The following is a 72,089-nucleotide window of genomic DNA, read 5'->3' as shown; positions in this document are numbered from 1 at the left end:
CTGAATTAGACAGAATTTTGATTGACAAGGGAGTCAAGGGTTCTGGTGGGCAGGCAGGAAAGTGGAGTTAAGGGTGCAATCAGATCAGCCCCTACATTGGGGTCAAGAGGGTGTCCTGAACGCGCGCTGTATCTGGGTCAGTCATCTGGCAATGATTTTTCCTGAAGTGGCCAATTACTGGCCAGAGGGCACATTCACTGTCCAATTGAGGACAGCAGGTCAATGGGCAGCTCTCCAGCCTAGAATGAGCTGCAGCTTGCAGGTAAAGGAAAGGGAGAGGGTACATAATGAGAATTGAAAATTCTAATCAGGCTGACAATTGGCCTTAAATTCAACTTAATTAGCTACATGCCGTTTTCAAGTGGGTAGTCCTTCAACCTACCCGCCCTCAATGCCACTTCCAGGAAAAGGGCCAAGAGCCGAATGGTGCTGACAAACCTTCCAGCCAACAGTGCGAAATTACGCACCCAATTACACCTGTTCTTGCCCCCATGTTAGGGTGAAAATTCAGGCGTGTGTGTGTGCGTGCGTGAGAGAGAGTAATAGCGTGTGTGAGAAAGAGATTGTGTAAGCTAGATGAGAAAATGGGAGCATTAGACAATTGACATCGAGGCTGTATCAAAGAGACAGATTACAAGAGAATGCGTGATGGAAGAGAGAGAGAGAAAGACAGAGAGGGAGAAAGAGAGAGAGAAAGGAAGAGAGAAGAAAAAGAGAAAGAGAGGGAGAAAGAAAGAGAGAAAGAATGCAATTATATAGCATTTTTCATAACACACAGGCCATCTTATGCTGCTGTACAGCCAATGAAACACTTTTTGAAGTGTAATGTTGCAATGTAGGAAACACAGTAGCCAATACGAATACAGCAAACTCCCACAAACAGCAATGAGATCATGTGTTTTTTGGTTGAGGGATAAATATCAGCCAGGTATCAGCCAGGACCCTGGGGAGAACTCCCCTGCTCTTCTACAAAATAATGACACATGTGATCTTTTGCATCCATGTAAGAGAGCAGACAGGGCAATGTTTTAAACATTTCATCCAAAATGCACGCCTCCAACAGTATAACAGGAAGAGGGAAGGGTAAGAAATGTGGGAGAGAAACTGAAATGGGAAGGCTGACTGAAAAATGAGACGCGAGTGAAGAGGAATGAATATGGATAACGAGAGATTGCGGATTTGGAGAAACATAGAAATAGCTTTAATCAGAGACAAATGTCCTTTTCTACTTGACAGCTGGCTTTAATTCCGTTCTGCCCTTGCGCTTCACAGTTATCATTCCTCAGGGTGGACATTGACGGCCTGTGTGCTGCACTCACTGGTGCTTAATTGATAAGTACTTTGAAGTCCGAGCGATTCTGATACAACAAGAAACAATTTGCATTTGATCCCTGGGAAGTAGCTAACACATTATTGGTTGCCCACTCCCTGTTCCATTTCCATTTAAACCGGAAGTGTTTGTGGTCAGGATTCAGGCTTTTAAACTTATCAACCCAATACAAACCTGTCGAGTTTTGAAGGTTGAAACTTCCCCGGGCTCGTGATTCTCTGCAGAAATTACAAACAGTTTACAGTACAGCAACGGGCAACCCAACTAGCCTGTTCCAGTCTTTATGTCCCACGTGAGCCTGCTGCCATCTTACCTCATCTCACCCAATCAGCAACACCTTCAATCCCTTTCTCCCTCATGTGCTTTTCTAGCTTCCACTTCAATGCATCTATGCTATTCACTGCAACTCCGCCTTGTGGTACTGAGTTCCCCGTTCTCATCACGCTCTGGGTGAAGAAGAAACTCCAGGATTTATTAATTGGATTTATTAGTGACTACTTTGGGCTGCATTTTATGTGCCCCTGCCTCGTGTGTTTTCAGTGGTGGTGGGGGAGGTGAGGGCATGTAAAATAAGGCGGGTGCCCGCCCCACCACCTTCTCACCCACCCCCGAGCTCACCCCCTAACACAGCGGGGTGGCCGGGCGCCAAAATCAGCAGCCCACCCGCCATATTTAAATAGATAATCAAGGGTCAATTAGGCTTGTTATCAAGCAAATTGGCCCTATTAATACATTGCCAAAGCCATAAAAGGGTTGACATGGGCAGTCAGGCAGGATTGGGGAGCCCGTTTTTTAAAAAATTTTTCAAAGGGTTAAAAGGTTAGTTAAGGAAAAAGTGGGACCCATCAGAGATGAAGATGGAAACTTGTGTGTCGATGCAGAGGCTGTGGGAAGGGTTTTGAATGAACATTCTGTCTCCGTGTTTGCAAAGGAAAGGAAGGATGTAGATGTAGTAGTCCAGGAGGAACACTGTGAGATATTGGATGGGATAGTCATAAAGAGAGAGGAAATACTCGAAGGGTTTAAATCCTTGAAAGTTGATAAGTCACCAGGGCCAGATGGATTGTTTCCGAGGTTGCTGAAGGAAGTCAGGGAGGAGATAGCAGATGCTCTGAGGATGATTTTCCAATCTTCACGAGATACAGGGGAGGTACCGGAGGACTGGAGAAATGCAAACGTAGTTCCATTGTTTAAAAAAGGATCAAAGGAAATGCCAAACAGTTATAGGCCAGTTAGTCTTACATTGGTGAACAAATTAGTGGAATCAATCCTGAGAGAAAGGATTAACTGTCATGTGGAAAGGCATGGACTAGTCAGCGATGGTCAGCATGGATTTGTTAAAGGAAGGTCTTGCCTCACAAATTTGATTGAATTCTTTGAGGAAGTGACAAGAAGCGTTGATGAAGGTAGTGCAGTGGATGTTGTGTACATGGATTTTAGCAAGGCATTTGACAAGGTCCCACATGGCAGATTGGTCAGGAAAGTAAAAGCCCATGGGATTCAGGGTAATGTGGCAAACTGGATAAAAGGTTGGCTTTGTAACAGGAAACAAAGGGTAATGGTTGATGGATGCCCTTGTGAATGGAAAGTTGTCTCAAGTGGTGTTCCACAGGGCTCAGTGTTGGGACCCTTGCTGTTTGTGTTAAATATTAACGATTTGCACGTGAACGTGGGGGGCACAATTGGGAAATTTGCCGATGACACAAAGATTGGCCGAGTAGTGGATAGTGTAGAGGATAGCCATAATCTCCAAAACGATATAGATGGGTTGGTGGAGTGGGCGGTAAAGTGGCAGATGGATTTTAACAGAGAAGTGTGAGGTCATACATTTAGGGAGGTCAAGCAGTTACAGGGATTGCACACTAAATGGGTATATACCAAGAGAGGTAGATGAAGTGAGAGATCTTGGCGTACAAGTACACAGGTCCCTGAAGGCAGCAGTTCAAGTAGACAAGGTTGTGAAGAATGCATATGGAATGCTCTCCTTCATTGGCAGAGGTATAGAATATAAAAGTAAGGATATAATGCTGGAATTGTATAAAACACTGGTGAGGCCACAACTGGAGTATTGTGTGCATTTCTGGTCACCACATGTAATAGCTCTGGAGAGAGTGCAGAGGAGGTTTACAAGAATGTTGCCAGGGTTAGAAAAGTGTATCTACGAGGAGAGACTGGATAGGTTGGGGTTATTTTCCTTAGAACAAAAAAGGCTGAGAGGTGACTTGATTGAGGTGTACAAAATTATGAGGGGAATAGATAGAGTGGATAGGATAAAATTGTTTCCCTTGGTGGAGAATTCTAGAACCAGGGGACATAGATTCAAGATAAGTGGCAGAAGGTGTAGGGGGGGACATGAGGAAGAACTTTTTTATGCAGAGGGTAGCGGGTGTCTGGAATTCACTGCCCAAGCTGGTGGTAGAGGCAGAAACTCTAAACTCTTTTAAAAAGTACCTGGATCTGCACCTTAAGTGCTGTAAGGTGCAGGGCGATGGGTCGGGTGCAGGAAGGTGGGATTAGAAAGGGCGCCTGGGTGTCCTCGGGCTGGCATGGACAAGATGGGCCGAATGGCCTCCTTCTGTGCTGTAACTTTTCTATAGTTCTATGACACGGTACTGCACGTACAGTTTAACCAAGAAACTCTACAAGTTTAGCGTAACTTCTCTGCTTTTCAATTCTATTACTTCAGAGATGAACATGAATGCCTTGTATGTGATTCTTTTTCTGATTTTGTTAACCTGCACCGCTACTTTTACAGTGCCATGCAGCAGTTCGGCATGATTCCACAGTTTGGCATTCCCCATGGTCAATGGTGCTCATAGCTGAAGCACTTCACGAGCATTGCCCGTGATTTTCCTGGCATTGAAATTTAGGGAGCACTGGGGTTGCAAATTCAGCACAGAAGAGTGGTCTTCACAGAACAAATTCAAAAAGTGTTGATTTACTTAGAGAGAGTATTATCATCTCTTCACATGGTGAATTTTTTATATAATGGCAGAACATATTATTGCTTTTATCTTTCATCACATTGGGTCTATTTTAAATAGATTTCGGTTCATTTTGCAAAAGATTAATAACACATGAGTTATGCAATGCCAGGCCTTGGCACTATGAGAAGAAATAATTGCCTCCATATAACACCTTTCATGACGTCAAGTCATCCCAAAGCACTTCACAGCCCTTTAAATCCCTTCGAAGTGTAATCATTGTAGTAATGTAGGAAATGCAGCAACCAAGTTGTGCACAGCAAAGCTCATAAACAGCTGCGTTTACCTCTGTTAGGTAACTAATTAGTTGCTATTGAGGCTGTCGTCCCTTTATAGAGGGAGAGCCCTCCTCCAGGGCTGTGGGCCAATTGGAAGTCCGGCTGCTGAGCAGTCTTGGCAGTGCCACCGGGAGCAGTGGCCACTGCTGGGACTGCACCTGGAAGAAGAGTTCACCTTGGAAGCGGACCACCCTCCCAACAGGTATATGCGATCTGGGGGCACTGGGGCCAGTCAGGCAGGTAGTTTCTGGAAAGAAGGGGTGGTTGAAGATAAGTGGGTGCTGCCACAGGGAAAGTCATTGTCACTGAGGTGCCGCTCCAAGGGCCACAGAGTGCCCAAATAGGAGGGTCCCACCGCCTAGTCCAAAGGGAAGCTACCAGAGTACACCACGTGGTGATAGGGGGCCCACCTGCTGCTGGTAAAATGCCAGAGTTGGGGAAAATGGCTGATTACATGGCCCAATTGTCCTCAAGGTGGCAGAGCCATTTTCCAAATTCTTCACCACTGGTAAAATGGCATGGCAACGGCAAGACGATGGACATTCCACCCCTCTCGCCTTCCCTCATCATTTTATGCCAACACTAACATAAGTGACCCCTCCCCAGCCCCCCGATCGCCACACCACCAGCACGTCCCCAGAGGGCAGGTCTAGGCTCTCTGCTTTTTGTCTCATCCAAAAATTGCCTTGAGATTGAGGGCAGATAGTCTCACCTCTCCTTGGCACTTCAGTCTATATTAGAGTCCAGGCTCTGGTAATGTCTGGATCCAAGAAGTTCTGGAGTAAATTGAACTCGGCAGGTTACTGGTGAGTTGGTGTTGCTAGATGGCACGATTGATGATCTTTTCCATCACTTCACTGTCGACTGGGCTGGGTGATGGGAGGGAGCAAAGGGAGCAGGGAGGTAAATGGCCAGGAGGTTACTTTCCTTTCCTAGTTTCTGTGGACAGGGCAGCTTTGCACATTGCCAGGTAGGTGCTGGCATCATTGCTAGACTGGGAGTTGCTAGTTCTAGCGCATAAAAATAGAAACTGCTAGAAACAGCTCAGCAGGTCAGTCAACATCTTTGAAGATTAATGTTTCCGTGTAGAGCTACAATCAAACCTGGAATACAAACACAGGTGAATGATGCCTACAAAGGAAAGAAACAAAGACGAGGGGGAGGGGAGAAAGACACAGGCACATGAGTGATTCTGTGCTGAAAATTACTAGTTAGGTGAAATATAGATAATAGTTAGAATTCATATATAAATATGAAAAAACATATTTTTATATATATTATTCTTTCATGGGATGTGGGCATCACTGGTTAAGTCAACATTTATTGCCCATTCCTAATTGCCCTTGAGAAGATGGTGTTGAGCTGCCTTCTTGAACCGCTGCAGTCCATATGATGTAGGTAGACCCACAATGCTGTTAGGGAGGGAGTTCCAGGATTTTGACCCAGCGATAGTGAAGGAACAGCGATATATTTCCAAGTCAGGATGGTGTGTGGTTTTGAGAGGAACTTCCAGGTTGTGGTGTTCCCTTGTGTCTGCTGCCCTTGTCCTTCTTGGTGGTAGAGGTCACGTGTTTGGAAGGTGCTGTTGAAGGAGCCTTGGTGAGTTGCTGCAGTGCATCTTGTAAGCGTGTTGTGCGTTGGTAGTCGAGGCAGTGAATGTTGAAAGTGGTGGATGTGGTGTCAATCAAGCAGGCTGCTTTGTCCTGGATGGTGCCGAGCTTCTTGAGTGTTGTTGGAGCTGCACTCATCCAGGCAAGTGGAGAGTATTCCACCACACTCCTGGCTTGTGCCTTGGAAAGGCTTTAGGGGGTCAGGAGGTAAGTTACTCTCCTCAAAATTCCCAGCCTCTCACCTGCTCTTGTAGCCACAGTATTTATATTGCTGATCTAGTTCAGTTTCTTGTCAATGGTACCTCCCAGGATGTTGATAAAGGGGGATTCAGTGTTGGTAATGCCATTTAAGGTCAAGGGGAGATGGTGATTGCCTGGCACTTGTGTGGTGAACATACGAACACGGAGCAGAAGTAGGCCATTCAGTCCCTCGAGCCTGCTCCGCCATTTAAGAAGGTCATGACGGATCTGATAGTAATCTCAAATCTGCATCCTGCCTACCCCCGATAACCTATCACCCTCGTGCTTACCAAGAATCTATCCACCTCTGTCTTAAAAATATTCAAAGGCTCTGCTTCCACCACCTTTTTAGGATGAGAGTTCCAAAGACTCACCAGCCTCTGAGAATTAAAATTTTACCCTGTCTCTGTTTTAAATGGCAGCCCCTTATTTTTAAACAGTGACCCCCTAGTTCTAGATTCTCCCACAAGAGGAAACATCCTCTCCACATCCACCCTGTCAAGATCCCTCAGGAACTTATGTTTCAATCAAGTTGCCTCTTACCCTTCTAAACTCCAGTGGATACAAGCCTAACCTGTCCAGCCTTTCCTCATAAGACAACCCACCTATTCCAGGTATTAGTCTGGTAAACCTTCTCTGAACTGCTTCCAACACACTTACATCCTTCCTTAAACAAGGTGACCAATACTGCACACAGTACTCCAGTAACTGAAGCATATCCTCCCTACTTTTGTATTCAATTCCCCTCGCAAGAAATGATACCATTCTATTAGCTTTCCTAATGACTTGCTGTACCTGCATACTAGCTGTTTATGATTTCATGCACTGGGACACCCAGATCCCCCTGGATCTCAGAGCTCTGTAATCTCTCACCATTTAGATAATAAGCTTCTCTTTTATTCTTCTTGCCAAAATGGAAAATTTCACATTTTCCCACATCATACTCGACTTGGCATATTTCTGCCCACTCACTTAACCAATCTAGATCTTTTTGTAGCCTCCTTATGTCCTCTCCGCAAATTAATTTCCTACCTATCTTTGTGTTATCAGCAAATTTGGCAACCATCCCACCCATCCCTTCACCCAAGCCATTTATATAAATGGTGAACAGAGAGGGAAAGTTACCTGGGCACTTTATTCCAGGAGGCAATCGCACTCCTTAGGATAGGGTCTTCTGATTTGCCCAGTGGTCAGGGACAGGAGGGTGTGACTGCAATGAGACAAGTAAGGGGACCCAGAGGTCAGGAGTGCAGGAGCCACTGTCCTTGCAATTGTTCAACAGGTTTGAGGTTTTTTCAGCTTGTTTGGATGAGAGTGGGGGCTGCAGGGTGGATGAGCTAACTGGGCATGGCACTGTGGTACAGGAAGTTATTTAAGCGTTGGGGGAGTTACAAGGGATGTAGTGGTAGTAGGGGACAGTATGGTCAGAGGAATTGACACTGTTCTCTGTAGCAAAGAGCATGGGTCCAGACGGCTGTGTTGCTTGCCTGGTTCCAGGGTTCGGGACATCTGATTGGGGCTGGGGAAGAACTTGCATTTGGAGGGGGAGGACCCAGTCATCGTGTTCCATGTTGGTGCCAACAACGTAGACAGGACAAAGGATATAGTCAGTATGTGGAGCTTGGCACCAAATTAAGAAGCAGGACCTCAAAGGTCATAATCTCTGGATTATTACCTGAGCCACGTGCAAACTGGCATAGGACAAATCAGATTAGGGAGATGAATGCATGGCTCAAAGCCTGGTGTAGGAGAAGTGGGTTGTTAATGGGGAACTGGCACCAGTAATGCAAAAGTGGAATCTGCACCGTTGGGACAGTCTACACCTGAACCGTGCTGTCACCGGTGTTCTTGTGAACCGCATAACTAGGGAAGTAGAGAGGGCTTTAAACTAAGTAGTGAGGGCAAGGGAACAAATTTGGGAAGATGTGGTAAATTAAAGAGTAGAGACAAGGCGAGACACAAAGGTAATATTACGGGAAATGAAAAACAGACTGTGACAGGAAGGGATGCAGAGTGCAAATCTAACAGTAAATCAACAGATGAGACTACAGGTAATAAATAGAATAGAAGGATAAAATGAAAGGCTCTGTATCTGAACGCACGAAGCATTCAAAACAAAACAAATGAACTGAGCGAGTACATAGAAATAAATAAGTACAATTTGATAGTCATTACAGAGACATGGCTGCAGGAGGACATGGATTGGGACTTGAATATTAAAGGGTATAGGGCATTTCGGGAGGGCAGGAAGAAGTGAGGAAAAGGTGGAGGGGTGGCTTTGTTAGTTAATGATGATACAATAGAGAGGGATGACCTAAGTTCAGAAAACCAGGATGTGGAACCGGTTTGGGTAGAGATGAGAAATGGTAGAGGCAAAGAGTCACCTGTGAAAGTCGTGTACAGGCTCCTTAGTAGTAACCACATGGTAGGGTGGAGCATAAAAGAAGAAATAATGGGAGCTTGTCAGAAAGGCACAGCGATGATCATGAGAGATTTTAACCTACATATAGACTGGAAAAGTCAGGTGGGCAAAGGTAGCCTAGATGAGGAGTTCATAGAATGTTACTTGCCATTTATCAGCCCAAGCCTGAATATTGTTTTGCTGCATATTGGCACAGACTGTTTTAATATGTGAGGAGTCACAAATTACTCAGAAGCCTTTGCGCACACACAGGGACATTTCTGAATTTGAAGTACGCCATATAGAATATTACTTCACAAAATCACAGAGTTTTATCGGCACAGAAGGAAGCCATTCGGGCTATTGTGTCTGCACCATCTCTCCAAATGAACATTATGACCTAGTGCCATTGCCCTGCCTTTTCCACATACCCCTGCACATTATATGAATAGAAACAATCTAATGCCCTCTTGAATACCTCGAATGAATCTGCCTCCATCACACTTCCAGGCAGTGCATTCCAGACCCGACCTACCCATTGTGTGAAAAAGTATTTTCTCACGTCATATTTGCTTCTTTCTTTCTTCACTTTAAATCTGTGCTCTCTCGTTCTTGATCTTTTTACAAGCGGGAACAGCTTCTCCCTATCTGCTCTGTCCAGCCCCCTCATGATTTTGAACATCTCTATCAAATCTCCTCTTAGCCTTCTTCTCTCCAAGAAGAATAGTCCCAACCTCTCCTCATAGCTGAAGTTTCTCATCCCTGGAACCATTCTTGTAAACCTCTTCTGCGCTCTCTCCAATGCGCTCACATCCTTCCTATAGTGTGGCGTCCAGAACTGTACACAATACTCCAGCTGAGGTCTAAAGAGTGTCTTATATAAATTCAGCGTACCCTCCTTGCTTGTGTGCTCTATGCCCCAATTAAGAAAGCCCAGGATACCAAAGGATTTATTAACTGCTCTCTCCACCTGTCCTGTCACCTTCAATGATCTAAGCACATATACACCCAGGTCTTTCTGCTCCTGCAACCCCTTCAAAATTTCACCCCTTATTTTATAATGTCTGTCCATGTTCTTCCTACCAAAATGCATCACTTCCTAATGGGGTGTCCTAGTGCAGACTATTACAAAGGTTACAAAGAACACAGCAGATAGCAAGAACCATGAGGAATTTTTAGCCAAACGAATGTTGAAAGCCTTTTTTCTGGGTATGGGTGCCAGGCACAGGAGTATCCCAAGAAAAACAGAGCATTTAATTTCTGTCTATTTCATGATTCCAAATGACTTGTTCTTTAGCCAAGAGAATGTAAAAAGGGTACCATAATATACCAAGGTCTACTTTGTCTGCAAAAGGGCACAATGATGTGTTTTTATTTTATACAGGAGCATTCACTAAAACCTAGCTCTAGATGGTAGATACTGCTGGTGCTGTGCATTGGTGGTGTGGAGAGTGGGTGTTGATTTTTTAAAAATTCATTCATGGGATGTTGGCTTCGCTGGCTGGGCCAGCATTTATTGCCCATCCCAAATTGCCCTTGTGAAGGTGGTGGTATGGTTTTTGAACTGCTGCAGTCTGTGTGGTGTAGGTACACCCACAGTTCTGTTAGGGAGGGAGTTTCAGGATTTTGACCCAGTGATAGTGAAGGAACGGCGATATATTTGCAAGTCTGGATGGTGAGTGGCTTGGAGGAGAACTTCCAGGCGGTGGTGTTCCCAGCTATCTGCTGTCCTTGTCCTTCTAGGTGGGATTGGCCATGGGTTTGGAAGTTGCTGTCTAAGGAGCCTTGGTGAATTCCTGCAGTGCATTTTGTAGATGGCACACACTGCTGCTACTGTGCGTCGGTGGTGGAGGGAGTGAATGTTTGTGGATGTGGTGCCAATCAAGTGGGTTGCTTTGCTCCGGACATTGTCAAGCTTCTTAAGTGTTGTTGGAGCTGCACTCATCCAGGCAAGAGGAGATTATTCCATCACACACCTGACATGTACCTTGTAGATGGTGGACAGGCTTTAAGGAGTCACGGGATGAGTTGCTCTCCTCAGAATTCCCAGCCTCTGAGATGCTCTTGTAGCCACAGTATTTATATGGCTAGTCCAGTTCAGTTTCTGGTCAATGGTAACTCCCAACTTGTTGATAGAGGGGGATTCAGCGATGGTAAGGTCATTAAATGTCACCTCCTGAACTATTAGTAATTCATTTAAAATCATCAATCAGCTGAAATGGAGTATTCCACATCACTCTTACAAGATATCACGCTTTAGTTGGATTATAAAGAGAAAAAAAAGGTTTTGGCCTTTGGATGAACAAATCATGAAAAAGAAACTTTAAGCTGACCATTCTCTAAAGTTTAAAAACCTGTTTTATAAAACACAGATCATGAAAGTAAAAGACAGGTAAAAAGTAATTATAAGCGTTGCTACTGATATTACAAACATCCATTGACCAGAAAAAAGCTCACTACATAATAAAGCAATCCTCAACAATTAAATAATTGGGCAAAAGTAAAGAATGATATAACCTTATAAAAAAGGGAGGAGCTTACGCAGAGAGACCACAACCATGGTTGCTATGGATGAGGTAATTGACTTCAATAAGGGTATAAAGTGAGAGGCTTTTAGCAGAAGTGTTGAGAAATCTTCTAATCAATGCTTTTCAAGCTAGCTGAGTAGCAGGACACTTAAGTCGATAAGTTTTTGTGACCTGCTGGTCAGGCTGCTAACCTACTCAGGGATTTAAAGTAGCACTTGCTTTAAATATCGGATGGATATTTTAAGGCATTTTAGTCTGTAGCATTGTAAGAGTCTTTTTTTAAAAATACTGGATTCTATATTAGAACTAATGTCCTTTCCATCTTTTTATAATCTTTAACATTGCGATGTATGTATCCACTTAAAGTGTATTGCATGTTACAGTTCTTTAATGAATTTGTAAGTAAGTTAGTCAAATATAATGTCTCACGCAGTGTTCTGTCTACAACTTTAAGAACTCCTCTGTTGTATACTCCTAAGTGGAGAGATACAATTTTTGAAGAGAGACCCCCCAAACCCTTATAATATCCGGGTAATTATAACCTAGCTGATAATTATTAAAAAGGCTGTTTGGAAGAATGTATTATCTTTTGATCATTAACTTCATTGAAGGAGAAGTAATTAATTTACTCAGGACCAAAACTGGTGTCTGTGGGAGATGGCTATTTTAAACTCAAGTAAGGAGGTTCCCCTGATCTGGGATAGCCCCAAAAAGGGATTAGGGTTATAATCCACTTCAAATGGCATCCCAGTTGTGTTTTTAAGTTGTTACAGAATCCTATCCTTATATTCTTGTCTAGAATGTCTTTTTTAGATTTATAGGTATAGGAGTGGTTTACTAAAACCCAGATTTAAGTTTCTAGAGGTGGCAAAAATAATGTCCCATGAGGTGTTTAAATAGACAACAGGGACACTTAAATGGCTGAAGTGGCATTAACATAAAACAATGGGTAGCATTCTGAGAAGGATTAAAGACACTGAGGCCAGAATTTCCTGGCCCCACCTGCAGGCAGGACCTTCTGGTCTTCACACTCAAGGAACTTTTGGTTGGCTCAACACAACTGCCGTGGGAGAGCCTGTCTCTTGGAGGAGTTGGAAAATCTGGCCCTGAGATTGCTTTACAATCTGAGGGGTGCAGCGGACATCCCTTCCTGCTGTTCCGGAGCTTACCTTTGCAACTCCAGGCTTTGGACTGTCGACTCTGGGCCCCATGAAGTCTCATGGCATCACGTCAAACGTGGGCAAGGGTACCTCCTGCTGATTACCACGTACCGCCCTCCCTCAGCTGATGAATCAGTGCTCCTCCATGTTGAACACCACTTAGAGGAAGCACTGACGGTGGCAAGGGTGCAGAATGTACTCTGGGTGGGGGACTTCAATGTCCATCACCAAGAGTGGCTCGGTAGCACCACTGCTGACCAAGCTGGCTGAGTCCTAAAGGACATAGCTGCTAGACTGGGTCTGCATAAGGTGGTGATGGAAGAACATACTTGACCTCATCCTCACTAACCTGCCTGCCACAATGCATCTGTCCATGACAGTATCGGTGGGAGTGACCATCGCACAGTCGCTGTGGAAACAAAGACCCGCCTTCACTTTGAGGATACCCTCCATTGTGTTATGTGGTATTACCACCGTGCTAAAAGGGATAGATTTCGAACAGACCTAGCACTCAAGATTGGGCATCCATGAGGTGCTCTGGGCCATCAGCAGCAGAATTGTATTCAGCCGCAATCTGTAATCTCATGTCCCGGTATATCCCCCACTCTACCATTACCATCAAGCCAGGGGATCAATTCTGGTTCAATGAAGAGTGCAGGAGGGCATGCCAGGAGCAGCACCAGGCATACTGAAAAATGAGGTGTCACCCTGGTGAAGCTATAACACAGGACCACTTGCAAGCCAAGCAGTATAAGCAGCAAGTGATAGACAGGGCTAAGCGATTCCACAACCAACAGATCAGATCTAAGCTCTACAGTCCTGCCATATGCAGCCGTGAATGGTGGTGGCAAATTAAACAACTCACTGGAGAAGGAGGCTCAGTAATGGGGGAGCCCAGCACATCAGTGCAAAAGATAAGGCTGAAACATTTGCTACAATCTTCAGCCAGATGTGCCGAGTGGATGATCCATCTCAGCCTCCTCAGAAGGTCCCCAGCATCACAGGTGCCAGTCTTCAACCAATTTGATTCACTCTATGCGATATCCAGAAATGGCTGAAGGCATTGGATAGTGCAAATATTCCTGCAATAGTACTGAAGACATGTACTCCAGAACTTGCCAGGCCCCTAGGCAAGCTGTTCAAGTACAGCTATAACCCTGGCATCTACCCAGCTATATGGACAATTGCCCAGGTATGTCCTGTACACAAAAAGCAGGACACACCCAACCCTGCCAATTACCGCCCCTTCAGTCTACTTTCGATCGTCAGGAAAGTAATGGAAGGGGTCATCAGCAGTGCTATCAAGCTGCACTTGCTTAGCAATAACCTGTAATAATGCCCAGTTTGGGTTCTGCCAGGGCCACTCAGCTCCTGACCTCATTACAGCCTTGGTTCAAACATGGACAAAAGAGCTGAACTCCTGAGATGAGGTGAGGGTGACTGCCCTTGACATCAAGGCAGCATTTGACTGAGTGTGGCATCAAGGAGCCCTAGCAAAACTGGAGTCAATGGGAATCAGGAGGAAAACTCTCCACTGGTTGGAGTCATACCTAGCACAAAGGAAGATGGTTGTGGTTGTTGGAAGTCAGTCATCTCAGCTCCAGGACATCACTGCAGGAGTTCCTAGGCCCAACCATCTTCAGCTGCTTCATCAATGACCTTCCTTCCATCATAAGGTAAGAAATGGGGATGTTCGCTGATGATTGCACAATGTTCAGCACCATTTGCAACTCCTCAGATACTGAAGCAGTCCATGTCCATATGCAGCAAGACCTGGACCATATCCAGGCTTGGGCTGACAAGTGGCATCTTTCATTCACACCACACAAGTGTCAGGCGATGACCGCCTCCAACAAGAGAGAATCTAACCATTGCCCCTTGATGTTCAATTGCATTATCATCACTGAATCCCCACTATCAACATCCTGGGGGGTTACCATTGACCAGAAACTGAACTGGACTAGCCATATAAACACTGTAGCTACAAGAGCAGGTCAGAGGCTAGGAATCGTGTGACAAGTAACTCACCTCCTGACTCCTCAAAGCCTGTCTGCCATCTACAAGGCACAAGTCAGGAGTGTGATGGAATACTCTCCACCTGCCTGGATGAGTGCAGCTCCCACAACACTCAAGAAGCTTATTCTCTTTCAGATGAAATTTTGAGAGGTGTTTAAAATTATTTGGTCCCTAATTGACAAATTCAAGAAGCCTAAAGTGTAAATAATTGTCCGCACAAATTTTGCAGTTGGACCAACACCTTCACAGATTGAGTGCAGGCTGTCCCACTGCTTTCCATCCGTCATATGCTCAACAAACAGACACATGCTTACCAATTCTACCCAAGGTTCTTAATACTCTGTTCTGCATAAATAACTGCTTCTACTTCCTATTCACTTATATGGCAGATCAAATTTAATGCAATGAAGTATGAAGTGATTCATTTTGGCAGACAGAAAAAAGAGAGAGGAAATATAAAATAAAGGGTACAATTGTAAAGAGGGTGCAGGAGCATAGGGTCCGGGGAGTGTACACACACAAATCATTGGAGGTTACAGGGCAGGTTGAGGGTGCAGTTCCTAAAATATAAGCGATCCTGGACTTTATAAAGAGCAGAGAGAACAAAAGGAAAGAAGTTCTGATAAAAACACAGGTTCATCCGATGTGTTGTATCCAGTCCTGGGCACCGCACTTTAGGAAGGATGTGAAAGTATCAGAGAGGATACAGAAAAGATTCATGAGCATGATTCCAGGGATGAGGAGCTTCGGTTCTTGTTGATAGATTGGAAAAGCTCCGGCTGCTCTGTTTGGAGAAGAGAAGGTTGAAAGGAGGTTCGTTAGAGGTATTCAAAATCACGAGGGGTCTGGGCAGAGTCGAGAGGGAGAAGACTGTTCCCAATTGGTGAACCGATCTAAGGTGATTGGCAGAAGAAGCAACGGGAACATCAGACAACGAGTGGTTAGGATCTGGAATGTACTGCCTGAGAGTGTGGTGGAGGCAGGTTCAATCATAGCTTTCAAAAAGAGGGAAAAAAAAATACAGGGCTACAGGAAAAAGGCAGGGGGTTGTGACTGGGTGCATTGCTCTTGCAGAGAGTTAGCACAGACATGAGAGCCCAAATGGCCTCTTTCTCTGCTGTAACCATTCTATGGTTCTATTTTCTTCGACTGTGACAGTACAGGATCCGGAACATGCAACTGCTTTCTTAGACACTGCACTCTATTAGAATTACAATGCCAGCAGCAATTCCAGTCATTTTTCTTTTCAAAGCCCCATGCTTGTGGTGCCTGCGTCTGCCCTCCCCCCACCCCCACCCCCCCACAGGATTTCCTCAGGCTGTGGAGATTTTGTGGGGGGAGCCCTTTGAAAAAGCTATCACGCAGGTTTCCACTGATGAAGCTCTCCTTGCAACAGAAGACGAAAAGGCAAGCTGTCACTTAAAGTAGAACTGAAATGTTCTACTTAATGGGAACTTGAATAGTAATCTTGCACTGGCGTGCAGCATACCAAGCGCAGCCTTTGTGAGCTGCACAAAGGGCTTTTCCGAGGGAAAAAAAAATAGAGGGTTCAATTAAAGTTCACTTTAGTCCAGTTTTATTCTTCATGGAGAGAGGTGCGCATCGAGCTGCAATTGTGATGGCGGAGTTGTGATTAATTTGTGCTAAAACCTACAAGAGACTTCCATGCATTAAAGAAAAGTGTGGTAACCCGGTGTGTAATATACCTTTAAGAACATTACAATGGAAAATCACATGATCTTAGTATCCAATAGCAGAGTAGCACGGGCTACCTCTGTAGTTGGTGGCCTGTAGTCAGTAGTTAATAGCAGCAGTCATGCAGAGGTGGAGTTTGAAATGTTAGCACATGTTTAGTTGCTGCTAAGTACCTTTGTAAACAAACACAGTTTCCACCTTTGAAGTGTCTGCTACTCAACTTTATCATTAGTACCAAATCAGCCACCCCTTGCATCAAAGCGTGCAACCAGGGTCCAACAAAATGTTGACTAGGATCCAACAAACTGGTAAAGAGGATTAAACAAGTTAAGCGGAAGCAAGCAAGAGAAATGAAATTGGCACTGTACCTCGCACAGCAATTGTAATAGTTCAAATCGTTGAAGTAACTCCCTCACAGCCTGCCACAATTCAGAACAATTCATCCTTTCGATCCAACAACGGATGACTAGTCCCACTATATTGAGTGCCTCTCATTCTTTTTCCAAGGAAATGAGATTTCGGGGGAAGAGAAGAGGCGGGCGATCCTCTTAAGTGCATGTGGGAATAGGACTTACGGCTTGGTTCGACGCGAGAAATTTTGATGAACTAGTGGACCTGGTGAAGGGCCGTTAGCAACCCAAAGCCCTCAGTAACGATGCAAAGGTTCAAGTTTGATTCAAGAATTAGAGCCCCGGGGGAGACAGTTGCAAGCTGTGTGGCAAGCTTGGAGCAATTAATGGAACATTGTGAGTTTGGTACATCCTTAAATGACATGCTTAGAGATCGTTTAGTGTGCGGTGTGAATGAGGACACGATTCAGAAGCGATTGTTATCCGAAACAAGTTTGGGTTTTAAGAAGGCGCTAGAGATTGCACTGGCAATGGAAAGTGCAGTTGGAGACTCGAAAGCCATACAGGATACACAAAATGGCGCTGTCCTCCACATCGGGAAGCCCCAGCCAAAAACGACACGAAAATGCAAGACTACAGAGAGATGGGAAACAGCACCGTTAGCAGGAAAATGAGAACAAACAAATTAACAGTGAAAACAAGGAGCAACACCTATAGAGGTGGAAATAAACGGTCTTTTAACGATTGTCACTTAAAAAAAAGAATGCTTTTATTGTCATAACAATAGTCACTTAATGAGACAGTGTAAGGAAAGAGTCAAGCAGGCTTTCAAACAAAATTTTAAAAAGGTGATATCTACAATGTAGAAGAACTTGAAGCAGCAGATTAAGGTGTTTATTCATAGAATAATTTGAAGGATGGAAGAACAAAACCATCCTTTGTAACAGTGAAAGTGAATGGTAGACCTGTTCGAATAGAAGTGGACACAAGGGCTCATGCTATAGTAATTGGAGAACATACCGTCAAATATCTGAATAATTGGAAACATCAATTAAATTTGGAAGGAACAACTGCCTAATTAAAAACATACATGGTGAAGACATCCTAGTCAGGGCATAAGTAGTGTAATTGTTAATTATGGGAGCCAATCGGTAAAGCTACCCTTGATGGTAGTAGCAGGCAAGGGGCCAAGCCTCCTAGGGCAGAAATGGCTAAAGGACATCATGTCGGAATGGGCTGAAATTTTTCAATTGAGAGCAAGTGGGTTACCAGAGCTACTACATAAGCACACCACAGTCTTCAGGGACAAACTTGGGAAGATCCAGGGGCTGCAAGCAAAAATTCAGGTGGATCCATGGCCACCCCCCAATTCATGAAGGCCAGGTCAGTACCTTTTGCATTGAGAAAAAAGGTCGACAGCAAATTGGACAGACCAAAAAAACTGGGCGTCATACAACCCGTGTAGTTCTCAGAATGAGCAGTGCCCATAGCCCCCGTCCTTAAACCCGACCAGAGTGCCCGTATTTGTGGAGACTACAAATTGACGGTTAATAAAGTAGCTAAGTTAGACAGACACCCCATACCAAAAATCGAAGACTAGTATGCCAAGCTGGTAGGTGGAACCACCCACACAAAGCTTGACATGAGTTATGCTTATCAACAATTAGAGTTAGAAAATGTCTCCCGGGAATTTGTCACAATACCCACAAAGGGTTGTACCAGTATACTCGATTGCCTTTCTGCATCTCCTCAGCTTGTGCCATCTTCCAGAGAACAATGGAAAGTTTACTGCAGGGACTGCCCCAGGTTGTAGTCCATTTAGATGATGTTTTGGTGACAAGGTTCGCTGAAAAAGAGCACATGGCAAACTTAGAAGAAGTCTTAAAATGTTTTTTGCAGGTTGGAGTGTGTTTAAAAAAAGAAAAGTGCACATTCCAAGCGAGGGAGGTAATCTATTTGAGTCTCTGGGTAGATTCACAGGGCCTCCACCTGGTTGAGGAGAAAGTGAGAGCCATAAGAGAGGCACCTGCGCCAAAGAACACCTCAGAACTTAAATCATTCCCAGGACTGATCGATTATTATGGACAGTTCTTACCAAATTTCTCTACAGAACTGGCACCCCTACATTATCCATTCAAAAAGAACCAACGTTGGTCTTAGGAGGTGCCTCAGAAAGGAACTTTCAAGAGGTCACACAATTGTTGCACTTGTCCAACCTATTAGTATATTATGACCAGAGAAAAGAATTAATGTTGACTTGAGATGCACCACCCCCTACAGAATGGGAGCAGTGCTCTGCCATCGGATGGATGATGGCACAGAACGGCCTCTAAAATATGTATCAAGAACGCTCACCAAAGCAGAAAAGGGTCACTTGCAGATAGAAAAACGTCTGTCAAATCATCTTTGGTGTTAAGAAATTTCACCAGTATGTACACGGCCACCATTTTACTATCGTTTCAGACCACAAGCCATTGCTCGGATTGTTTAGCAAAGACAGGGCTATACCACCCATAGCCTCAGCAATAATACAACAATGGGCTTTAATCCTGGCAGCATACAAGTATACTTTTGTACATAGGCCTGGTAGTCAAATTGCAAAATCCAATGCACTTATTCATTTGCCTTTACAAGAATGTTCCTGCTCATTGTCGATGCCCACTCAAAATGGATGGACATATATGAGAAGAAGTCACCAACGTCTTCTGCTACAATTGAGAAGTTATGTCAAAGTTTTGCCATTAATGGACTACCAGAAGTGATCATTTCTGGTAACGGCACAGTGTTTATGAGCGCTGAGTCTCAGCAGTTTATCAGCCTCAACAGTGTCACTCATGTAAAAACTTCACCGTACGACCCTTCCCCAAATGGACTGGCCGAAACGGCAGTTCAAACATTCAAGGCTGGCGTGAAGAAATTAACGGGAGATTCCTTAACAACCAAGCTAGCACGCTTTCTTTTCCATTATAGGACCACCCCTCACACAACAACTGCAGAGTTATTGATGAAACGCTGTCTCAGGATGAGATTGAGCTTAATAATGCCAAATTTAGAGGGGAAGGTAGAAAGGAGTCAGGGAATTCAGAAAACTAGACGCAACTGGCATAGTCACGAGAGGAAACTTACTATGGGAGAAACTTGTGAAGAACTTCGGAGAAGGACCAAAGTGGTTGCCGGGTGAAATAAGTGCAGTGACTGGACCTCTATCTTACCACATGGGGGTGAAAGGCTGTGTCATGTGGAGACACGTGGATCATCTAAGGAAGATAGAAACTATGCATCACTAAATGATTCCACCAGTGTTCGCAGCTGGGTTAGCGTTTCCTGTTGAGAGAACTGAACCCAGCACAGGCACATCTGTTGTTCCTTCAAAAGCAGAGGATACAGAGCTGCAGAAGCCCACTGAAGCACCTGATGTGCAGGCAACTCCGGGAAAGGAGGCTCCTGACAAAGCATCTGAAGTTGTAGAGCTGAGACGCTCTACACGCATGGGGAAACCCCTGGAAGGACTGAATTTGTAAATTGCTTATCAGTGTAAATATTTTGCTATTTTGAGAAAATTGTAAATATAAAATGCATTTCTGAGTAAAGGGAGAGGGTAACCTGATGTGTAAAATACCTTCAAGAAGAATGTTACAATGGGAGACCACATGATCTTAATATCCAATAGCAGAGTAGCGTGAGCTATCTCTGTAGTTAGCAGCAGGTGTAGAGAGAGAGTTTGAAGTGTTAGCACATGCTTAGTTGCTGTTGAGTACCTTTGCAAGTAAATACAGTTTCTACCTATGAAGTGTCTGCTATTCAACTCTTATCATCAGTACCAAATCGGCCACCCCTTACAACAAGTGTGCGAACAGGATTCAAGAAACTAGCGACTAGGATCCAACAAAAAGACTTTTCTTTCTGGTTTCTCACTGGAAGAGAATTAAAATAAAAGATCTTTCCCCTTTCTAACACAGAAGGAAACCGCCCACGAGATGACTGTCAATTCAACATAATACCTACTTTCTGTTCAGAAAGATTGCATTCTTATCGGAACGGGAGGAGGCCATTCAGCCCCTCGAGCACATTCAACTATTCAGTTACGTCATGGCTCACTGTACCGAACTCCATTCACCCGCTCTTTCTCCACATCCCTTGATCCCCTTAACCCAACAAACATCAATCAATCTCAGTCTTGAAAATTCTGATTGTTCATAGGATCACAGAATGTTTACAGCACAGGAGGAGGTCACTCAGCCTGTCATGCCTGTGCTGGCTCAGCAACAGCACTTTAGCTAGTCCCAAACCCCTGCCCATTCCCCTTGCCTTCCAAATGTTCTCTCTTCGGGTGCTCATCCAATTCCTTTTTGAAAGGCACGATTGAACCTGCCTCTACCACACTCTCGGGCAGCGCATTCCAGGTCCTAACCACTCGCTGTGTGAGAAAAGCTTTCTTTCTCATGTTGCCCCTGGTTCTTTTGTCAATCAGCAGCACCCCCAACATCCACGGTGTTGTACGTTTTATATATCCCAGAGCTATGCAGAGATGACACTAGATTGTAAGTGTGCAACAAGTTTTATTTCCAAGAATTTTAAAATATCTCTACAACCACAAAATGTCTGCTCTCATGTGTACAGCTTAGCTTCTCGTAGCTTCTCTGGTGCCTGTTTACTTTGATTGAAGTCCACACCTAGGCTTAAATAATCAAGCACAGTGAGCATAGATCAGTTACCAGATTCACATAATTGAACACAGAACAATTGAACCTTACACGGAACCTTTCAGAGGAGTGTTTCAGATTTCCACTACCCTTTGCAAAATAATAGGCTCCGTCATTCCACTTATAAGTGTCTGAGTTCTGGATTCCCTTATCAGAAGAAATGGTTTCCCTGTATCCAAACTAGCCAACTCTTTATCATTGCAAACACCAGCCATTGAAAAGTCCAACCTGCAGATTGGACTTGGATTAAGGATCAGATGAGACCACTCTCTTTTCACCTCATTTCTCTACCCACATCAAAGTTTAGGTAGTTGGGATTAAGAAACTGGATTAAGCTCAAAACTGATCCCTGATTGCTCATCATAAATAGTCTGAAATACACACTCTGAACTGGCATCTAATAGTTCCATGTTTAGACTTGGGCATCGCAAGCTGTGTTAGCTTATGATTTGGATGCCCTCCAGTATAAATACTGCCTGCTGCCTCCTCCATCTGTATTGCCCACTGAATCCCATTGCCACACATGGTAAAAAGAATGTTTTGTTTAATGCCACTGTGTGGTGTTTGCAATGTTACTATTTGTAGAGAACTGCCCACAGATGCAAGCAGGGCAGCTCAATTTCAAAACCCAACTCATGGATCTAACGCCTCAACCTGGGTAATAGTTTTCAAGGCTCAACTTACATGAGGAACAACGTAGCAACTTGCATTGACATAGCGACTTAAACCTGGCAAAACGCTCAAAGACACTGAAGTCAAAGCAAAATACTGCGGACGCTGGGAATCTGAAATAAAAGCAGAAAGTACTGGAAAAACTGAGCAGGCCTGGGGAGAGAAGCAGAGCTAACATTTCGAATCCAATATGATTCTTCTTCAGAACTGAGCTGCTGCCAGACCTGCGGAGCTTTTCCAAAATTTTCTGATTTTAGCCCGAAGATGCTTCCCAGGAGTGGCATCAGGCACAATTACAAACTTGACAATATTATATAAGACTTTACAATGGCTTCAGATGTTGTCCATAAATTGCATTTCTACATGCTATTGGTATCTGACCAACTCTTCATTTAAAATATAACCTTGTAACTCACTCCCAACATAGCCATCGCGGTATATTTATGCTACTCACACACCAGCTGATGCTGTGGTACCTTCAAACTTTCTTGATCTGTAAATGCAGCAGAAGTATTCGTAACACAGTGACAAACTCATTCAAGTTTTAAAATCTTTCTTAATTGAATGATAAGATGAGTTTTATTGTCAGTTTAATTATTTCAATGCAAACCATCACATTTACTTTTGGCCTCTAATAGGAGTTTATATTGGAACCAAGTATCACCGCCACCACCCATAAGACATAGGAGCAGAAATTAGGCCATTCGGCCCATCGAGTCTGCTCCGCCATTCAATCATGGCTGATAAGTTTCTCAACCCCGTTCTCCCCCCTTCTCCTCATAACCTTTGATCCCCTTACCAACCAAGAACCTATCTATCTCGGTCTTAAATACACTTAATGACCTGGCCTCCACAGCCTTCTGTGGCAATGAATTCCATAGATTCAGCACTCTCTGGCTAAAGGAGTTTCTCTCCCTCACCCTCTCCCTGCTCCCAGCCTGCCCCCTTCTGTAAGGCTACTCTAGTGCAGTGGTTAGGCTATTATCGTAGGAAAACCATATGGCTACAGTTTACATGAGTTCAAGTCCCATCATGGCAGCTTAAGATTTCCAATTCGATTTTTCTTTTAAAATTCTGGCATAAAAAGCTGGTATCAGTACCAGTGGCCATACGATTGGCTTGCCAATTGGGAACCTGCCCTTAGTATGGTTCCTTCCCCATATAAATGCTGTTGACTTTGATCTGACATGACCGAACAAGCTTCTCAGAGACCTTATTTTGTTGGTCAGGGGAAGTTCTGCTACTGTAAGAATACACCTCATGGTTGGCGTGTATTGATGGTTACAGAGGGGTTAGGGACATTTCTTCATTGTGGAAGAAGCAATGATATATTTTTGTGTTCATTCTTTATTGAACACTCATGTTAGCGTTGTGTGTTGTACTTGCCGCTCTGTGGGACATGGCTGAACTTGTAGGTTCAGATGTCCCTTCTATGCATTGTGAAGGACATTGTCTGAGATCACTTTCAGCGGGGATTATTGAAAAGTTATAGGTGAACTCAAAGCCCTGTAAGGACTCGCCAGCCAACGCCTTGAGATGGACATGCATGTGGACCGCACTGACCATGCCCTTCAGGCCCCTCATTTTTATACCTTGACTGACTGTCCCCAGTAGCCCTGCCATACCTAGGACACCAAGCCCTTCCCTCTTCCACTACCCCTCTCTGCCCCTAAATTCCCCGAGCCTCCCTTGGATCCCTCTTCCACTCCTCCATGCTCCACATGCACCCTCCCCCCACCCCGCCTAAGCACTGACTCACCCTTGCCAGTCCCAAGACTCCTTGCAAGTTGCCATTCTCCTGTTCCCCTCCCTTGTGCCACAGAGTTCAACAAGGAAAGCCATTGACCTCAGACACAACAGCACCAAGACGACAGTTGTGCACCACCTTTAAATGAGTATGCACCAAGTGCCATGTGTTTCCCATGTGCTGCTGACTTTATCTTGAAGGTAGGATGTAATTTGAAAAACAAATTGTGCCGGCAGGTGCTAATGTATCACCAGTGGCAACCTGTGTGAGGCCCAACACCCCACCAATTTAATCTCTGCATCTCAACCCACCGTCAGGGAATTGGAATTTTGCAGCCTGCCTAATTCAGTCACTCCGCTTGCCGTATTTCCTTCTCTTGAAAGTCTCCGCTCTTCCTTCTATGGTTCTATCTCATGGCGTGGCGGTGTTTGTTATACAGGTTAATGAAGCTTCTAATGAATGCCCACTCTATGGTCGCCTCTCACCTCAATCCCCAATCCTGTGGTGTGGGCCATTTAAATAATAGGAGCGTCCACCTGTGTTCATACTGGTGCAAGGGGGTAGCCCTATTCCCTGGGAGCACCCTGCCGATTTTAGAGGAGGAGAACCAGAGATACTCAGCCAGATCACAGTTTTATCCTTTAACGCAATGACATTAGGCCCTTGTCAATACAGTGATCAACAACTCATATTTATATAGTGCCTCTAATTTGTAAAAACACCCTAAAGCAGCTCACAGTAATGAAATCAGAAAAAAATTGACACCTAGCTGAGGAAAGAGATATTAAGGACAGATGACCAAAAACTTGGCATAAGGGTCAGGCTTTAAGGAGAGTCTTAAAGGAAAGAAGTAACTCTTTCGAGTTATCAACAGTCACAGATTGTAACTCTTTCGAGTACATTCACAGTTCTTGGTTTCCGGGAGTGCGACATGAACCCACAACCTTCTGATTCAAAGGTGAGGGTGCTATGAACTGAGCCACAGCTGACACCTCAAAGGAAAGAGGTAGGGGGACAGGGGGAGGGACTTCAATTAATTCATCCCCACCCCCCTCCAAATCATCCCCTCATTCTTAATTACCCCCCACTTTATCCCTCTCTCGCTTAAACTCCTACTTACTCACCCCTACTTCATCTCGCCTCCTTAACTCCCCTCAATTAATCCCCCTGTCAATTAATCCCTTCACTTTTGGCCCTATATTTTTCCCAGAATATACCAGCTTTCAGAGGCTCATCTGGTAGAGTAGCAATGCTACCCTCCCTCTGCCCTTCTCCGACACGTGCCTAAACAACTGACAGGATGCTATCACAAGGAGGGCTCATTTCTCCTCCTTCCACCCCTAGCCCATGTAGTGCTAAAGGGACAGAGGCTCAGCAGAATTGGTTTGAGCCCTGATTACCTCTATAAGCATCAGAATGGAGCCAGAGCTGCCCATTCTCTAGCCTGACTGTTAACCTACCCTTCTCTGTTTACAGATGTTGGCTGACCTGCTGTGTGTTTCCAGCATTTGCAGCTTCTGTTTGGAATTGTCAGTGTTACATCTCAAACTGTGCGCAGCTGAAGTAAATTTGTCAAACTGGTAGATTGCCATCAAGGCTGTGGTTGCTTAGAGAGAGAGAAAAACAGAAAAGCAGGCAGGGAGGGAGAGCTGCACTCTGTTCGATATTGCTGATGGTTTAACATTTTCTAGGTTAAAGGCAGTGGCTTACCTTAACTGATACTTGTAGAGCCTTTGGACGAGACCACCTGGCGTTGGTCCAAAAATTTTTTAAGAAGTATTATAGCATCACACAGCACAGATGAAGACCATTTGGCCAATTGTACCTGTGCCAGTTCTCCGTAAGAGCTACCAATTCCCTCTGCTCTTTCCCCATCTTTCCCTTATATATTTTTCCCCCTTTTTGATGACATAGCCAATTCCCTTTTGAAAGCACTCATTGAATTTTATTCCAACACCCCCACTTTTTGGCATTGCATTCACAACAATTCGCTGTGTGCAAAAATGTTTCCTCATCTTTGTCTTTCCACAGGATTTTCTTTTGCTAATTAACTAGATTTTTAAATAAATGTTCTGATTTCCCTGCCCCCACCCCCCACGGCTGCCCTAATTGTGTGCTCATGAAGTGAAGGTGTTAGTTATTAGGGCCATTGAAGCTTTCAATTAATTTTCATCAACCGCGAAGCAAACCTCAAGAGTTCAAGCCACATTTCCATTCTTATTCTGTCCCCTGTCTGCTTTGAAATTTATTGGGATTGAATCTTGGACCTTCTTGTCATTCCAGCTCAGTAACTGTGTGAAGCATCCAGTTTTAAAACAATTAGAACTGTTCCGGGCCAGAACTGCTCCGGCCGTGACACAGAGTGACTTTGCAAGTGTAAATGAAAAGAAAATTGCATTGATATAATGCTTTTCACAAACTTAGGATGTCTCAAAGTGCCACAGAGCCAATGATTATAGTCAGGGCTGTAATGAAGGAAACACAGCTGCCAGTTTGCAGGGAACAACCTCCCACAAACCGCACTGCAATAATGACCAGATATTCTGCTTTTTAAGGATGGTTCTTGAAGTGAAATATCAACCAGGGCACCCGGGATCACTCCACTGTTCCCTTCCCCTTATCGTGAGAACTTTTACAGCCTCCTGAGAGGGCCGATATCTTATCAGGTTAATGCTTTATCTGAAAGATGGAACCTCTGACCGTGCGGCACTCCCTCAGTACTGCACCGGGGTGTCAGCCTGGATTTAACGCTCAAGTCATGACAGCGGAACTTGGACCCACGAGCTTCTGACCCACCAGAAATTCGATCAGTCTGTTTTCATCTACTGAAATAGTGAGAGGCTTTTTTGAGTGAGGTGTTTTGTGCTTTTGGCTATCTCCGCTCAGCAAACAGAAAGGCTCTGCCAACAAAAGCAGCCTTTGTTGACTTATCGGGTTGAAATTGATAAGCACTATACCCACTTTTCACCCTTAAATGATGGCAAAGAACACCAATCTAGCAGTGGGGTAGCCTATTGATTTCACAATGAACACGAGCAAAAAGCTGTTATTTATCACATCACTGTTTGGGGGATCTGGCTGTGTGTAAATTTGCTTAAGAAACACAGATTACACTTCAAAGGTAATCTATAGGCCGTGAAACACTTCAGGACATCCTGAGGACTTGCTATATAAATGCAAGTCCTTTCTTTCTAAATCAAATGAAGCACCCGATTAAAAACATGCATCAAAGGATTTGTAAAGCAGTCCAATGTAATCAACCAAAAGCTAAGTTGTGGGCTGTCTCATTAAAAATCAAAAGGGGCCATCTAGGGATGTCCAGCATTCAGCTCCTGAAGTACGTGCACAGAATTGGAGCCAGAAAATGATGCTGGAAGTGGTGTGATATTGCTTTGCATCATTTTAATGACTTTAAATGCCCCCATCTAGTGCCTTGTAAATGCACATGGTACACAGAAAGGGGAAGAAACCCAGAACTTCCTCTGACCAACAAATACAATACAAAGCAGTATTTATATGGCTAGTCCAGTTCAGTTTCTGGCCAATGGTAACCCCCCAGGATGTTGATAGTGGGGGATTCAGCAATGATAATGCCATTGAATGTCAAGGGGGTGATGGTTAGGTTCTATCTTGTTGGGGGTGGTCATTGCCTGACACTTGTGTGGCACAAATGTTTCTTGCCACTCATCAGCCCAAGCCTGGATATTGTCCAGGTCTTGCTGCATTTGGACATGGACTGCTTCAGTATCTGAGGAGCTGCAAATGGTGCTAAACATCAGCAAGCATCCCCACTTCTGACCTTATGATAGAAGGAAGGTCATTGATGAAGCAGTTGAAGATGGTTGGGTTGAGGACAGTACCCTGAGGAACTCCTGCAGTGATGCCCTGGGACTGAAATGGCCAAACTCCAACAACCACAACCATCTTCCTTTGTGCTAGGTATGACTCCAACCAGCAGAGAACTTTCCCCCTTATTCCCATTGACTCCAATTTTGCTAGGGCTCCTTGATACCACACTTGGTTAAATGCTGCATTCATGTCAAGGGCAGTCACTCTCACCTCACCTTGGGAGTTCAGCTCTTTTGTCCATGTTTGAACCAAGGCTGTAATGAGGCCAGGAGCTTAGTGGCCCTGGCAAATCCCAAACTGAGTGCCAGTGAGCAGGTTATTGCTAAGCAAGTGCCACTTGAAAGCACTGTTGATGACCCCTTCCATCATTTTACTGTGCTATCAGGCAGCATTTACTCAGCAATACCCTGCTCACTGACACTCAGTTTGGGATCTGCCAGGGCATCTCAACTTCTGGCCTCATTATAGCCTTGGTTGAAACATGGACATAAGTTGGTGGGTCAAGGAGGTGGGTTTTAATTAACATCCCAAGGAGGTGAGAGATGCATTGAGGTCGAGGGGCATAGTGAGGGAATTCCAGAGCATAGGGTCTAGAGAGCTCAAGGTCATCAAGGGTGGAACAAAGGACATCAAGGATGTGCAAATGATCAGAATTAGAGGAGTGCAGAGACCTCAGAGGGTTGAGGAGTTGGAAGAATTTACAGAGATAAGAAGGGAGTGAGGCCACAGAGGGATTTAAAAACAAGGATGAAAACTGTAAACTCGAGGCCTTTGAGCCAGTTTAGATCACAGTTATGATGGGTGAACTGACCTTGGAGCGAGTTAGGGTATGGACAACAGGGTTTTAGATGTGTCAAGTTTAGTAAAGGCGCAGTGTGGGAGGCAGCCCATGAGAGCGTGGGATCAGTTATATTTGGAGGTGATAAAGGTATTGATGAGGGTTTCAGCCGCAGGTAAGCTGAAGTAGGGATAGAGGCAAACAAATTTACGGAGGGGCTGGGGCGGAGCCCAGATTGATGTTGGAGACAGACATGTGGCTGGAAGCTCAGCTCAGCTCAGAGTCAGAGAGAGCCTGTGACCTGGAGTGTCCAGCCAAGACCATCGCGCAGCGTGGGGAATTGCGGCCATGACACTGGTGACCTTTTTATCCATTCGCTTCAATGATGGGAATGTCATGGTTGAGGGATAAATATTGTTGAGTACTTGGCGCCTCTTCACAATATACCCTGGGATACTTCACGCCCACCTGAGACAGCAGAAGGCGTTACAGTTTAATGGCTCAACTGAAAGATGGCACTTGCTGACAGTGCAGCATTTCCTCAGTAATGTGGAGTCAGTCTTGAACCCACAACCTCCTGACTCAGAGGTGAATGTGCTACCCACTGAGAAACAGTTGATGGGTCAAAGAGAGGGGTGGGGAACATTTGCCGAAACTCATCCCAATCGTTGAACTATAGGAATAGTTCCTTACATATCATTAAACTCGATGGAGTTTAGAAAGATGAGGGGGGATCTGATTGAAACTTACAGAATACTGAGAGGCCTGGATAGAGTGGACGTGGGGAAGATGTTTCCATTAGTAGGAGAGACTAGGACCCGAGGGCACAGCCTCAGAGTAAAGGGAAGGCCTTTTAGAACAGAGATGAGGAGAAACTTCTTTAGCCAGAGAGTGGTGAATCTATGGAATTCATTGCCACAGAAGGCTGTGGAGGCCAGGTCATTGAGTGTATTTAAGACGGAGATAGATAGGTTCTTGATTGGTAAGGGGATCAAAGGTTACGGGGAGAAGGCGGGAGAATGGGGTTGACAACCTTATCAGCCATGATTGAATGGCAGAGCAGACTCGATGGGCCAAATGGCCTAATTTCTGCTCCTACGTCTTATGGTCTTATGGTCTTATTAAAGTGACACGTGTCTCTGTTTAAATTTTTTCCCATTTAAATTAAATGGGAAAAATACATTTTCTGATGGCAATTTTCTGAAGAAGACTTTCAATGGGCCAGCCCCAGGACAACTGATCACAGGATTGCAGGGCAACAGGGATGAGAATTTTGTTCATTTGGTGCTACATCTAGCGACACTACGCAGACTCAAGTCAATTCCCTAGTGGATGGACTGCGCTGTGGGCCCCGACCTGCACAACACGTGCAATGTTTTCCATTGATATCAAAATCAATGAAGAACAAATTCCATCCTTTGGGATTTTAATCTTAGGAGATTGGTGTCTCAGAAAGTAGTTGAGGCCAAAATGCTGTATGTTTTCAAGAAGGAGTTGGATATAGCTCTTGGGGCGAAAGGGATCAAAGGATATGGGGAGAAAGCGGGAGCAGGCTATTGAGTTGGATGATCGGCCATGATCATAATGAATGGCGGTGCAGTCTCGAAGGGCTGAATGGCCTAACCCTGCTCCTATTTTCTACGTTTCTATGTTTCTGGCAATGCCGCATTTATTTTCTAACCCTTGCTGCCCTGAGGTAGTGATGCTGGTTTTAACCCCCCCACACCGACGCAGACACCCTGTTGTTGGGAAAAGGTTCCAGGGTATCAGCCCAGCGATAATGAAGGATACCTAGCCCAGGAAACTGAGGTGAACTTGGAAGTGACGGCCTTTGCAAGATGATGCTAGATTTAATTTGCGCTATGCCAAGAGCCATGTTAAATAAAGAACAGCATGGACAGGGGTTTGACAAGCATGCAGGAGCCAGCATACTAAATATAGTGGCAGAGGAATTTAAAACCCCATCATATCTGAATGGCAGCTTCAAGGTTGAGCTCTTCTGCATTTAACCTTCTTCGTGAGACCAATAGTCACTCAAAGGAGGTGAGGTGGAGCTATAATTGGGAAACCCTGCTGGTGAGTGTCCTGTAATTGCATTAATTGGACTCATCCATTTGTAATAAAGTAATTACAGGCAAGTGCTACTGGCCCGAAAACCACTGGAAATAACATGTTACTCATGAATTAACAGTAATTGATTCAGTGCTCAGACCTTTGAGAGAGAGAGAGAAAAAGAGAGAAAGGAGAGAGAACGAAGAAAGGATTGCTCTCCCTAGTTTACCACAATGGGTGCCTGGATATCCTATTGCTGCAGACTGACACAGAGAGCCAAGAGGCTCAAAGTTTATAAGTGGCCTCCTTAAACAAAAGCAGAATTCCCGTGGCTAGAAAAATGCCAGAAATATTGGAATTTATCAGAAAATGTATTTTTCCCAGAGTGGAAATTTAAACAGAGACACGTGTCACTTTACTGATATGTAAGGAACTATTCCAATAGTTCCACGATTGCGATGAATTTCGGCAAATGTTCCCCACCCCTTTCTTTGACCCATCAACTGTTTCTCAGTGGGTAGCACACTCACCTCTGAGTCAGGAGGTTGTGGGTTCAAGACTGACTCCACATTACTGAGGGAATGCTGCACTGTCAGTACGTGCCATCTTTCAGTTGAGCCATTAAACTGTAACACCTTCTGCTGTCTCAGGTGGGCGTGAAGTATCCCAGGGTATATTGTGAAGAGGCGCCAAGTTCTGACCAATATTTATGCCTCAACCAATATCATTAAAAATTGTCAGATCATTATTGTGTTGCTGGTTGTGGGAGCTTGCTGTGCGCAAGATGGTAGCTGTGTTTCCTATATTACAAGGCTGACTCCATTTCCAAAGTAGATAATTGGCTGGGAAGCGCTTTGGGATTCCCTGAGGTTGTGAAAGGGGCTATATAAATGCAAGTTCTTTCTTTTCTTTCTATTTGTAGCAGAACATGAAGCTGCATTTCTCTGGGTCTCACTCACTCACCTTCTTCCACCATCTCCCCACTCCCCACAGTATGATCCCCAAACCCACCTTTTCATCTGAACTTACACATCTCCTAACCTCTGTCTTCCTGGCTCTGTGTCTATGGTCCTCACACCAATCTGTGAAACGCATGATAAATATTGTTTTTTTTTTTTGCTTGAATAGCCCTATTTATCAGAAAGTGACCAGATATAGGCCTTGTTAAAATTGGTTCCTTACGGGCCACAGAATGAAAGGCTATGCAAGGTATTGGTACAAGGTTGCATCCCCAAGTAGAAAGCTTCTCCATGTCAACCGCCTGTAAGGAAAGAGTTAATTTTATTAACTTTAGATTTTAGTTGAGCTTCTGTTAGAAGACTGGAAATGCCAGTAAAATTAAAACTTTGCAAAAAAAGGATTTTATTTGATAAGCACTCAGCTACAAGCTTTCTTTCCCCTGGCTATTGTTCTCCTCAGGACTAACTCCAGAAAGGACACAAGGCTCATCTGCAGGAAAATATTGGGACCTTGTGTTAATCCAGTTGAGTGAATTATATAAATTACATAAAATTATATACATTACGTACATTTACACAGAATGGACAGCTCAGAAACAGACGACCTGGCCCAACTTTCCAGACAGCTGAACCAAGGGGAGCTATTCTTGTTAAAACTGAAATCCTAGGAGAGGCAGTGGTATAGTGGTATTGTTCAAATCCCACTACAACAGATTTACTGAATCTGAATTCAGTAAAAAAATCTGGAATTAAAAGTCTGATGATGACCACGAAAGCATTGTCGTAAAAACCCATCTGGTTCACTAATGCCCTTTAGGGAAGGAAACCTGTTGTCCTTGCCTGGTCTCCATGTGACTCTAGACCATCAGCAACGTGGTTGACCCTTAAATGCACTCTGAACAAGGGCAATTAGGGATGGGCAATAAATGCTGGTCTAGACAGTGATGCCCACAGCCCATGAATGAATAAAAAAAATCTTTCCTGGCAGCTCAGCCAAGGTAAAGACCTGGGGAGTTATTCTTGTTCAAACTGAAATCCAACTAATTGGATGAAGTAATGCTTTGGCTTCCCATACAGCCAGAGTGAAATAAATGTACAAAAAGAGGACTGTGTTGGTGCTTCAGAGTTCAACAATGATTGACCAGTCAATCCCCTCAAGCTTGAAACCAGTGACCTGATATTTTCCAGCAATTCATGTTTGCTGCAAGTCCCAATTATATGTGAAATCATTATCAGAAATAGTTATCGTGTGGTCGATTCCGATGAAAGCCAATAAATGCCTTTGAATCCTATTGTCTTAGAACCATAGAACCATAGAACACTACAGCACAGAAAAACAGGCCATTCGGCCCTTCTAGTCTGTGCCGAAATATTATTCCGCTAGTTCCATTGACCTGCACCCAGTCCATAACCCTCCAGACCTCTCCCATCCATGTATCTATCCAATTTATTCTTAAAACTTAAGAGTGAGCCCGCATTTACCATGTCAGATGACAGCTCGTTCCACACTCCCACCACTCTCTTGCGTAGTAAGTTATAAACCCATAAATGAGATCATTTCCTAACATGATCAATTTGGTGGAACAAATGCAGCCACTGGAAAGTGCTTTGCTGCTGTGAGTGCTTTATAGCCAGCAACAATCCCTTCCCATTCATAGGAGGGCGATGTTTTTTTAAAAAATTCATTTACGGGATGCGGGTATCGCTGGCTAGGCCAGCATTTGTTGCCCATCCTTAATTACCTCCTACATTACTGGTGAAGACTCACCTATGCTACAGAATTGCCTCTAACAGAGTCTAACCATAAGAAACCACCTACATTGTTTAAGTGGTGAGATGAAGCTGATTAGGAGTGCATTACAGTACTTCAATAATAGTCCACTAACAAGGTTTAGTATTTATAAAAACAAGTTTTTATAGGTTATACAGCCAATGGAGCAGATGCATCCACCATGGAGCGATAAGTGTCCACGACAAAATTATCGCATTTCAGTGCTTGAGCCCATTGTAGAAGTCCCACTGTGGATGAATGAGGCATTCCAGCCTGGACCAGCTCGAACTTCAACATTTTGCTAAAATATTCATGATTTCTTCAGCCTTGTGGTCATTCAAAGATAGGTACAGGCACTGAGGAAACAGAAAAAAGGTCATACTGCAATGAAAAAATTCACCAGACCCTTTTGCCTGTGGAGAGCCTCATCAGCGGTGAGCATCAGTCGAGAATTGGGTTATAAACGTGTCTCCATCAAATCTATGTGTCCATTGGAGTTTCGTGTCAGTAGCATGGAGGCAGTGTGGCCTTACTAATATTAACCCTTTTCAGTATGAAAAGAAAATTCACTCACTTTCTGGGCAGGTGGGAAATGATAACAATGGACGGGAAAGATCTTGCATTTATATAGCGCTTTTCACAACCTCAGGATGCCCGAAAGCGCTTTGCAGCCAAAGGAGTACGTTGGATGTGTAGCCACTGTTGTAATGTAGGGAAACACATCCTGTGGAACATTGATCCCTTAACCAGCATCACCAAAAAACAAGAACTGGTCATTTATCTCATTTGCTGTTTGTGAGAGTTTACTGCGAGCAAATACGCTACCTTGTTTGCCTCCATTGCAATTGTGACGACATGTCAGGTGCAATTCATTGGTTCTAAAGCGCATTGGAACATGCCGAGAATATGCTGAGTTGCAATATCATTGCAAATTCCGGCTTTTTTTTTTAATATTAACTCATTTATTTTACCACATTTGCTAATATAATAAACTGCTTATAATAAATCATTAATAATTAATATCACAAGGCAATTCAACCCCAATGCAAGTTAAGAGCAAGGCAGGCAGTGTTGGTTATAACAGCATTAATATATAATAGGATTTCCTATTCTAATATGCTTCAGGATGTGCATTAGAATATATTAGCCACAGCATCTTCTACAACTTTCATAAGGAGACAAGGTCTTCATAATATATTCACAATTTGCTTTCTCCAGAGTGCTTTAATGTTTGTGAATTATTCAGCTCCATTGTGAAACTTTTCAAGCTTATCATTCATAGCAAGGTTTAAGACAAGAGAAGCTATGCTGCAGTTTCAGGGATAAAGCTAAACCGAAGACAGGGCAAAAAGGCTTGCATTTATATAGCACCTTTAATGGCCACAGGGTGTCCCAAAGGACTTTACAGCCAATGAAGTAATTTTGAAGTGTGGTCACTAGTCATAATGTAGGAGAGATGACATCTATTTTGCACACAGCAAGATCCCACAAGCAGAAGTGTGATAATGACCAGATGATCTGTTTTAGCGATGTTGATTGAGGGATAAGTAATGGTCCGGATACCAGGGAGAACTCACAGAATCTCAGAATCACAGAGTCACTCAGTGCAGAAGAGGCCCTTCGGCCCATTGAGTCTGCACCGACACGTGAGAAACACCTGATCTACCTACCTAATCCCATTTACCAACACTTGGCCCATAGCCTTGAATGTTATGACATGCCAAGTGCTCATCCAGGTGCTTTTTAAAGGATGTGAGGCAACCTGCCTCCACCACCCTCCCAGGCAGCACATTCCAGACTGTCACCACCCTCTGGGTAAAAACGCTTTTCCCCACATTCCCCCTAAACCTCCTGCCCCTCACCTTGAACTTATGTCCCCTCGTGACTGACTCTTTAACTAAGGGGAACAGCTGCTCCCTATCCAACCTGTCCATGCCCCTCATAATCTTGTACACTTTGATCAGGTCGACCCTAACCCTAACCCTAACCCTCAGTCTTCTCTGCTCCAACGAAAGCAACCCAAGTCTATCCAACATCTCTTCATAACTTAAATGTTTCATCCCAGGCAACATCCTGGTGAATCTCCTCTGCACTCCCTCCAGTGCAATCACATCCTTCCTATAATGTGGCGACCAGAACTGCACACAGTACTCCAGCTGTGGCCTCACCAAGGTTCTATAAAACTCCAACATGATCTCCCTACTTTTGTAATCTATGCCTCGATTAATAAAGGCAAATGTCCCATATGCCTTTTTCACCACCCCACTAACATGCGCCTCTGCCTTCAGAGATCTATGGGCACACATGCTAAGGTCCCTTTGTTCCTCAGAACTTCTTAGTGTCATGCCGTTCATTGAATACTTCCTTGTCAAATTACTCCTTCCAAAGTGTATCACCTCATACTTTTCAGGGTTAAATTCCATCTGCCACTTATCTGCCCGTTTGGCCATCCCGTCTTTATCTTCCTGTAGCCCAAGACACTCAACCTCACTGTTAACCACCCGGCCAATCTTAGTGTCATCCTCAAACTTACTAATCCTCCCCCCACGTAGTCATCTATGTCATTTATATAAATAGAGGACCTAGCACAGATCCCTGTGGTACGCCACTGGACACTGGACATAAAGCATCCTTCTGTCATCACCCTCTGCCTCCTACAAATAAGCCAATTTTGAATCCACCTTATCAAATTACCCTTTATCCCATGTGCATTTGCCTTCTTTATAAGTCTCCAATGTGGACCTTGTCAAAGGCTTTGCTGAAATCTATATAAACTACATCAACTGCACTACCCTCATCTACACACCTGGTCACCTCCTCAAAAAATTTAATCAAATTTGTTAGGCATGACCTCCCTCTGAAAAAGCCATGCTGACTATCCCTGATCAAACCTTACCTCTCCACGTGGAGATAGATTCTCTCCTTCAGAATTGTCTCCAATAGTTTCCCTACCACTGACGTGAGACTCACTGGCCTGTCGTTCCCTGGCTTCTCTCTACAACCCTTCTTAAATAGCGGAAACACATTAGCTGTTCTCCAGTCCTCTGCCCCTTTTTTTTCCTAATGGAGCAATGGGAGCTTTTACATTCACCTGAGAGGGCAGACGGGAGCCTTGATTTAATGACTCATCCAAAAGACAGCACCTTCAACAGTGCAGCACCCCCTCAGTACAGCACTGGAGTGCCAGCCTTTATTTTTGTAATCAAGTCCTGGAATGAAGAAAAATAAGGAAGGTTTTTGTTACCATGGTGCCCAACAGCTCTAAAATACATTCGGGGTTAAATACTGAGTGTTCAAAATTAGACACAGTCCAACCTAGATAAAAGCAAAATACTGTGGATGCTGGGAATCTGAAACAAAAACAGAAAATGCTGGAAATACTCAGCAGGTCTAACATCTGGGGAGAGTTTTTTTTTTCTCTCCACAGATGCTGTTAGACCTGCTGAGTTTTTCCAGCATTTTCTGTTTTTGTCACAGTCCAACCTAGACCATCTGTTGTGCTCATTCACCAAACTCCCATTATCTATGTTTTGATTATCTACATTTTCATTGACTGAGTTACCAGTATCCACAATCTCATTTATCAGCTGGAATTTAATGGGATTCTGGGCTTATATTTGCATGAAATACAATGGAAAACTTTAATTGATTGATTTTTCACACGTCAGTGTTTTTGCTCCAATAGAGCATAGCATACCTGAAGATCCAGTAGTTGAAGGAAAACAACTTTAACTTTTAGATTTGCGTCATAGAATTATCAAGGTTCTAGGCTTCCAGGCTGGGTGATCAATGGTGACCAAAGCTTTTGGGAGAATAAACTAGCAGGAATCCGAGTGTGAGGTCTAGGAGATGAGCAGGAATCAGAGCTAACTAGGGCCTCAGCTTAGGATCTGAGAGATCCCCTCCCCCCACCCCACCCCCACTAGGGCCATCTGCCACTAGCTTATTCTGCTTGCTACCCTTAATGTCCCCATTAGCACATTCCTTAGATAATATCACCACCGTCAACACCCCTATGTCGTTTTGTCTATGGCATCTTTGGCAATCTCTTCTTTGCCTCCACCTATCACTGGCCCTCTATACAGCTCTACCTGTCCCACCCCCCCTCTACCAGCTTACATTCCACCTCATTTCTCTATTTCCTTAGTTCTGATGAAGAGTCATACGGACTCGAAAGGTCAACTGTATCCCTCTCCACAGATGCTGTCAGACCTGCTGAGTTTTTCCAGGTATTTTTGTTTCTGTTTCAGATTTCCAGCATCCACAGTATTTTGCTTTTATCTTAGATCATCAAGGGCCTTGGTTTCCAGCCTGGAAGATCTGTTGGGGGGAGACCTAGAACCTACGGAACCATAAGCAGAGAACCACCCCAACAAGAATCAGCAGAGAGACTGAAGGCTCCCATTCTACTCTGCCCCAATAACAGTTAGCAGGGTGACTGCGGGCACCCATTGCACAGTACCCCACCAAGAGTTAGCCAGGAGGCTGGTGGCACTCAATCTCTGTACCACAACATGAATCAGCAGCTTTAGAAGAGTGGAGGAAAGTTGAAAGGACAGAAACGCATTTGATAAAGAGAATTTGATGCCCTCTTGCACTGAATTGCCATGACATACTTGCATCAATTTTCTCACTATATAAGTTTGTGATGATTTTGCAATCTAATTACAGTAAAAGGAATGCCCCAAGAGCTGATAGTGCCCTTTGTATTGTACCACTGGCACCCATGAAGCTGGCTTGATTTAATGTAACATCTGTAAGATCTTTTTCTTTCATCCTTTGATTTCATGAAGTGACTTAGCATAGAACACAGAGTACAGCAGTTTCCAATGGTATGGTGACCATGGTTACCAACTAAAGACCAGGAAATTGCCAGGAAAGTGACTCGGCAGACTGGGAATACAGTAAAGTGCCGCCTCTCGCGACTTTCTTGTCGGCATTTTCACTTTGTACTTTCTACACCGCATCGTCCCTCGCATGAGCAATGTTTGCTTATCCATATTTAAAATGTCTGAACCTCTATACCGATCCTTTGACAAGCGCACCCTTTGAGCACAGCTGGAGTGTGGGATTGGTTAATTTACCCTAAGATATCATTTTCATCGTTAATTAATTTTGAAAAACGATCTTTGAAAGCCGAGGCAGACATACTCTGGTGAATTTAGCACTGTTAGACGTGGCCTCCAGAGTATTGAAACATCAGTAAGGAACTCTGATGGACTGGAATGCTATGTAAGAATGGAGGATACGGCAAGTAATTGTTGGGGTCAGTTACTCACAGAGTACGCTTACTGGCATCTTTGTAAGTGTATTCAATTGGCCTTGGAAAACAGTTTTCCTGCTCCGCACCATTATCCAGGATCCCTGGCGGAAGTGCATTACGTAGATATAGTGAGAACAATTTGCTGTAGAGTAACTGCCCAAACCAATGCTGCCCTCGCATGGCTGGACCCTATCTAACTGAATCCCATTCAAAAGCATGTCCCTCGATCGCGATTTCACCGTTTGCAAGGCTTTGCGAGGACATAACCCCTGCGAACGGTGCGACTTTACTGTAATGCAGTGTGCGCTGTTACATCTGCTGGATGCTTATATTGGGACAATAACATTTGCACAAAGGCATAATTGCAATATTCGTAATGGCTGATTTTCAGAAGGACTATATTCAGCCAAACAATGTAGTGAGGAAAGTTGCGATATAAATGCCCTGCAGAGTCTTTACAAACGCTAAACTATTTTGAAAGGATAGTTCGCCAGACTATGGGGTGACTGGGGAAAAGGAGACAAAATAAAGCCTTGATTTCTTCTTCTCCCTGATTCGGTCCTTTTTAGGGGAAAAGGTGCCTGGCTGCGGCCTGAGTGGGAGGTCCTTGGGAGTTGACCACTTCGCTCATGAGCACACAGGAATGGGAAAAGTCATCAAGGCTCAGCCGGCCAGTCGCATTTATGTTGGTGCAAAGTGGATTCCTCTTCACAGGATCCCAGAACCTTTACAGTGCAGAAGGAGGCCATTCGGCCCATCGGGTCTGCACCGGCTCGCTGAAAGAACAATCTGCCTCGCCCCACTCCCCTGCCTTATCCCCGTAACATTGCACATTCTTTCTTTTCAGGAAGCAACCCAATTCTCCTTTGAATACCTCAATGGAACCTGCGTCCGCCACCCTCTCAGGAAGTTTGTTCCAGACTCCAACCACCCTCTGGGTGAAAAGCTTTTCCTCACATTACTCCTGCTCCTTTTGAAAATTATTTTGAATCTGTGCCCTCTAGTTCTTGCTGTACTCTTGAGAGGGAACAGTTTCTCACTATTTACCCTGTCCATACCACTCAGCCTTCTTTTCTCCAAGGAAAACAGACCAGCCTCTCCAATCTATCCTCATAGCTACAGTTCCTCATCCCTGGAATCATTCTTGTGAATCTCCTCTGTACTCTCTCCAATGCCTTCACATCCTTTCTCAAGTATGGCACCCAGAACTGGATGCAGTACTCCAGATGAGGCCTAACTAGTGTCTTATACAATTTTAACATGATCTTCTTACTCTTGTACTCAATGCCCCTATTAATAAAACCTAGGATACCATATGCTTTATTAATTGCTCTTTCAACATGCCCTGCCACGTTCCATGACTTATGTACATATACACTGAGGTCCCTTTGTTCCTACACCTCCTTTAGATTCTCCCCCTTTATTTTATACTGTCTCTCCACATTCTTCCTGCCAATATGAATCACCTCACACTTCTCTGCATTGAACTTCATCTGCCACTTGTCTGCCCAATCCACCAATGTGTCCATGTCCTCTTGAAGTTCAAGACAATCCCCATCACAGTTGACAACATTTCTAATCTTCATATCATCTGCAAATTTTGAAATCATGGCCCGCACACCACAGTCTAGGTCATTAATATATAATCAGGAAGAGCAAGGGTCCCAACACTGACCCCTAAGGAACTCCACCACAAACCTTCCTCTAATTTGAAAAACAACCATTTATCACTACTCTCTGATTCCTGTCACTCAGTCAATTTCTTATCCAAGTGCCTACTTTCCTTTTTATTCCATGGGCTAGAATTTTGCTCACAAGTCTACTGTGTGGCATTGTATCAAATGGCTTTTGAAAATCCATATACACTACATCAACAGTGTTGCCCTTATCAACCTTCTCTGTTACTCCCTCAAAAAATTCCAGCAAGCTAGTTAAACATGATTTCCCCTTAATGAATCCATGCTGGCTTTCCTTAATTCTCTCGCACCTGTCTAAGTGACTATTGATTTTGTCCTGAACTATAGTTTCCAGAACGTTCCCTACCACTGAAGTCAAACTGACTGGTCTGTATTTGCCGGCATTATCTTTGCACCCTTTTTTGAACAAGGGTGTAATGCTCGCAATTCTCCAGTTCTCCTGCACCACCCCTGTGTCTAAGGAAGACTGGAAGATTATCAACAATGCCTCTGAAATTTTCACTCTCACCTCCCTCAGTATCCTTGGATACATCTCACCCAGTCCTAGTATCTTATCAATTTTAATAAAGATAGCCTTTCTAACACCTCCCCCCTCTCAATTGTAAATTCCTCGAGTGTACCAGTTACCTCCTCTCTTATCTTGGCCTCGGCAGTGTCCTCTTCCTTTGTAAAGACAGATGCAAAGTACTCGTATAATATCTTCATTACTTCTTCTGCCTCCACATGCAAGTTTCCCTTTTTATCCCTAATGGGCCCTAACCTTTCTTTCACCACCCTTTTATTATTTACATGCTAATAGAAGACCTTGAGATTCCCTTTTATGTTAGCTGCCAGGCTCTTTTCATGCTCCCTCTTTGCTTTTCTGATTATTTTTTTCACTTCCTCTCTGGCCCTTCTATATTGAGCCTGATTCTCCAATGTATTTTCTACCTGACATTTGTCATACGCGTGCTTCTTCATCCACGTTCTCGTCATCTAGGGTGTTCTAGATTTATTTATCCTACCTTTCCCTTTCTAGGGAATATACCTTGACAATGCTTGCATTACTATCTCTTTGAAGGTAACCCATTGTTCAGCTACTGCCTTTTCTGCCAACATTTGATTTCACTCGACTCAGATGCATTCTCATCCCATCAAAGTTGGTTTTCCCCCAATTAATTATCCCTGCTCTGGACTGGCCCTTGTCCTTCTCCATGATCAAGCTAAACTTTATGATACAATTGTTCCTGTCTCCTAAATGCTCTCATTGGGTCAGAAACATACTGCTGCAGAAAATGATCTTGAACACACTCCAGGGACTCTCGCCCCTCTTGTCCCTTTGTATTATTCCTATCCCAGTCTATATTTGGGTAATTGAAGTCCCCCATTATAATTACTCAATAATTCTTGCACCTCTCCATAATTTCTTTGAAAATTTGTTTCTCTACCTCCCTTCCACTAGTTGGTAGTCTATATACTATACTGACCCAATGTTATTGCACCTTTCCCATTCCTTACCTCTAGCCAGAGGGATTCCATCCTTGACCCCTCTGGAGCATCCTCTCTCTCCAGCACTGTAATACCATCTTTAATCAATACTGCCACTCCCTCACTATTCTTCCTTTCCCATCTCTCCTAAATAACTTGTACCAAGGAATATTTACTGGCCAGTCCTGCCCTTCTTTGAGCCAGGTCTCTGTTCTAGCAATAATCTCAGAGTTTCATTTGTCAACTTGTGCCTGCAGTTCACCAATCTTATTAGCCACACTCTGTGCATTCACATACATGCACATTAATCCTGATTTAGGCTTTTTCAGATTTCCCCCTTGCTCTGACCCCATCAAATGACTTACTGTAGCCTACTCTAGTTCTATCATGAAGCTATTAATGTATATAATATTATTGGAAAATACTTTTCTTTTAAAATAGAGGTTTATTCTGTGGGTGTGTCTTAATTGGATTAAAGCCAGCTACTCTAGGTGTTTTGATGTGTACTAGATTTGAGATATAAGAATGGTAGAGTGCATTTGCATTTTGTTGAATAGAGCATTCAAGAAGGGGAGTGAAATCTGGCACCTAGCTAGCAGAGACCAAGCAATATGTTTATATTACTAATACAATTTGTACTATGAAAAGGGTTTCATTGTTGGAAGTGGTGGAGTTCAAAGAGGCTGGTGATACAATGAGAAGTTACATTCAATGCAATGTGCTGGATATAACTGATAGCAGTTTTTGAGTGTGCAGTTTAAGATCAAAGTAGCTGTAAGCCTAGAACTGTCTCCACTGGAACCAAAGTGAGGGGAACCTCATTTTGAATTTGTAAAGTGAAAATGCTTTGCCTGGTGCCTGGTTAAGTCTATAGGTTGCTGTTACCTTAATGGAGATTAGTTTGGGAATGTGTTAAAAGTTATGATAGTAGTAATTTGTAGCCATGTGTATACCTTTAACTTGTGTAAATTAATAAAATGTTTAATTTAGTTTAATATAAAGCCTCTCGAGAACTGGTGGTCTGATTCCTGAATTTAGAGCTGCATTTCAAACATGCAAAAATAAAGTATAGGTTATGACAGTTGTTTAAAGTTTCTCTCTGGGATTTTTAAATAACTCAGCTTCACCAGCTGCTGGGTCATAACATAAACTCTCCAAGTATTCTATTTACCTTGATGCTACTCTCTGAAATATCCTCCTTATCAGTTAATACTTTTCTACTTCCCACTGCTAGTTTTTCTCCTCTCTTCCCTGAATTTCCCCTCAGGTTCCCATCCCCCTGACAATCTGGTCTAAACCCTCCCCAACATCACTATCAAATGTCCCTATGAGGACATTAGTCCCAGCTCTGTTAACGTGTAAACCCATCCTTCTTGTACAGGTCCCACCGACCCAGAACGGGTCCCAATGCCTCAGAAATCTAAAGCACTCCCTCTTACTCAATTTCTCCAACCACGTATCGAACTTCTCAATCTTCCTGTTCTTATGCTTACTAGTACATGACACTGGGAGTAATCCTGAGATTACTGCTATTGAGGTCCTGCCTTTCAATTTCCATCCTAACTCACTAAAGCCTGCTTTCAGGACCTCATCCCTTTTTCTGTCTATATCAGTAGTCCCAATGTGAACCACCAGCTCTGGCTGTTTGAACTCCCCCAAAAGAATATCCTGCAGCCACTCTGTGACATCCTTGATCCTGGCACCATGGGGGCAACATACCATCCCGGAGTCACGTACTCAGCCACAGAAATGCCTGCCTGCTCCCCTAACTATGGAATCCCCTAATACTATAGCACTTACACTCTTCCTCCTCTCCTCCTACGCAGCTGAGCCACCCGTGGTGCCACGAACTTAACTCTTGCTACAATCACCTGAGGAACCATCTCACTCACCAGTATCCAAAATAGAAAAGCAGTTAGAGAGCGAGATAGCCTCAGGGGATGCCTGCCCTACCTACCTATTATTCTTAGATATTCTGGCAGTCACCCATTCCCTCTCTGCCTGTGTACTTCTTAGCAACGGTGTGACCACCTCTCTAAACGTGTTATCCACATAATCCTCAGCCTTGTGGGTGCATCACACTGACTGCATCCGCCACTTAAGCTCTGCAACTCGGACCTCAAGTTTCTAAAGCTGGTGAGACTTCCTGCAGGTATAGTCATCAAGGGCGCTTTGTGGCTGCACAACTTCCCACATTCCACAAGATGCACATTCCATACGGCCGTGCTGCACTGACATACCTTAAACATTATATAAAATGTTTACTCACCTGTCGTTCACCAATCATCTCCTCCTCTCCCTTTTGCATTCTTTATGATGTCTTGCTGCTATCTCCCTCTTTTGCTCTGTAAATCTGGAAATTACAGGCCGATTAGCCTGACCTTGGTCGTTGGTAAGATTTTAGAGTCCATTATTAAGGATGAGATTACAGAATACTTAGAAGTGCATGGTAAAATCGGGCAAAGTCAGCATGGTTTCATCAATTGGAGGTCATGCCTGACAAATCTGTTAGAATTATTTGAGGAGGTAACGAGTAGGTTAGACAATGGAGAGCCAATGGGTGTTATCTACTTGGACTTCCAGAAGGCCTTTGACAAGGTGCCGCACAGGAGGCTGCTCAGTAAGATAAGAGCCCATGGTGTTAGAGGCAAGGTACTAGCATGGATAGAAGATTGGCTGTCTGGCAGGAGGCAGAGAGTGGGGATAAGGGGGTCTTTCTCAGGATGGCGGCCGGTGACTAGTGGAGTTCCGCAGGGGTCAGTGTTGGGAACACAACTTTTCACTTTATACATTAATGATCTAGATGAAGAAACTGAGGGCATCCTGGCTAAGTTTGCAGATGATACAAAGATAGGTGGAGGGACAGGTAGTATTGAGGAGGCGGGGAGGCTGCAGAAGGATTTGGACAGGTTACGAGATTGGGCAAAGAAGTGGCAGATGGAATACAATGTGGGGAAGTGTGAGGTCATGCACTTTGGTAGGAAGAATAGAGGCACAGACTATTTTCTAAATGGGGAGAGAATTCAGAAATCTGGAGTGCAAAGGGACTTGGGAGTCCTAGTCCAGGATTCTCTTAAGGTTAACTTGCAGATTGAGTCGGTAGTTAGGAAGGCAAATGCAAAGTTGGCATTTATTTCGAGAGGACTAGAATATAAAAGCAGGGATGTGCTGCTGAGGCTTTATAAGGCTCTGGTCAGACCACATTTAGAATATTGTGAGCAATTTTGGGCCCCGTATCTCAGGAAGGATGTGCTGGCCCTGGAGAGGGTCCAGAGGAGGTTCACGAGAATGATCCCAGGAATGAAAGGCTTAACATATGAGGAACGTTTGAGGACTCTGTGTCTATACTCGATGCAGTTTAGAAGGATGAGGGGGGATCTGATTGAAACTTACAGAATACTGAAAGGCCTAGGTAGAGTGGACGTGTGGAAGATGTTTCCATTAGTAGGAGAGACTAGGACCTGAGGGCACAGCCTCAGAGTAAAGGGAAGACCTTTTAGAACAGAGATGAGGAGAAACTTCTTTAGTCAGAGAGTGGTAAATCTATGGAATTCATTGCCACAGAAGGCTGTGGAGGCCAGGTCATTGAGTGTATTTAAGACTGAGATAGATAGGTTCTTGACTGGTAAGGGGATCAAAGGTTACGGGGAGAAGGTGGGAGAATGGGGTTGAGAAACTTATCAGGCATGATTGAATGGCGGAGCAGACTCGATGGGCCAAATGGCCTAATTCCTGCTCCTATGTCTTATGGTCTTATGGTCTTATGGTATGAAGCCTTGTTGCTCTCTTCCTCTTTGTCCTGTATGAAGTCTTGCTGCTCTCTCCCTCTCACGCTCTGCATGAAGTCTTGCTACTCTCTCCCTCTCGTGTTCTATATGAAGTCTTGCTGCTCTCTCCCTCTCATGCTCTCTATGAAGTCTCGCTGCTCTCTCCCTATTGTGCCTCTTTATGAAGTCTTCAGTTACGTGGTCAATGCAACTAAACCCATTCAGGCAGAGGAGGTAAACTCAGTAATGTGCCATCTCCTGTCACCTGGCACCACTCAATAGCAACAATTTGCATTTTTTTTAGTATATGGAATCTGTAGCAGTAAAGAACCGTGGTTTATGACTGAGACTTGCATAGACCATCCAACCACGAATAAGCTTGACTAAAATCTGGTCCATCATGCTTTGAGACAATGCGAGCCATGTTATTGAAAACAGCTTCTTAAAACTGCTGAAGTATGAGATATCTTTGTGAAGTAATTTTTTCTCATAACATAGCTAGTCAGTTTTATCAACAAAGGGAAAAAGCGCTTATTAAAAAGGCTTCTAAGCAGGCCTCGAGAGCCTGAAAAAGCAGCCGTGTGTCAGTCAATGTCCCTGAGACTTGATAAGCACAACCAAATATGCTATTAAACAACCCTAGAACTCAGGCTTCATATCGGGAAAATTCCCCACTTCAACAACCTGAGCCGAGTTCTGCCGAAGAATATCGGGAAGTGAGAAACTGCTCCAAATTAGCTCATGGTCGTGGAACATCGACTGTATGAAAGTAACTTTTAAATTTAGGTAATGCAGTCAACTGAGGAAGAGACAGAAAAGGGTGATCATTGAAGCTACAATTGAACTAACCATTCATGCGGGATAAGCTCCTTGCAACTCCTTGGGCTGGATTTCTATGAGGCGCCGTACACCCCGTCCTCTTGACTGGAAAATGTGCTGGGGGCCCATCAATCTAAAAGCTGGCTGCCGTGAAGCTATTTCACACTGCAACGTCAGTCGTCTCAGGATGGGACTTCCGCCCCCACCTCGAAGGAAGTGCCGCCTTAGTCAGTGTAGTAGAAGGACCTGGTACCTTAACGGTTAACCTGGAACTGAGTACAGTTCTGTCCACCATGTGCTGTAAGAAGGTACCTGACCTTGAGCTTAGGTCTGCAGTGTAGAGCTCGGTAGCATCACGTAAGGACGCCCATGGAGTCCTCTCCATACTTGTACCCGTTACTGTAAATATGTACATAGTTCAGCAATTTTAATAAAAACTTCTAGGTAGCTTCTACAAGGCTGCTTAATGGTGTCTAAGCAGCATGCACCATAGGTAGTGACAACCCAACCAAACACAGAGCTACTGGCCAACCTGGTTGGTCGGCAAGTCTGCAGTCCCAGCAGTGCCAGGATCAAGTGGTGTTCACCGCTGGGACTAGAGGCAGCCCTAACAAAGTAGAGGTGATGGAGCCTGGACTGACAGATAAGCCTGGGGTATCGGCAGGCCTGGCTGGCAGACCCCAGCAAGGGTGGTGGCTGAAAGAGTTTGGGGGGGTGGGGGTGGTTTGAAAGGCCAAGGTGGTAGGCTTAAAGGAGGGGTATGACCTTGCGTTAGGGGTGGGGGTGGGGGGTTGCTTCTGATTGGCACAGGGGATAGCCCTAAAGGAGGTTCCACTCCCGCTTCCTGCCAGACACTAGCTCGCGTGGTGAAAGCTGCTGGGCTATCCGCTTGGCCTGGGCCTTCCCCTGTTGTGGGTAAAGTAGTAGTGGGGGCAGAATGAGGCCCTTAAATGGCCAATAATTTTCCACTTAAGGGTTTCAGCAGTCCCAAGGGCTGGTGGGTTGTCTGACACCTCCCCCGCCCATTTTAAAGTAGGGTGACCGGTCAGGGGTGGGCGGGTAGGCCGTGCACTGTATTTACGAACCCCCCCCACATTCAAATGAGTCATAAAATCCAGCCCCATGCTTCTGTGCAAGCAGTGTATTGAATATGTTGCATGGCAAAAGAGTGGTGAAAGCTTTTAATGGTGAACTGAAGTTTTTTTTGAGTGTGACATCAAATGGGCAGAATTTGTCGCTGAGCGGGCGCACATGCGCCTGACCCACTCGAGTGTAAAATGGTGTGTGATGATGTCATCGCGCACTCGCGTGATATTTTGATCAAATAAACTCTGTAGCGCACCTGCCGAACAACTAAGAGGACAATTAAGCCCATTAACGGTACAATTAACGGAGATTTTTCGTTGCCCGTCCAACATTACGGTTGGCGGGGGGGGGCGAATCGGCCTTTGCATTTTCCGGGAAACCTCATCCACGGATGGGATGAGGTTTCTGTGATGAATTAAAATAAAAACCAATGTTATGTAGACAGCATTTTCATTTCCTGCATTTTCAGCTGCCTGATTATGAAGCTTGGACAATTTTTGCAGTTCCCGTGACCTTTATTTTAGGTTGTTCAGGGTCTTCAGCTCCCTGAGGCAGCTCTCTGCCTTCGGGGGCTTCCTGTGAGCACTCGCCCATGCCCGTGCCCGCACCCGGGCTGACTTCACCGCTCGCCCTCCTCTCGCCCCCCCCCAACCTCGGCAGCGCTGAGCCTTTCAGTGCAGGCCTCGCGCTGGCTGGTCGTTGATTGGCTGGCCAGCCTGAAATTGCGGTGTGGGGGGTGCCAATCACGGGCAGCGGTCAGTTTGCCGGCCACTCCAGGGCCTGCCGATCGCGCGCGCCTTCCGAATTAAAAATCCTGCCCATTACTTCTTTAATTCTCAGGTCAGAACTTGGAAGCCTGTTAGGACTAAGAGGTCTTACACAGCGTACTGATCCAGCAAATTGCCCTTCATTAAGAGCATTTTGTGGGCATAAAAGCTGAGCTAGCTGAAGTGAACTGGATTACTAGGCCAGGGGATAGATCAATAAAGAACCAGTGACAGACATTGAAGGGGATATTTCAGAATACTCAGAATAAGCATATTTCTGCCATAGAAAAAATTTCTAAGGGGAGGACCCACCATCTGTGACTTACTAAACAGGTTAGGGAAAGCATCAAACTTAAGGAGAAAGCATACAACTGCACAAAGATGAGCGGCAGGTCAGATGATTGGTCAGAATATAAAGAACGGCAGAGAATAACCAAGAGGCTAATCAGGAGAAAGAAATGAGAGTATGAAAGAAAGTTAGGTAAAAATATAAAAATGGATAGCAAGAGTTTCTACAGGTATTTAAAAGGAAAAGAGGCAGTGAAGTGAGTGTTGCTCCTCTAGAGAGTGACAGTGGGGAGTTAATAGTAGATAATAAAGAAATGGCAAATGAAATGAACAAATATTTTGCTTCTGTGTTCATTATAGGGGATACGAAAACATTCCAGTAATAGCTGTAAATCAGGAAGTGGAAGGGAGTGGGGAACTTGGTGAAATTACAATCACTAGGTAAGCGGTACTGAGCAAACTGATGGAGTTGAGGGCTGACAAGCCTCCAGGTTCAGGTGGACTTCATCCTAAGCTCTTAAAAGAGTTGGCTAATGAGGTAGTCGATGCATTGCTGTTAATTTTCTGAAATTCCCTAGATCCTGGAAAGGTTCAGACTGGAAAGTAGCAAACATAACCCTCCTATTCAAGAAGGGATGGAGGCAGAAAACAGGAAACTATAGGCCAGTTAGCTCGACATCTGTCAGGGGGAAGGTGTTAGAATTGATTATTAAAGAGGTTGTAGCTGGGCACTTCAAAAAAGGCAAGGTAATCAGGAAGAATCAGCATGGTTTTGCGAAAGGGAAATGATGTTTAACCAATTTATTGGGGCTTTTTGAAGGAGTAACATGTGTTGTGGATAAAGGGGAGCCTTTAGACGTGCTGTACTTGGCTTTCCAGAAGGCATTTGGTAAGGTGTCACATCAAAGGTTATTTCAGAAAATAAATGCTCATGGTGTAGGGGATAACATATTAGCCTGGGTAGAAGATTGGCTGGCTGGCAGAAAGCAGAGGGTATGCATAAATGGGTCTTTGTCTGACTGACAGGATATGATAAGTGGAGTCCCTCAGGGGTCTATGCTGGGGTCTCAACTTTTTACAAGTTACACCAATGCCTTAAATGGCGGGAGTGAAGACACAGTAGCTAATTTTGCAGACGACATAAAGATAGGTAGGAAAGTATGTTTTGAAGAAGACAAGGAGTTTGCAGACGGATATAGATTGGGTCAGTGGGCAAAAAGCTGGCTGATTGAGTATAATGTTGGAAAATGTGAAGTTGTTCACTTTGGCAGAATGAAAAAGTAGAGTATTACTTAAATGGAGAATGACTGAAGAATTCTGAGGTGCAGGTGTTCTAGTGCATGAGTCACAAAAGGTTAGTATGCAGGTACAGCAAGTAATCAAGAAGGCTAATTGAATGCTATCCTTTATTATGAGAGGAATTGAATGTCAAAGTAAGGATGTTATGCTTCAGTTATTGGTGAGGTCACATCTTGAATACTGAGAGCAGTTTTGGTCTCTTTACTTAAGTAAGGATATAAATGCATTCGAGTAGTTCAGAGGAAGTTTACCAGATTGGTACCTGGAATGAGCAGGTTGTTTTATGAGGATAGATTGGACAGGCTGGACTTGTTTCTGGTGGAGTTTAGAAGAGTGAGGGGTGACTTGATTGAAGTATATAAGGTCCTGAATGGTCTTGACAAGGTGGACGTGGAAAGGATGTTTCCTCTTGCGTGTGAGTCCAGGACTAGGGGGCATTGTTTTAAAATTAGGACAGAGATGAGAAGAAATCTTTTCTCTGAGGATTGTGCAACTTTGGAACTCTCTGCCTCAGAAGGCGGTGGAGGTGGGGTCATTGAATATTTTTGAGGCGGAGGTAGATAGATTCGTGTTAGACAAGGGAATCAAAGGCTATCAGGGGTAGATGGGAATGTGGAATTCAAAATAACATAAAAATTAAAATTCAGCTATGCGCTCCCTGTGCGGGCGGACGTGGATTCCCCAAGTGCGAGAGCGCGCTCTTTCGCGCATGCGCACGAAAGAGTACGCATCTCCCTGAGGCTAAGTGCTGCCTCAGGGAGATCGCTGACAGTTGTATAAACATTAAAAATAGAAAAAAAAAATCCTTACCATGTCCCCCTCATGTGACAATGTCACACGAAATGGGACATGTTAATAAATTTCACTAAAACTTTATTAAACTTTTTAAATCCCTACATGAAACCTCATCCCGCCGGTGGATGAGGTTTTATGTTTTTTCTATTGCCTGCCGGGGCTCCTGGCCTGTCTGCCAACCTTAAGGTTGGACGGACAGGTCATTTAATTGCTTTAATGATCCTGTCAATGGACTCAATTGGCCATTGACAGGTCGGCGGGCCCGCAGCTGATTTTGCTGCGCCCCCGCCTTCCTGAAAACTTAAATGGTTCCCCCCGACGTCATCCCGCGTCATTTTGCGCCCCGCCCCCCCTGCTCGCCGACAGCAAAATTCAGCCTAAAATCTGTAAAGGTGGTCGCGGACTCATTGCTTCTGACTTCAGCATACAAGCCTTCCCATAATAAATACAAATTGCAAAGCCATTGTGATAGCGTGGCCAAGTTTCCCTTGTGGATTTGGCCAGACTGGCCATATTATAACAGTGGCCAACCCACCTCCCTGGGGATGTGACTGCTTTTCCCACACCTCCGTCCCATCTCTGTTAAAACTGGAAACGGGAGGTTGGAGGCTAACGTTTGAGATTTTTATAAATTGTCACGTATCGCACAACCCAAACCCACCTGTTTTGGGAGGTTTGAATTCCCTCTGATGTTCGTGCCAGTGTTCTTCCCCACATGTGTCACCTGGGCCCACTTTTATTTTTCCATTTCTTCCAGGATGTGGGCATCTCTGGCAACCTGGGCATTTATTGCCTGCCAGCTGGTTGCCTCTTGAGAAGATGAGTTGTTTCCTTGGACTGCTGCAGGCCGTGTGGTGAAGACGCTCACCCAGTGCTGTTAGATAGGGAGTTCCAGGATTTTGACCCAGCAGTAAGGAAGAAACGGCCGATAGTCAGGGTGGTGCATGGTTGGAGTGGAACATCTCCATGGCGGTGTTCCCATTGTAGTCGCTGCCCTCGTCCTTGCAGGTGATAGAGGTCGTGGACTTGAGAGGAATTCACTTGAATGGACAACAATTTTGAATATTCCCTTGTGCATCTCGTTCATTCCCCATGCACTTTAATAGTGCCTTCTCTTTGAGAAAATATCCTTCTGATCGGTTTGATCAGACTGCCATGTAAGTCTTGCTGCTGGTTTTGAAAATTAACTTCATTACCTATGTTTTGCTTCATGCTATTCTCAAGTAAGTAAACAAGGTGATGTTAAAACTGAATCTCCTCTGTTCAGCCATTTTCTATTAGAAGTAAGCACTCGGGAAGTGGGTGAACACTTGCTTTGGCATTAATGCCATTAGAGACTCATTAGTGCATTGAGAAATGACAATGAAAGATAGAAAGAATTTATAATCTAAAGTACATTTCATCTCCTCAGGACATTTTCTTTGTTCTGTTTTTATTCTGTTTGCTAGCCTACAAAGTACCTCTGGATTACATTTCCTTTTGTGATGCTTGCTGATAAAATCTGGGAGTTAAAACCAAGGCTAATGGATCTATGCTGACCAATTATCGACAAGCCCGCCTCCTCCTAATTATCAGTAGTGCGATTGAAGGGGGTCATCCATAATGCCATTGGACATCTCAATTCAGGTTCCGTTGGAATCACTCTTCAATCTCAGTTAAAACAGGGACACAAAAGCTGACTGCTCGAGGAAATGAGAGTCACTGCTCTTGACACCGAGGCAGCATTCCATCAATTGTGGCACCAAAGAGCCCTAGCAAAACTGAAGTTAAAGGACTTAATAGAAAACGTCCTCATGTCATTAAAATCACACCAAGACAAAAAGAAAGGCCTGTCTTTATTATAGTGTTCTTTACAACCACTGGGTATCTCCAAGCGCTTTACAGCAATTTAGTACTTTGAAATGTAGTCACTGTCGTAATTTTTTAATATTCATTCATGGGATGTGGGCGTCGCTGGCTGGGCCAGCATTTATTGCCCATCCCTAATTGCCCTTGAGAAGCTGGTGTTGAGCTGCTTTCTTGAACCGCTGCAGTCCATGTGGTGTAGGTACACCCACAGTGCTGTTAGGAAGGAAGATCCAAGGTTTTGATCCAGCGACAGTGAAGGAACGGCAATGTATTTCCAAGCCAGGATGGGGAGTGGCTTGGAGGGGAAATTCCAGGAACTGGTGTTCCCATGTGTCTGCTGCCCTTGTCCTTCTAGATGGTAGTGGTCGTGGGTTTGGAAAGTGCTGTCTGAGGAGCCTTGGTGAATTCCTGCAGTGCATCTTGTAGATGGTACACACTGCTGCTACTGTGCGTTGGTGGTGAAGGGAGTGAATGTTTGTGGATGGGGTGCCAATCAAGTGGGTTGCTTTGTCCTGGATGTTATTAAGCTTCTTGAGCGCTGTTGGAGCTGTACTCGTCCAGGGAAGTGGAGAGTGTTCCATCACACTCCTGACCTGTACCTTGTAGATGGTAGGCAGGGTTTGGAGAGTCAGGAGGTAAGATACTCATTGTGGGATTCCTAGCCTCTGACCTGTTCTTGAAGCCACAGTATTTATGTGGCTCATCCAATTTTAGTTTTTGTTCAATGGTAACCCATTGGATGTTGATAGTATGGGGTTCAGTAAAGGTAATGCCATTGAATGTCAAGGGGCGATTTCTCAGATTCTCTCTTGTTGGAGGTGGTCATTGCCCAGCACTTGTGTGGCGCAAATGTTACATGCCACTTGTCAGCCCACGCCTGGATATTGTCTAGATCTTGCTGATTTGGACATGGACTGCTTCAGTATCTGAGGAGTTGCGAATTCTGAACATTGTGCAATCATCAGCAAACACCCCCACTTCTGACCTTATGATAGAAGGGAGGTCATTGATAACACAGATGAAGATGGTTGGACCTAGGACGCTACCCTGAGGAACTTCTGCAGTGATGTCCTGGAACTGAGTTGATTGACATTCAACAACCACAACCATATTCCTTTGTGCTAGGTATGACTCCAACCAGTGGAGTGTTTTCCTCCTCATTACGATCGACTCCAGTTTTGCTCGGGCTCCTCGATGCCACACTCAGTCAAATGCAGCCTTGATGTCAAGGGCAGTCACTCTCACATCACCTCTGGAGTTCAGCTTTTTTGTTCATGTTTGAATCAAGGCTGTAATGAGGTCAGGCGCTGAGTGACCCTGGCAGAACCCAAACTGAGGGTTAGTGAGCAGGTTATTGCTGAACAAGTGCCGCTTGATAGCCCTGTTGATGACCCGTTACATCACTTTACTGATGATCCAGAGCAGACTGCTGGAGCAGGCATTAGCCGGGTTGGATTAGTCCTAGTTTTTGTGTACAGGATATACCTGGGCAATTTTCCACATTGCCAGGTAGATGCCAGTGTTGTAGCTGTACTGGAACAGGTTGGCTAGGGACATGGCAAGTTCTGCAGCACAAATCTTCAGTACTATTGCTGGAATATTGCCAGGGCCCAAAGTATTTGCAGCATCTAGTGCCTTCAGCCATTTCTTAATATCATGTGGAGTGAATCAAATTGGCTGAAGGCTGGTGTCTGTGATGCTGGGGAACTCCGGAGGAAGCCGAGATGGATCATCCACTGGGCACTTCTGGCTGAAGATTGTTCAAATGCTTCAGCCTTATCTTTTGCACTGATGTGCTGGGCTCCCCCATCATTGAGGATGGGGATATTTGTGGAGCCTCCTCCTCCAGTGACTTATTTAATTGTCCGCCACCATTCACGACTTGATTTGGCAAGACTGCAGAGCTCAGATCTGACCCATTAGTAGAAAACACAGCAGCCAAGTTGTGCACAGCAAGCTCCCACAAACAGCAATGTGATAATGAGCAGGTTTTTGTGATGTTGATTGAGGGATAAATATTGGCCAGTACACTGGGGTCAACTGCCCTGCTCTTCTTCAAAATATTGCCAAGGGATTATTTACATCCAACAGAGCAATGGGATAGGACCTCGACTTACCATCTGACCCAAAAGACAGCACCTCCTACAATGCAGCTCTCTCTCTGTACTGCATTGAAGCATCAGCCTTGACTCCTGTGCTTAAGCTCTAGGGTGGGACTTGAGCCCAGATGCTTGTGATTCAGAGGCAAGAGTGCAACCAACTGACCAATGGCTGACACAAAAGTAGCAATTAACTTTTGGGCCATATAACATTTGAACAAGAGTCAATCTAGTCATCTCCATTGGCTTTCAATAGATGTCACCATGGACTAGATGTTGAAATGGGTCAGTTACATCAACCCCTAAGGCAGGACAAAGGCTAGGAATTGTTTGGTGAGTGACTCATGTTACAGACCCCATAAATGAAAAAAAAAACTTACGTTTGTCAAAGAGAACTATAGTTCCCGACAAACTTCAATGGTTTCTTCGCATGTGCCAGCCCTGGTATGGCCACACATGCGCAGATCGTTCTTTTTTTATGTTCTTTGGTTTCTGCACATGTGCCAGCCAGAAAATAGCCACACACGCCCGGCTGGTTGGGTTCACCTCTTCAAGCCAGTAGACAGCCCTGCACATCGGCACAGTTTGTTCTTGGCATTTGAAATTGGAAGGGATACCAGAGAGACCACGTTCCTCAGTCAATTGAGTCAATTGAATTGGCTAAGATTGAGTTGCAAATGAGAAAGCTTGAATTGGAGGCAAAAGAAATGGAAAAAGAGAGAGCATTTTAAAGGGAGTTAGCAGAAAAGCAGGAGAGAGAAAGAGAGAAGGAAAGGGAAAGGGAATTGGATATGTGAAAACTTAACTTCCATAGAGAGAAGATAGCAATGGAGGAAATTTGGGGGAAATTATAACGAGGAATAAAGAACTGGCAGAAGAATTGAACACATGTTTTGGTTCTATCTTCACAGAAAAGGACGCAAATAATTTCCCAGAAATGTTAGGGAACCAAGCGTCTAGTGAGAGGGAGGAGTTGAAGAAAATCAGTATTAGCAAAAAAATGGTGCTAGAGAAAGTAATGGGGTTAAAGGCTGATAAATCCCCAGGGCCTGATAATCTACATCCCAGAGTACTAAAGGAAGAGCCCTGAAAATAGTGGATGCAATGGTGGTCATCTTCCAAAATTCTATAGACTGTGGAGCAGTTCCTACAGATTGGAGGGTGGCAAATGTAACCCCACTACTTAAAAAAGGAGGGAGAGAAAAAACAGAGAATTACAGACCAGTTAGCCGAACATCTGTAGTGGAGAAATGCTAGAATCTATTATAAAATACCTGGTAACAGAACACTTGGAAAGCATTAATGGGATTAGACAAAGTCAGCATGGGTTTATCCCATGTGCATTTGCCTTCTTTATAAGTCTCCCGTGTGGGACTTTGTCAAAGGCTTTGCTGAAATCCATATAAACTACATCAACTGCACTACCCTCATCTACACACCTGGTCACCTCCTCAAAAAATTCAATCAAATTTGTTAGGCATGACCTCCCTCTGACAAAGCCATGTTGACTATCCCTGATCAAACCTTGCCTCTCCAAGTGGAGATAGATCCTCTCCTTCAGAATGTTCTTCAATAGTTTCCCTACCCCTGACGTGAGACTCACTGGTCTGTAGTTCCCTGGCTTATCTCCACAACCCTTCTTAAATAGCGGAACTACATTAGCTGTTCTCCAGTCCTCTGGCACCTCCCCCGTGGCCAGAGAGGAATTAAAAATTTGGGTCAGAGCCCCTGCGATCTCCTCCCTTGTCTCCCTCAGCAGTCTGGGACACAAATCATCCAGATCTGGAGATTTGTCCACTCTTAAGCCTGCCAACACCTCCAATACCTTGTCACTCCCTATATCAATTTGATCAAGTTTGTGTGAAACGGATGTAAGGCCATTGTAAAGAAACCTTCACTATTGTGAAACTTATTTTCCTTTGAGGGAAATGGTGTTACTGACCCCAGAAATGAAAAAAAAACTTACCTTTTTAAAAGCGGATGTCGGACCATCGGGGTTGGGAACTACAGGTCCCTATGGGCCTCAGCAGTTCCTGTGCATGCACCAGCCCTGGAAAGGCTGCATAAGCGCAGGTCATTCTTCTTGTACGATCTCTGGGTTCTACTCATGTGCCAGCCGGAGAATGGCCGTACATGTGCAGTTTGTTTATTTATCGTTGTTTTAAAATTAAAGCTAACCCTGCGCCTGCACAGAAAGGAAAGAAGACCCCCCCAAAGTGAAACAGCGTGAAAAGGGAGTCAGATGACTCAGAAGAAACATGCCATTACACAGAGAGGCAAAGAAGAAGCTGGACACAAGAGCAGGGGCTCCAGAGAGCAGACTTCCCAGAAGAAAAGCAAGAAGTCTCAGAAACCAGGGATTGGGGACAGAAGAAAGTCCCAGGAAGACGGCTAAGTCAAAGAACACGAACAGGAATCAGAAGCATGTCCTGTTCAGTGCAATTAAAGTAAGGAGCAGAGGGAAAGGCTCTGAATTAAAAACGGGAAAGCTGCAGGGAGCAGAATTAAGCTGGAGTGGGCTTGTGAGAAGCCAGAAGATCCGAGGGGACAGCCTAAGGTTGGTGGCTCCTTTCTATGGGCCTGTGAAGCAGCGGTGTTCTGTTGGCACGCCTGAGTCTTTGAGAGAGTGCATGGAAGGCGCAGTTTGAATGCACATGGCGATCCAGGGGAGAGGAACATTAGAGGGAGGGATCGAAACCCTGGAGGCAGATCCTTGCTGAAGAGGTCCGGGAGAAAACATTGCTTTGGAGAAGATTCCAAGGTGAGTTCTTCAAAAGTGGGGATTGGAAACCCTTTTGTGAAAGACAGAGTTTCCGTGAGAACAGTTGGCTCACAGCGTGATGAGCATCTGGGGAGTTGATGAGAGATCCATCACATCTGCTTTGGATGGCATCTGTCACTTGATCTTGGAGTATGTTCTGTCTGACCACAGGTTGTCTATTAGTTTTACATGGACTGTATTCTTACTGTGAACATTAGAATGTAAGATAGATGTTTTGTAAGTTGTGTATTCCTACGAATCTGTATTTATATCTGTAAAGGTATGATTGTGGGTGAATGAGTAGTGCAATATAGTTCATCTTTTTCTTGTTTAATGAATGTTTTATTCTTTTGTTAAAAGTACATCAGCAGATTCTGTGACTCTGTTCAGTAGCCGCCCTCCATGTTTCTAAACAAAAAAATTAAAGTGAGGATCTATCAGGCCAGGTTCCACCCAGGGACCTGACATGTCCAGGAGTAACACCAGCTGGGATCGTAACACTCACCTCTTAATTCCTCAGAACCTAGTGACCATCTGCAAGGCTCAAGGAGTGTGGTGGAATATCCGCCACTTACCTGGATGGAGGTAGTCACAGTGACATTCAAGAAGCCCCATGTCATAAGAACAGAGCAGTTCACTTGATTGATGTTCCAGTTGCTGGGCTCAATACTCACCACTGTACCGGACAATCAGAAAGACAACAGCAACAATGCCATGGGACCATAGTCACCTGCAAGTTTCTCTGCAAGCCACACAATGTTCTGATTGAGATAAATCAATGCCGGGTCAAATTCTTAGAGTTGCGATACAATGGTGTAGTGTTTATGTTACTGGGCAATTCCAAAGGCTGGGACTAATGATCTTGACAACATGAGATCAAATCCCACTAGGGTAGCTGGAGAATTTGGATTCAATTAATTAAACAAAAGGTGGAATTAAAAGGAAACACACTAGCCTCAGTAATGGTGACTCTGCAAATACCAGATTGTCATTTAAAAAATCCTCCTGCTTCCCGAATGCCCTTCAGAGAAGGAAATTTGTCATCCTTGCCCAGTCTGGCCGATATGTGGTTCCAGGCCCATAGCTCTGTGGCCAATTCTTAACCGCTCTCTGAAGTGGTCGTAGCGAACTGCTGTGCTCAGAGTGGCTCAAGAAGGCGGGAGCAAAATAAAGGGTACAACTGTAGATGGCGTACAGGAGCAGAGGGGTTGAGAAGATGGTTTAAAAAATGATATAGGATCCTGGGGGATTTATACATAGCGGCATAAATGGCTGTTCTAAAAGGTCTTCCTTTTACTCTGAGGCTGTGCCCTCGGGTCCTAGTCTCTCCTACTAATGGAAACATCTTCCCCACGTCCACTCTATCCAGGCCTTTCAGTATTCTGTAAGTTTCAATCAGATCCCCCCTCATCCTTCTAAACTCCATCGAGTATAGACCCAGAGTCCTCAAACGTTCCTCATATGTTAATTAGACAGAACAATGGCGGGGGAGTTGGGGGGAGTTGAATTGGCCAATGGAGGGGGGGGGTGTGGGGGTGATCGTCAGCACTATGAAACCGGGGAGGGGGGTGAAGCACAAATTCCTGGCTCCGCAGATGGTTTTTGTCTTAAAAATCAGTAAAATGAAAGAAAATTTAACCTATAGCCAACAGTCACAGAGGCTGCTGAAGAACCCTGAGCTGGGTAGGCCCGACCACTGTTCAGGAACTAATGTTGCAGAGGGGTCCTTAAATATGTGTTAGGCCCTCATTAAAGTAAGAACCAAAAGAAAAAAAAAAAATTGGTGTTTATGTAGAGCTGATCGTAGCCTCACGACATCCCAGTGCACTTTCTGTCAACAAAGTACATTTTGTGAAGTGAAGTCACTGCTGTGATGTAGGGAACATGGCAGCTAATATGTACACAGCACACCCCTTTACACAGCAATGTGATACGACCAGATGCTATGCTTTAAAGTGATAGCGGCTGAGAGATAAATATTGTCCCAAACGCCGGGGAGAATTCCTGTGCTCTATTTCGAATAGTGTCATGGGATTTTTTACATCTAACTGAGAGGGTTCACAATTAATTAAGGACTTCAGTTTGCATCGAGAAGCCATTATGTCGATACTAAGATATTTAAGGGCCCTAATACCTTATATATTTTGCACCCAATAATCAGGCATAATTCCTACCCTAATGCACACTCCATGACCCAGTTCTTCTTTGCTCACTGCGGCCTTGAGATAAGTATAAATTTCTGCGATTTACCTTTATTTAGTCTGTTAATTAGTCTCCTTTAATTAAACTATAAATCATTCCTGCTAGTATTTTCATGTTTGCAATTACAGCGACTTGAGAATGTTAATGAGGTCTAGGCCTGGAGCAGACTCTTGCAATTTTTTTCTGTTCCTAGAATTAAGTTATGATTTATTTCCAAACACAGGGATTTTAAAAGGGACCGACATTCCTGAAAGGCAACATAATTCAGAATGCTGCAAAGGGATCTGTCTGAACACAAGGCCGTTCTGTATTGTTCTGGTATTTTATGGTGCTAAATTACTGCCGATCAAAAGTAACCTCGAGGAATATGTTTTACAGAAAAGGATGAGCCAGTGGCACAGGACAAAATGCACTGATGGTTAGGATTAAGGGATGAAAGGAAATAGAGCAAGGGAGAGGGCTCGAAGAAGGAGACAAAATGAGGGAAGGAAAGAAAGAGAAAGAGAGGAAAAGGAGAAAAGAGAGACGTGTGCTGATGAAGGCTTGGGAAGGAAGACGTGCATTTACATAGCACATTTATGGCTTCAGGACATCCCAAAGCTGAAGGCACGGTCAGCAAAGGTGAAGTGATTAAAATCGAGGAAGCTCTAGGTGCCAGAATTAGAAAAGCGTAGGTATGTCAGTGGGTACCTGCGAAAAGGAGGTTTCCCCAGCATCCAGGCCATTATATATGTATATATATATGAAGGTTACATAAGTAGGGGTGAGGCAGTGGAGGAACTTGAAAACAAGGATGAGAATTTCTTTCACATTGTTAACAATACCTGTCACGGAGGCTTAACATTACACTGTGAGAACTGACCGCCTGAATTCATGCTATGTACTCCAGTCACACAAAGCTCAGGGTCAGCAAGTGCCACTTTGAAAATCTACTCAGTAATCCATGCCTATCTTCACATTTTTGACCTGACGGCCTTCAAACCAGGAAAGTGAAATCTTTTACCTGAAGAACAATTATTCCTTAGATCTATTAAACAGAGCAAAACAAAGAACGGTAAGCTGGGAAATGTGAGGATAATTATATCAGTTAAAATTAATATATGGGAAATCTGGCGTAGGCACATTAACCTTTCACCCCTAAACCGCACATATGCATTTCCAGATGACAAATCTCTGCACCATAAAACAACCTTGTGAATTTACACATGTTTGTCTAGAAATGATTTGAATTATTAATGTATGAGCTTGTGTGCTCATTTGTCCACTATTTTACGACATACAATAATGCATTGATTTTAAAATAAGCAAGCCCCATACATCATCTTTAACAACCACAACTCTGTGCTGAGTAACTCACCTCCTGACTCCCCAAATCCTTTCCACCATTTACAAGGCACAGATCAGGAATGTGATGGAATACTCTCCACTTGCCTCATGAGCACAGCTCCAACGCTCCAGAATCTCAACACCATCCGAGGCAAAATGGTTCACTTGGTTGGCACCACCTTAAACATTCACTTTCTCTGCCACTAACGCACGGCAGCATCAGTGTATAAAGCAACAACTCAGCAAGATTCCTTCAATAGCACCTACTACCACCTGGAAGGACTAGGTAGCACGGGAAGACCACCACCTGCAAGTCACACACAATCCCTAACTTGGAACTATATCACCAATCCTTCACTGTCGCTGGGTCAATATCCAAAACATCCTTCCTAATAGCACTGAGTGTATCCACACCATATGGACTACAGCGGTTCAAGGAGGCAGCTCACCCCCCACCTTCTCAAAGGTAATTAGGGGCAGGATCTTTAGGTTGGCGAGCGGGGAGGGCGGGGCCTGCTCACCGACGTGTAAAATGACACGGGACGATGTCGACAGAACTCCCGATGTCACCCCGCGTCATTTTATTTTTCAGGTCAGCGGGGGCGCAGCTGAATCGGCTGTGCGACCGCTGACCTGTCAACGGCCTATTGAAGCCATTGACAAAGTATTTAACGTAATTAATGGACCTGCCCGTCCAACCTTAAGGTTGGCGGGCATGCCGGGAGCCCTGGCGGGCATTAGAAAAAGCATCAAACCTCATCCACGGGCGGGATGTGGTTTCATGAGGTTTTAAAAATGTTTAATAAAGGTTTGGCTGAAAGTGATGGACGTGTCCCAACTCCTGTGACAATATCAAATGAGGGGACATGTCAGGGAAATGTTGGTATTTGTCTCTGTAACATTTTAAGATTTGGAGCCGATCTCCCTGAGGCAGCACTTAGCCTCAGGAGGATCAGTGCGCTCTCTCCCCTGCATGCGCGAAAGAGCGCACTCCCGGCTGAGGGAATTCCCCCCCCCTACCCCCTGCTCGCACAGGGAGCGCATAGTGCTTCCTGGCAGACGTCAGTCTGGGACGGGCCTTAATTGGCCCTCCCACATAAAATGGCAGCGTGCCCCCAATTGGGGGCGCTGATCGGAAGCACACCTGGCTGCGCCCGTTTCTGCACTTCCCCACCCCCGCCCCCCCAAAGGGGGGAAAATTCTTCCCTAGGGGTGAGCACTGAATGTTCACCTTACCAATGACGTTCAGAGCCCCTGAATGAATTTTAAAGGTGTCTCAAAACATATTACGGCCAAAGAAACATGACAGGCGATTTTCACACTACAAGGTGCCCCGGGCAGTAATGAGATAAAGAGCAGACAATATGTTTTCATGGTGTTAGTTGAGGGATATATATTGGCCTGGAAACTTCCCCTTCTCCGAATAATGCCTTGGGATCCTTTACCTGCAGTTGAGTGGGCAGATAGGGCCCCATTCAAGATTTTAATCAAAACTCAGCAGCTCTGGCAGTGCAGCACCCCCTCCATAGTGCACTGAAATGTCGGCCTAGATTTTGTGCTCAAGTCTCTGGAATGATAAACGTTCTCACTTAAAGATGAGTGTGCTTCAAGCTGAGCTACAACTAAATCATAGACAGGGTAATAACTCTGTGGAAATCACGGACAAATGGACAACATACTAAGGTGTGAAACACCTGATGCTCATATTACTGACATTAATTGAGAAGGTGTCAGCACTTTGCTGTTGCCACAGCACAAAATATGAGGATGAGAATTTGATTTTTTTTCGATCAATTGCTAGTTTCCTCTTAATTCAAACGACCTGGTAATTCATTTTTTTTTCAACAATACATCCTGACTTGCCAATACGAACAGCTGAATTAGGAGCAGCAGTGGACCACCCAGACGAAGAAAACAGTAAAAACTGGGAAATAAGGGAACTGATCCGAACTGTTTTTTCCCTTCTTGGCATTCAGTCCCTTAAACCTGCCCCACCATTCAACATGGTCATGGCTAATCCGATTGTGACCTGAACCCCGCCTACTCCCGATAACCTTTCACCCTCTTGCTTATCAAGAATCTACCTAGCTCTGCCTCAAAAATACTCAAAAGACTGATCCCACATGCTCTGCTCTTCACCCTGCTCTGCCTGCTTTATTGACACTTTTAATTCAAATTTTAGGATAATTCAATCGTTTTATCACAAGTGCAGCTCTTGACTTGTCAGGAGGAGACTACATTAATATATTATTCATTTGTTTCTTTGTCCTTCAACATTGAAATCAAAATATCGTCTCGTATTCTTCAGTACAGGAGGCGATGGCACGGTGGTATTGCCGCTGGACTAGTATTCCAGAAGATCCAGGGTAATCCTCTGGGGGACCCAGGTTGGAATCCCACCACAGCAGATGGTAAAATTTGAATTCAGTAAAAATCCAGAATTAAAAGCCTAATGATGACCATGAAACCATTGTCGCTTGTTGTAAAAACCCATCTGGTTCACTAATGCCCTTTAGGGAAGGAAATCTGCTGTCCTTACCTGGTCTGGTCTACATGTCACTCCAGGCCCACAGCAATGTGGTTGACTCTTAACTGCCCTCTGAGCAGGGCAACTAGGGATGGGAAATAAATGCCGGCCTAGCCAGTGACACCCACATCTCATGAACGAATAAAAAAACAGTGTGTTCTTTGACGATTGACAAGACCGATTGCTGCTCAGGGTGAGTATCCAGAGACGGTGGATCACAGATACACGAGGTTGGAGATCTTGATTCCTCAAGTAAGGCTTCCTCAGCTGGTCTTTACATTCTGCATCAGAAATGCCTCAGAGTAGGAGAGGACTTTATGATTTTTTTTTCCCTCATGAGATCTAATGTTGAGCCAGATGTCCCTATTCATGGCTACCTATTTGGTACTGTTCCAGAGTTGCGATGGAGAAGCCTTTAGATTGTTTGGCTGTCCACCGCCAAATTCCCACTGGTTGTTGATGCATCATAATAGGCCCTGTTCAGACATTGCAGGGTAAAAAAGTGACTTCTATCCATTCCTTCTTCAGCCAGAATGTGGAGCTCGCTACCACAGGAAGTGGGGTTTACATAGGCAGTAATGACGCAGTTAAGGAAAAACTATACAAGCCTATGAGGGAGAAAGGACTGGAGGGTCACTGTGGTAGATTTAGATAAGAAAACATGTGAGGAAGCTCGAGTGCAGCATAAACACCAGATGAACAGGTTGGGCCCAATGGCATGTTTCTGTGCCATATATGCTATATAATGCAATCTGATGTATCTTCTCGTAACTTCAATCTGCAGTGGTCACTGATTACAGAAATAGAGATAAATATCTGTTTACTTTGTCAATACAAGGGACTTGAATGCAAAATCAGTGAAAAGATGAATTTGCAATCACAGGCCAAGACCCAAAAGGCCAGAGAGCTCAGCTGTGTGCAACAGGAAACGTGTTAACAATCCCACGGCTTTAATGTTGCCAGATGACACCACCCGAGCAGATTGGATAAAACAACGACGAGAGAAAATCTTAACTCCCCCTTTCTTTCTCAGAGCTGGTTTGGATGGGGATATTAAAGAAGACCTTGACACCTCGGTTAAGGTTTGTGACCAGACCCACAGGATTCTGGAGAAGAGATGCCAGGGAATGTCCAGAAACACCAGTAAAGAAGGAAGGGAAGTCAACGTGTCAGACCAGTTCCCAAGACTGGGGAGCTTGCTATGTCGAGATCATGAGTTCAACTGTTTGTGTTGAGGTTGCATTAGTGTCAGCTATTCCTTGTATAACCAGTGGCAGCTTTATAACAAAATTAATCTCGATATTGGCAAAGCAACATTTGTTTATATCTCTTTCTGTAATCAGTGATCATCAGAGGTTGAATTTACAATGAGGAATTACATAGCACATTCTATAGGATTATATGATACAGAAACAGGCCTTCGGGCCCAACCTGTCCATTCTGGTGTTTACGCTCCACTCGAGTTTCTTCACATGTTTTCTTGTCTAAATCTACCACCGTAACCCTCCATTCCTTTCTCCTTCACAGGCTTGTCCACTTTTCCCTTAACTGCATCATTACTATTTACTTAAACCACTCCCTCTGAATGCAAACATTTTACAGTTTCTCATCATTTGAAAAAAAAAATCTAATCTTTTATTTTTTTCTACCAAAGTGGATTAATTCATACTCCATCACATTAGCTTGAACCAGGGAACGACAAAAACAGTTGAGTGTGCAGCGCAGTATCCCCTCTTGCGCATACATATATAAACAAACAAAAATCTACTTCAAACGTCACTGCCGAGAGAAAGCAAAATGCACTTCAGCTCGGAACCTGTTGAGAAAAGACGCAGGCAAGCTTCCGTTGAAGTTCTAATGAAGACCAGCACACGCAAAATGCGTAGAAGGTATTGCTTCCAAAGACATTGACCCAGCAAACAGACACAAATAGATACGAAGATACAGAGGGTAATAAGAGTAAGAAATTGCACAGATTGAGCCGAGCTGTTCGAAGAGCAAAAACAGCTGCGAGGCTGAAGGTGTCACTTAGCATCGGCCTTCAGTCTGGAACATTCCAAGAGGGGTCAGCGGCATAGAAACAGAGGGTCATCGACAGAAGCGCAAAATGAAGTATCAGCTCCCGCCATACAAACAGACTCAGCAGTGAGTGTGTGTGTGTGCACAAGGCACTTTCACTGAAGAACATGTTACATTATCTTAAATGAATAGGGTAAAATTGAATTGCAATGGCCCAGGGTCTCAGCTGCCTAGTGTTGGATTGAAAATGCCTGTGACTACATTGGTAATGCATATTTGACCAAACCCTGTGGCGCTCAGCAGGAATAAGATTATGAGAAACGTCTTCGATGAATCATTTTAACTCTAACCAATTTTGAATAGAGACAAAAAAAAAAATAATCCTGGAGAATGAAAACGGATGGTTACACAGACATACAAACAATGATGGACAGGGAAAGATCCTATGGTCCGATCAGCCTGTCCCACACAGTTGTGCTGCCTTATGTGTCACCATACATACGCTCCCCCAGTCCTATCCCAACCTGGGAGAACTCCTGGCAGAGTCAAGACAAACAGATAAAAGCCCAAAATAAAATCAAACAATGCTGGAAATACTCAGTAGGTCTGGCATCAACTGTGGAAAAAAAACAACAGAGTTAATGTTTCAGATCAATGACGACGGAGACAAAGAGGGTAAACAGGGTTAAGATACAGGTCAGCCATGATCTCATTGAATGGTGGAAAGAGCTTGAGGGGCTGAATGGCCTACTCCTGTTCCTCAAACCAAAGTAAAGCATAGAATGAAGAATTTTTGGAAAGAAATATGTGTATTTTTTTTTTAAAAGATCGCTTAAAACCATTCACAAATAATACTAGAAAGTAGATGTATAAGTTAGATTCAGGGTAAACCTTACAATGTGTTGCAATGACCTTCCATTTGCCCTCTGGAAGGTCATTCCCAACTGGGCCAGCCTGCATTTTTCCATGTGTGAGTGACCATGGAGTAGTTTTTGCTGGGTTGCTTAATCCTGACCTATCAGCTCCCTGAAGGTATTGGGAGAGGCGGAGAGGAATGGAAAACTCGAGCAGAGGGCCCTGAGAAAACAAAGGCCAGTGAATCCTGCACCTTCTCAGCCTCCTGCTTTCACCAGTAGCACCTGCGGCATGCAGAGACTGCCGTGTGCCAGAGTGGGTCTCCTGAGCTACAGCAGGGGATGTTTAGCGCAGAGTTGACTATGAAGGCACAAACCATCACCTCATGAAATGGCGGACTGCCAACACAATGCTTCAATGACGTTACTGAGGACGTGCCACACCGTTGGACTTGAGACCTGCTGAAAAAAAGAGACATGTCTAGGCTTTTTGCCTTGCACTCATCAGGACACTTGCAAGAATGCCAATATAAGGGGGAAAACAACAATTTACACTGTATGTGAAGGCCAAGGTATCTCGAAAATTTGAGCAACAGGTGAAGCTAACTGTTTGACGCTGCTTCTATGCAATAGCAACACGAGTGGTATTCACCGCTAATTGCAGGCTGCCATTAAGCCAAAAAGATGATCTGCCTATCACACAAATGGGTGACGTGGTATATACATCTCGGTGCTGGTGTGATGCTAGGTATGTGGGCTGTACATCCCAAAGACTAGTGGGCAATAGGACCATGCGTGTCCCATTCCATGAGGAGACAGTTTGAATCTCAGGCCTCGCATAATCCAGCCTAAATCTTTGCCATCCTAGTGGATAATTCACCGGGAACTCAATTATTTCACTCATCACGGTTTCCACTGCTGTTCGGTGACCATATTTTTGTACTTCAATTCCATCTTTATGAAATTCTGTTAAATGTCGGGAGGGACTAGGAAAAGACAGACAGACACGAGGGGCGGAAGTTTCTGTGCCCGCTGGCGTCGGGCGTGCTTGGCGGCGTGAGCGGACAAGGCGGCGAGAAGGCCAAAGGTCGGCTTCACGACATTGTGAAACCGGGCTGCTATCGCTCGCTCTGCCCGACAATGGCGGGCAGAATTTCCCACCATCAGGACCTCAATGTTATGCACCTGCATAACCTTCAAAGCCCAGCTCACCGGGAACATCCCCCCACGCTGGATCATCCGAGCACGTCGGCATGATTGAACGCTAACGTGTTTCACATGTATACGGTGCGCACTTGGTGGGCTGCACTTCAAGGGGAACTCGGGGGTGAGTGCACAGTAACGTGGCCCAGCGCTTGCGAGGGTCACCTGTTGGGCTTCAGATTTGAGGTGAGTTGTGGGGAGGGGTTGTGCAAAGGCTGCCCTCCGGTTGAAGGTAGTGCAGAAGCATGTGCAGGTTAGGGGGGGTGTTGGGCAAGGGAAGTGGCCGCTCATTAGGAAATCCTTGTATAAAGTGACCATTCCTCTGCAGCTGAGACAGCTCAGGCACAGCCACATTGACATGCGTGGAGTCAGGCCTCGAGCTTCTCTGCCCACTCAAGCAATGCAGAGACATCAAGGTGCCACCAAATGCTCCAGAGCTTTTCGCCCCTCGGGCACAGACTGCAAACTAATCAGCATTTTAGTGGACTGCAGAACAGTTGGACGACTGGGCACATTGTACAATCTCCTTGCTAAATTTGGTCATGGAGCAGTCAGTGGGGGTGGCGCTCACAGCCTCTTGCAATGTCACCATCCTGGTTTGGACCAGTCTCCCCCATGGTTCAAGCTAACAGTGCAGCCTTGCAGTGCGGGTTAGGAGAACGTCTGTGCCTGAGCTGAGAGCACAGCATGCGGTCCAATGGGCAAAGCTGCTGCCATTCGGTTGGGTGGAGTGGGGTGGAGGTAGTTGGGGCTTCAGGCAGCCATGCAGCGCACTGAACTCTGGCCTTACAAGTTTTTTTAAAATTATTCATTCAGGGATTTCCCACAGGTGCAGGGTGCCATCGACTGCACTCACGTGGTGCTCAGATCTCCGTCACTACAAGCAGTCAACTATGTCAACTGCTCCTGCATTCTCAGTCAGTGTCCAATCCCTGACGTCTCCCAGGGTCCACAAAGGCTGCAGGGATGGCTCCTCGGTGACAAGGGCTACCCACAGAGGACATGGCTGATGACACCTGTGCGGCGGCCTCAGACTGCAGCAGAGCGATCGTATAATGTTGGAGCAGACCATTAGGACGCTGAAAATAAGGTTCCGGTGTCTGGACCGGTCTGGTGGAGCCCTGCAATTTAGACCACAGAGGGCATCAAGCATCATCATCGCCGGCTGCGTTCTTTACAACCTGGCGCTGCAAAGGGGAGAGGAGCTGGCGAGGAGGAGATGGGCAGCTGAAGGTCTCCTCCGATGAGGAAGACGTCAATTGGATGAGGGTGAGGAGGTCCTTGAATGTAGCAATGATGGCGATGAGGCCCTCGCATTGGCCAGATGAGGCTGCTGCCCTCAGGAGGCACTCATAGCTGCTAGATTTGTGGAGGATGATGACGACATGCAGTGAGGAGACACCATAGATCCTAACACTGTATCTGTGAACGTTTGACTCCAGTCTGGCTTATTGTAGAGCGAGCACCCTCTGTGAAAATGCTCCTGTCCTGGAGATGCAGTAGAGGCCCTAATAGTCGCTCGATTGCAGGAGGATGATGACAACATGCAGTGAGGACACTCCATAGACCTTCACACAGTCTCTGAGAATGTCTGACTCCTGTCTGACCAAGGGCAGCTCACTTGCGTTCTGTGATCAGGGTCATATCATAGAGATGCAGCCAAGAAACTTGAAAATCACCTGATCCTTTGTCAGCCTTAAGCACCTGAGCCCTTCAGGAGCACAGTGTCACCGGTCACAGATGCTGAAGAGATGGGGGTCAGCTCCACCTTAAAGGTGCTGAGAGCACACAGAGAGAATGATGGAACTCTGTGACACCTGCCCATGACATTCTGGCAGCAATGACCAGCAGACATCAGTAATGTGTCCAGGGAGTGTGAGGCCCGACTATCACTTTGGTCTGAAGGCTGCACAAAGCACAGGGGAGAGGCCCTGGACTGAGATACCTGCCTTTATCTTGTGCAGGAATCAAGGTTTCACATCTGGGTGACATGAACACTGCTCATCAGAGCAAGGAGCCACTGGCAGGGAGACATTCTTGGGAGTTTATTTACAACAGTGAACATTGTGTACAAGTGATTAACACCCGTGCCCAGGCTGTGCAATTACATCTTCTTAAGGTTCCTAACCCTGCCGCTACGTCTTGGTGCTCCCCAGACATACACAGTGGAGGTGGAGGCAGCCTGCTGACTGCTACGCCCTGTCTGTGATGACCTTGTCGGGCGTCCTCTGGACGGCTGAGACCTGGAGAGCCACAGCCTGCTTTCGCAGTCATGCTGTGTGGCAGTGGCATCCCTCTTCGGCCTGTGGAGACGGAGCTGCTGAGGTCACAGGAAGAGGGGATTCGGGTCACAGAATTATTGCGACCCAAAAGGAGGCTATTTGGCCCATCATGTCTGCACCGGCCCTCCAAATGAGCATTTTGACTTAGTGCCATTCTCCTGTCTTTTCCCTGTACCTTTGCACATTGTCTCTATTCAAATAATCACCTAATGCCCTCTGGAATGCCTCGAAGGAACCTGCCTCCACCACACTTCCAGGCAGCGCATTCCAGACCCGAACCACTCGATGTGTGAAAATGTTTTTTCTCACATCACATTTGCTTCTTCTGCAAACCACTTTAAATCTGTGCCCTCCAGTTCTCGATCCCTTGATGAGCAGGAACAGTTTCTCCCTATCTACTCTATCTAGCCCCCTCATGATTTTGAACACCTATATCAAATCTCCTCTTAGCCTTTTCCTCTCCCAGGTGAACAGCCCTAACTTCTCCAATCTAACTTCATAGCTCATGTTTCTCATTATTGTTGTGACCCTCTTCTGCACTGTCTCCAATGTGCTCACATCCTTCCTATATGTGGCGCCCAGAACTGTACACAATACTGCAGCGGAGGTCTAACTAGTGTCTTATATAAGCTCAGCATAACCTCCCTGCTCTTGTACTCCATGCCCGTATTAATAAAGCCCAGGATACTCTATGCTTTATTAACTGCTCTCTCCACCTGTCCTGCCACCTTCAGTGATCTACGCACATATATACCCAGGTCCCTCTGCTCCTGCACACCCTTAAGAATTGTACCCCTTATTTTATACTATCTCTCCATGTTCTTTGTGCCAAAGTGCATCACCTCACACTTCTCCGCATTGAACTTCATCTGCCACCTATCTGCCTACTCCATCAACTTGTCTATGTCCTTTTGAAGTACTACACTGTCCTCCTCACAGTTTACAATGCTTCCACGTTTTGTATCATCCGCAACCTGAGAAATTGCCCCCTGCACACAAAGATCTAGATCATTTATATATATCAGGAAAAGCAAGGGTCCCAATACCGACCCCTAGGGATCTCCACTACAAACCTTCCTCCAGTCTGAAAAATATCAATTGACCGTTACCCCCTGTTTCTTATTACTCAGCCAATTTTATATTCATGTTGTTATTGTCTCTTTTATTCTATAAGCTATAACTTTTCTCACAAGTCTCTTGTGTGGCACTGTATCAAATGCCTTTTGAAAGTTCATGTGCACCACATCAATAGTATTACCCTCATCAGCCCTCTCTGTTACCTCTTCAGAAAACTCCAGCAAGTTTGTTAAACATGATTTCCCCATTATAAATCCATGTTTGTTCTTCCTAATCAATCCACATTTTTCCATGTGAGTACTAATTCTATCCCAAATAATTCTCTCTAGAAAATCACCATCGAAGTTAAACTGACTGCACTGTAACTGCTGGGCTTATTCTTACAACCTTTTTTGAACAAGGCTGTAATGTTTGCAACTCTCCAGTCCTCTGCTGCTTCCTTTGAGTCTAGCGAAGACTGAAAGATTATGGTCAGTGACCCTGCAATTTCCACTCTTACGTTCTTCAATATCCTTGGATGCATCTCATCTGGCTCCAGTGCCTTGTCAACGTTAAGTGCCAACAGTTTATCCAAAACCTCCTCCTTATCAATTTTGAACGCTCCTAGTGACAGTTTCCTCCTCTGTCACCGTAACCTCAGTAGCATCTGCTTCCTTGGTAAAGACAGATGCAAAGCATTCATTTAGCACTTTAGCCACGCCCCCTGCCTCTATGTGCCTCTAATATGCTTCTTTTATCACCCTCTTACTATTTATGTGCTAATAGAAGACTTTGGAATTCCCTTTTATGTTGGCTGCCACTCTTTTTTCATGATCTTGCTTTGTTTCTCTTAATGCTTTCTCACCTCTCCTCTGAACCTTCTGTATTCCGCTTGGTTCTCAATTGTATTTTCTCCCTGACACCTGTCATAAGTGCACTTTTTCTTCTTTATCTCAATCTGCATTTCCTTTTTCACGCAAGGAGCTCTGAATTTGTTTGCCTTATCTTTCCCTTTTGAGGGAATATACCTTAACTGTTCCCCAACCATTTCTTCTTTGAAGGTAGCCTATTGTTCAGCCACAGGTTTTCCTGTCAGCCTTTGGTTCCAGTCTATCTGGCCCAGCTCCGTTCTTGCCCCATTGAAGTCAGCTCTCCCCCAGTTAATTATTCTTACTCTGCATTGCACATTGTCCTTTTCTATCATCATCCTAAACCTTACGATACAATGATCACTAAATGTTTCCCCATTGATCTACTTGCCCCACCTCATTTCCAAGAACCAGGTCCAACAGTGCAATCTTTCTTAAAAGCAAAATACTGCGGATGCTGGAAATCTAAAACAAAAACAAAAATACCTGGAAAAACTCAGCAGGTCTGACAATCTTTCTTGTTGAACTTGACACAAACTGCTGTAGAAAATTCTCCTGAACACAATCTAGGAACTCTTGCCCCTCTCCACCCTTTACACTACCTCTGTCCCAGTCTACATTCAGATAATTAAAGTCCCCCACTATAACTACTCTAAAATCTTTGCCTCTCTC

The sequence above is a fragment of the Cetorhinus maximus genome, chromosome 7 (assembly GCF_964194155.1).
Source record: "Cetorhinus maximus chromosome 7, sCetMax3.hap1.1, whole genome shotgun sequence".
Taxonomy (NCBI): domain Eukaryota; kingdom Metazoa; phylum Chordata; class Chondrichthyes; order Lamniformes; family Cetorhinidae; genus Cetorhinus; species Cetorhinus maximus.
This window is presented reverse-complemented; position numbering follows the sequence as displayed.